Genomic DNA, 72,089 nt, shown 5'->3' with positions numbered 1-72,089 from the left:
ATCCCACTGGGGAGCCCGGATCATAAACCTGGGCTCAGGGCTCGGACTGCAGCCGAACCTTGCAGCTCCTGCTTGGCCAAGTGAGACGCAATTGAACTGGAGCACACGGACTGGAACTCCTTAATCGGGAGCTATTTGATCAGCACGGCCACCGGGCACAGGCTGGGCGCTGTCCCAGCTCTGCCCTTCCAGAGGCTCGCAGTTATTTAAGGAGCATTCTTTTAATGCACTTGAAAGAAAGCAACTCCTGGCCTGCCGCGTTATCAGGCCTGTGCATCTCAGGATCTAACACGTTTTTGAGCCGGTTATCAGCGGCAGTAAAATCAACATTTACGGCTTCTATTCTTGTGCCATATTTGTAGAAGTCGCAGCGCTATCGCTGAACAAATGCCTCTTTCATTGCCTTTCTGGAAACATAAAGTTCTTTTAAAGCCCAGAAAATTAAACTGTGTTTGTCTGAGAGACGGCATGTAGACAAAATCTGCTTCAAAAGTCAGAAGGCCCCTGAGTCAGAGGGAAGTTCAATTAATTTGTCAGAGAACTGAAAACAGATGATTTCAATCAGCACCAGGGGATGACTTCATGGCTGGGAAAGGCCAGAGCTCCGCTTCCAGCCGCATTAACGCGCGGCCCCGCAGGACCCGCTCGGCTCGGAGCCTCTGGCTGCGCGGAGCTGGGCTCAGCCGGGCCGAGCCGAGCCGGGCTGGGCTGAGATCAGCCGAGCCGAGCCGAGCCGAGCCGAGCCGAACTCAGCCGAGGGCGGGCAGCGCGGGCTCGTGAATGGCCGGCATGCCGCGCCTCCCCATTGGCTCCGCCCGCGGGACTGGCCAATCAGCGCACTCAGCCGAACTCAGCCGAGGGCGAGCAGCGCGGGCTCGTGAATGGCCGGCATGCCGCGCCTCCCCATTGGCTCCGCCCGCGGGACTGGCCAATCAGCGCCGCGGGCGCTGCAGGGGCGGGGCCGCTCCGCCGCCACCGCGGCCGCGTCCTGTGCCGGTGCCGTCCTGTCCTGTCCTCATCCCTGTCCTGTCCTGCTCCGTCCCGTCCTGTCCTGTCCTGTCCTCATCCCTGTCCTGTCCTGCTCCTGTCCCGTCCGTGCCCCGTCCTGTCCTCATCCCTGTCCTGTCCTGCTCCTGTCCCGTCCGTGCCCCGTCCTGCTCCTGTCCCATCCCTGTCCCCTCTTGTCCCGGTCCCGTCCGTGTCCCATCCTCTCTTGTCCTGGTCCCGTCCGTGTCCCATCCTGCTCCTGTCCCATCCTGTCCTGTCCCATCCTGTCCTGCTCCTGTCCCATCCCTGTCCCCTCTTGTCCCGGTCCCGTCCGTGTCCCATCCTGCTAGTGTCTCATCCCTGTCCCGGTCCCGTCCCTGTCCCACCCTGCTCCTGTCCCATCCTGTCCCGCCCTGTCCCGTCCTTCTCCCGTCTCTGTCCCGTGCCTCCAGCTATCCCGTCTCGCCTCTGTCCGGTCCCGTCCTCGTCCTGTCCCGTCTCATCCTGGTCCCACTGTGGTCCCGTCCCTTCGCTGTCCCCTCCGTGTCCCTTCCCTGTCGCGTCCCGTCCTGGTGCCATCCCACCGCTCGCTGTCCCGTCCTTGTCCCGTCCATCCCTGGCGGCTTCCCGGGATGCGGGGCGGGGCCGGCTGTCCCGGCCGGGCTCGGGATGCTTTCCCGGCCGCGCCTGCCGCGGGGAGCGCGGGTGTCGGACACAAACCCTTGTCCCATCCGCGCCAGGGGCACGGGGGGCTCCCGCGGGATCGCCATCCCTCCCTGCTCCCCTTCTGCACCACTTTTGTGAGCAGAAGTAAGGGATAGTTAAGACGTAACAAAAAACAGGGAGTGGTGCTTTGAGGGATTCCAGGCAAACACCTGTTCCCGTATCATACATTTCTTCTTAGAAATATATATTGCTACTTTCCTCAAACAGATGATTAAGTTAAAATTAGCTCGATTATTTAAAGCAGTAATTACTGTGATTTGAGATAATGGAGATACACTTTAAAATAATAATAATTATTACTATTACTATCACTATTACTATCACTATTAATATTAATATTAATATTAATATTACACTCCTTTGTCTTTTAAAGTTTTGTGCTGCTTTAGCTCTGGCAGTATTTCAGGAAATATTCTTATGCCATAAAAAGCACTGATGAAATATATTAGGGTGCACTTTTATTACTCCCCAAAATATTTTATGCATTTTTGCCTTTTTTAACAAGGTTGGACAAAAAAAGAGTATTGTTTTTACACTCTGCACGAGGTTATTTCTTTCCATCCTTGGATTACCTTTGCCACCGACACCAAGGAACTTTGAAGCAGCTCAGAAAGGGATGGCTCCAATCCCAGCCCTTGTACACTAAACCAACCCCAGCCTCAGCATCTTAATAGTGAAGCTGCTGAAAACACAGAGTTTCTCTTACAGGGCAGATTTTGTTCTTGCCTATTTAACCCCAATTTAGCACTAACTAAGCGCTGACAGAAGATAGATAAAATGGTTCCTGGAAACTGCCAGGAAAAACTCCATCCAGCTCCTACTGAAGGGAGCAGAAAAGTGACGGATGGCTTCGGAGTATAATCAACAAGTGGGAAGGATGGACGCTGGCCAAGAGTGCTACGCATGCCTCACTCAACATAAAATAAAACGTATGGCCACAGTGGACAAGCTATTCCACATCTCTCCAGCGTCCTGCTCCTCCACCAGCCAACATCCCGGAGTTAGCAGGGCCAGTGAATGGCTGGACTGGCGCTCTCACTCTCTTTGGTCACTGAAATATGCTGGAGCTCCTCCTCAGAAGGCACTCAGATTAGCAGGATCCCTCTGAGGGGATGAAAGATTTGTTGTTCCCTCTGCTGTGGTTGTCTTCCCTTTATTCCTGTGGGAAGGTCTGGTAGCTCTGGCATCTCCTCTGCAACCTCAATGGACACAATCTCAAGGAAAATTAATTTCTCTGGTTTCTCAGAACCTGAAAAGAACCTGGTACAACACCTTACAAAACACACACACACACGCAAATCACAGAATTGTTCCTCAAGAAATAAAGAAAATACAACAAAAAGCAGAAATTAATTTTACAATTATATAAAAGAGGTGCTGCCACTTTTTCCACGAAGTCAGGGACAACATTATCACTAGTTGCAGGAGAAGCATGATGATCCCTGAAGTTTTTGCCTGTTCATGAAACAAACACTAACCCTGTTGCACATGGCTGTGTTGTAAAAGCAAAAATTGATTTATACTCATAATCTGTTTAAACTCTAATGGCAGAAGTTAAACTGTACAAGTATCTGGATCCAAGCAGATAATCCCACTGTTCCAGTCTCTGTTATTCCTATAAAATTATATTTGTACTATTTATGGAATGTGCAGATACAGGGGAAAAGTATTTATAGCTGTTTTGACTAGTTCTACTGTATGCTTAGAGAAGAAACCATGGAATTTGGGGTTTGGCATTTTAGGCAAATTAGAGGGCCCCTAATTCTCTTGACTGCCATTTGCTGCTGTGTGGTTCTCAGGTCAGCCAGGCATCTCTTGTTGGAAGGGAATACAATTCTCAGCATCAGCCATGTCCTCTTCATCTAATTATCAGTAAAGTGCACAGCCAGCTTCTCTCCCTGGACTGCAGGAAATGCTGACTTGAGCCACATTTTGGAAAAGCTCTGACATCTCTGAATCAGGAGGAACTTTGTATTGATTTTACTGCTTCTGTTTAAGTCAATTCTTCACACTTGGAATAAAAATGCTTTTGTAGCTTTTGTCACAAAGAAATAAGATAGCAAAATACTTTAAATATGACTACAAATTAAACTTTGAATTTTCTGTCACCTTGGAAATAAGCTTTAGGCATTTTAGTATGTCAGCCACAGATTTTTCAATTTCTCTATGTTACATTCAGTAAGACATAAAGTATTTAATGTTTGTTAAAGCTCAGAGGATACTGCACAGCCTGTTGGTTTGGTGAAGATGGTTTACAAATGTGGAGTCCCACTCCTCCAGTGACCATAAGGAATCTGTTTGCTGTTTTAACCCCTCTTTCCCTGGAAAAAGGACACAGCTGGCTCCTGCAGGGAGCGGGACTTTTGAGACCTGGAGAATTTGAAAAAGCATTTTCTGCTGCTCCTTATGCCCATGTAATGAAATCCTACACATCCCAAAAGGGCTGTGAGCGCGGTCCAAGAAAAACTGTCCCGAAGCAGAAAATTCTAAGCGATGGGTTTTCTTTTGCTTTAAGAATTAGTGTCACTCAACAAAACCCTTTGGTGGGTGGGGATGCCATACCACGACGTGCAGATAGCCTTCCCCTCCAGCACATGACTGCAGTGATAAGCAGAGTCAGATGAGACTGCTGGGCCCACGGAGGCGCCTGCTCCTGCTGAAAGGGAGGGAGCGTGTTGTGGTGCACCAGTTTTAGTTGTTCTCTTGCACTGGGTGATTGGGATTTGCACAGAATAGTTTGATATTGCACTGTATAGCTTATATCACATGGTTTGTTATCCCTTTCCCCCATCGCATGGTCTTTCCCTCACCCCATTGGCTGTGGAGCTCTCCCTCTGTCCCCATTCCCCGGTATAAAAGCTCCCTGCTTTTCTCCCATGGTTTGTCCACTTGGTGTGTCTGTTGGAATAAAGGACAATGCTTCCCATGAGGAGGAGAGAGCTTCTCAATGTTTTACCTTCGTCTATGAAGTATCATGTGGGCAAGGGTCCATAGCTAGCCCAGCAGAAAACACAATATTTCAGGAGCAGGGTTGTCCCCCCAGCCCAGCACTGATGGACCTGTGTGCCCCTGGCGTGGACACCAGTGCTCACCTGATCCCTCTGGGAGTTCCTTCAGCTCTCTCAGGGACCACATTGGGGAAAAAAAAAATTAAAAGAAGATGTTCAGGTATTTGCTGGCATAGGGAGCTGAATCAGCTTGCTGAGGAGCACCAGACCCAGCCTGAGTGCTGTGCCCTGCTCAGGAAGGGTACAGCATGGATTTGCCTCTTTCACTGGCAGCAAACTGTTCTTCAGCCACCTACATGACTCAGTCCAAAGATTTTTGTCCACTGGGACAAAAAAAGGGCCATTTTTTTAGTGTAATTACACTCGTTTTCTCAACATATCCTTGCCAGCATTTCCCACTCTTGCAGTATTATGGTTTTATTGGAGGGAAGACAAAATATTTTCTCCAGTAATTCAGAATTCTTCCTTTCTTCATTTCTGAGCAGGAAGAAAAGGAATCATCATAAACCAGCATTGTACTGAGTAATGAACCACACTTGTTTTATCACCCTTTTTTTTTTTTTTGCATATATTGGTAGCACTTAAGAAAATCCAGTCAAGAATCAGGCCCACATTGTGCAACACATTAAACAAACACATAGTAAACAGCCAGCCCACGCCACTAGTGACTTTGTATGCTTGGGGTTTTATAAAACCTTCAAATTGGAATATTTTGGATGAATCTGGACATTCCAAAATGAAGCATCTAAAGTAATAAGTAAAGGAGGCTGTGTTGGAAAATGTCATTATTGCATTTAAATAAATTGGCCTAGTTAGATTAAATGAACAGCCTTTAAAGAAGTAATTCTTCTTCCATTCTGTGCAGAGGTTCTGTCCCAGACCACCAGTACTCAAAGTAAAGAGCCTGTGAGAAACAGCTGGATCGAGTGAAAAATCAAGAAACAGCCTGATATGCATTCAAGCCCATTTAATTACACTTCCTAATTATATTTCCCATGATAATTATATACAGTATTTAAATGCAGCATGCTATTTCCTGTTCGGAGTGATTAAAAACACCCTCCCGACTGGCGAGGAGATGCTGGTAGATGCTGGGGACGTTTCAGATGCTGCCGATAAGGAAAAGCGCCGGGATCGGGGAGCAGCCGTGGGCAGAGCCCCCGCACGGCCCCTCCGGCTGCGGAGCCGCTGCTCACCTGGGAAAGGACAGATCCCTCCCACTATCTGCTGCATCTGCGCTCCTGGGTCAAAATATTCAAATCCGGCTGCTCCGAGTGCAGCATCTCGCTGCTTATTAGCACATCTGAAGGAGGCTGGCAGAACACCCAAGATCCCGGGTAGACGGGAGCCAGAAATCCCTCTCCTCTTCCCTCTCTCTCCTCCTTCCTTCCCTCTCCTCTTCTCCCTTTCTCTGCCGTTGTTGTTCACAATTCCCGCAGTGCCTCCCAGGAGCTGTGCTCCACACCTGAACCAGAGGAGGAGGAAGCTGGGAGGGGAAGGAAAAGCAGGCAGCGGTTTGGGGGAAGTTTTGCTGTCTGGGGGAATGGATTGTGTCCCACAGCAGCAATGGGCAGATACCCGAGGCCTCTGAGAGCTGCTCTCAGAGAATCATCGAGCAATTTATGACCTTAAAGATGACCTAGTTCCAACCCCTTCCACTGTCCCAGGTTGCTCAGAGCCCCATCCAAGCTGGCCTTGGAGACTCCCAGGGATGGGGCAGCCACAGCTTCTCTGGGAAACCTGATTCCCTCCCCCCAGATATTTTCTTTTGTGTATCCAGGAGTTTGTAGGACTGACACAACTGGCCTCAGGGAGAGAACAGGACGAGAATCCCTCATTTCATCATGTGAAATCACAAATTCATCACTTACTGGACTCCTCGTGTCTGAGCCCTCCCCCAAGACAGACAGTGCAGCAAAAGAATCCTTTGAATAATTTTTCAGCTTTTGTGTTGCTGAATTCACACACTCCAGATTTTTTCCTAGACATGAAATATTTGTCATTGTTAAGAAGGCATGGCATTTAGTTTATAGGCATGTTCTCCTGGACAATCCCAAAAGGGAAGGAAACATTGCTTCTTGAAATGTTGCAAAGGAAAATGCTTCCAGGAGTTGGCCTTTGAACTAAGTTTCTGCTTCATTTAACTGCTGAATTTGACAGCAGCAGAGCTCCTAATTTCTTCATGGAATGAAATACTTTCACTTCTGATCAACACAGGCTAAATGGATTTGCAACGTTGCAGGATACTCCCTGGAAGAGTTATTAATGTTATATTAGACCTAAATAAGCAGAATAATTATGGATTTCTGGGGACAACTACAGACCATGTTCTAATTAGGCAGAATACAATGGGAATATTAAACCATTGCTGTTACTGTGGATGCAGCTCAACATCCAGAACAGAAATATCAGCCCCTCAAGAATGTTTCTTACCAAGATCAGCATCTAAAATTAGCGAGGACAACCTCAAGTCAGTCTCTGAGCCATCCCACTGGATCCATCATATTTAACAAGAATAGTCAGATAGGGGTAGCACTTCAATTATCCAGTACTCAGCCTATTACATGTAGAGATGGAATCTGAACACTTATCAATGTCTTCATTTTGTCAATAAAAGAAAACACAGTCTGTGGGTTAAGAGAGCACAGGCAGATGGGAACTTTTGTGTGTGGAAGGAATACAGCAATTTATCTACCCACTGCTAAAGGTTCCAGCAAGATATTTAGCACACACTGACAGAAAATGAATGGGCAGTAGCTTTTAACATTTTCTCTGTTTTCACCATTCTTTCAATTTTAAATGCTCTTGATAAACCAGCACAATAGGAGACAGCTAATCTGTTATGTCATCATAATTCCTATATGAAGGCAGTGTTTATTAATCCTGAATAATTCCAGATTTACACCACTCTGATTGAGACCAGTTTCTGGCCCAGAAACTTTATACAATGCAAGTAATTACATCTGGGAGCACATAAGTACCAGAAACACCAGAACCTTTGATTTTTCAAAACCCCCTATCATTCAAACTGATTAAGACATGTGTCTCAATTTACTGGTTTGAGGTTTTCCAGTTGCATTCCCTAACTCTCCCTCTCTTCTATATTACTCCTTCCTGCCTCCCTCACTCCTCCTGAGTGAGAAAATATGCCTTTTAGGCCTTTCAAAACAGTTTAAACTCAGACCTAAAGCTCCATTCCCATCTCAATCCCATGAACCAAGATGCTTGCACTGTTTCAGCAGTTAATTAACAATGAATGCCTGCCTTTGGGTGAAGCAGGGTGGGGATAAAAGATGAAGAAGGCTGAGGACAGACATAACAAGAATGGGGAGGGAGCAAAGCGGGTAGCTTATCAAATTCCACAAATACCAGACGTGGAGAGGTGTTGATTTGTTGCTGGGAAAACCCTGTTTGTTTATGGAGTTTAATCACCTGTTTTATGTTTGTTGTTTGAAACATATGGGAGACAATGGTACTGTTTGGCCCCAGTGCACTGGAATAGGGTACAGTAAGAGTTGTACACAGGAATTTTAAGTCACTGGTATGTGTAAATTAGAAGAGCTCTGATCATTAACAGCTCAGGCTCCTGCTCAGGCTGTGTGAAGGAGGAACCAAAGAATGTGCCCAAGGTTGACAGTCAGAAAAAAAATTTCTCGTTTGTGATCCATAAAATAAACATAATTCTTTGAGGGGAGGTGAGGAAATTTGGAAAACAATGCATCCCACATAATATCTGCTGCCTGTCACATAGTTTGGGCTTCTTTTACTTGTGCTGTGTCTCATTTTTTTCTCTTTTTTTTTTGAAGCAGCAGCCAGACTGAGTGGGCAAGACCAGAGCTCTGCACCATTCTAAAAGAAACATCAGTTGACATCCTGTTTCTGAACAACTCCACTGCTTGTGCAAGAGATTTTTGCATCCTTTGTGCCCTGCCCAGGGGACAGGACTTGAGTGCCCCATATACGAGCAGTGCTGCTGGGCTGCAAAAGGACTCTCCTAATTTAATATTTCACCACATCTGGTTCAACCCTTCTTGGCTACAGCACAGTCTTGACAAGGTCCTGGTCCAGCAACTCATCCAGCCAAATCTCACCCCCTGTCCCCTCTGAGCTCTACTGCAATTCAGCTTCCTCAGTAATTCAGCAATGCTGCTGCCCCTCTCCTATAAGGAAAACACAAAAAGAAGCAATTTTGTCTCTATATTTTCACCATCAACATCTGTAAAGTCACTCCATTATCTTTTTCCAACTCTTTCTCAGATAAAATGCTCACAAATAACCCTGTGAGAAAGAAACTGTAACTTCATCTAGCACTGATTGCTTGAAACAGCTTTTTTTGTTTATGTATAAACATTTCTCAGCTAGAGCTTAGCTTGGAACCTGTTGGGGACAGGGACCCTCTATATGTGCAGCTGCTAACACAGATATTTCCTTCTCCACATGTGGATGGACACATGACAATAAAAAAAATAAATATCTATGAAACACAAGATTTTCTATGAATCTCAGCTTTCATTCACCATTGAAAGGAAATTATTTAGCCTCAGTGTTGCCATAAAAAAACATGGTCCACATTCACTGAGAGGTTAATGCAACATCTATTCTTTTTATTTTTTTCTTTTCAAAAAATTGAATTGGTAAGTCAACCCCCTTATTCAAAGACAGTCTGATTCATGAGATTTGCATGTTTGGGGGTGGCTGTACTAGATTAATTCAAACAAAAATAGAATACAGCCCCTCCACAGGACAAGGTCTAAGAAAGCTCACGCCATTCATAAATTGTTCCCAATTCCTACAGAAAATAAGTGTTTATTATTTTGTTAAGAGGGGAGGAAAACACCATCAGCATCACTTAAATGATGTGGCCCATGTTGTTGACATGTTCTGGTCATGGCTATAGTTTTTGTGAAGTCAGAGTGATTGATGGTGGAGGCTACAGGCTGTCCCCTGAGCTCTGTGTGTGTGTTCGTGTGGGCAGGGTCAAAAGCATCACACATAATAATAATAACAGGATTTGTGAACCTAAATTTTAACCCCCAGCCTTGGATTTAGCCACTGTAAGTTTTATGAGTTGCTTTCCAGAAACTGGAATCCAAGTCAGATTTTTCCAAGTTTGTAATTTTTTTTTCTTTATTATTACTATTATTTGTTGTTGCCTACACTTGCAGACACTACAGACTTTAGGACAAAACCAGTGTGAGGGGTTTAGAGCTCTGGTCTATAAAAAGCTCCTGGTAAATTATCAAAGGCATATAAATGATGTGGGAGTCTAAATTCTATTTTTCCAAAGGGATTTACACATATATTAGGAATGTATGAACTTAGCAGACTTAGGCAATAAATCTAATTGATTTCAGGAAGATTCCTAGGTATCTTTGATATTTTCAAAATGCAGCCCTTTGTTTGATGGGCTGAACTAGTTCTTGTTTCCCTCATCATCACAATGAAATTCATCTTGACTATCTGCCATGATCTAAAATGTGCTAAATTCAATCATCAAAAAAATGTGGCAGTCACAGCTGATGTCTAACTTGCTTTCTCCACCCACCAAAACAATGTTTCTGTATTTTTTTTTTCCATGAGTACAAAAGTAGCTGGGTTCACCACCAGAATGAATTGTGTTGCCTACGGTGCAGGTTGAGTGGGACCATGTAACATTTGTTTTTATTTGTCTCATTTTCTCTGACTCCAACACTAAAGCTCTGCAAGAGAAGCTCAGCTAAATTGTAACAATGTCTTGAGGTTAATTAGAAGACTGGTAATCCAGACCAACCCTTTTTTTGCTGAAACTCTTAAGACCAGCATCAGCTGGGGCTGACCATGAAGTGGCTTCCCTGAATCAAAGTTTTACTCTGCGACTCTATGTGCACCAACACAAAGTTATTAAAAGTCAGTGTTGAGTGACTCCATGGGACAATGTCCTTCTGAGATCAGCCAACTTCTGCTCCAGTGTGTTCTCCAGCAGGCTGGGCTGGATCTGTCACGAGCACCTAGAGTGAGAAATTCCACCGGGATTCCAAGGCCTATGTTTTCAAACATGTGGAGGAGGTGGCCCCTTTCTGGAGCACTTGTCTTCCTGCAGCCCCCTGACCCAACAGCCACTCAGCCCATGGGCAGGAGGAGAGCCGGACTCAGCTGTGATTTTGACTTTGGGGACAAATGCTCACTCCCCTTCTCTGGAGGAGCTGAGCTGCTGCCAGTAATTAAGGCTCTGAAAAGCAATTCCCTGTTCTGTAGAGAGCATAACCTCTTGCCACCAGTAATTAAATATCCCTGGTGGCTGTGGTTTCGCCAGCACAGCCCTCCAGCTCTGTGCTCCTGCTCCTCATCTCTTGCTCCGTGGTCACACACGCCACTCCCTCTGCTCCACCAGTACAGCCGTGGATGAATCTGTGCAGTGAACTGGAGCAGGGAATAAGTCCAGCTCAAAAATAGCCTGGCAGAGAAACACTTCGTTTTTTATGTGTCTTCCTCCAAATTGGATCAAATTCCTGATTCGTTTCACAGCAGAGCCGCAAACCAATACTCCAGGAGAACCAAGGGGCCCGTGCACTGCAGGAGGGAAGATGAAACAAGCAGTAGGAAAAGGCTGGAAAGGGAATACCAGAAGCCAGAATTGGTGTTGAAGACTTAATCTTGTGAAACCACAGCCTCACTCTTCCAGCCAGGAAAAAGTCAACAGCTGCTGACCAGCACTGTTTTTTCGAACACTTCAGAGCCCCCTTTGAACTCTTTTGTGGCCCTGGGGGGATTGCAGCCCACAGTCAGGGAAACTCTGCCCTAGGCTGGCCATTCAGTCTTAGTGCACTGAGACCAACTTTCCAAGGAACAGAAATTTCCCTGGCTGTTGGCACATGCAAACTGTCTGCTGGGGAACATGCCTCTTTCCACCCACCCTGGTGAGAAATCATGAGAATCCTGATGGGGAAAAATGTAAGAGGTCAAATATAGCTCTGGTTAGAAAATCATCTTCCCCCACAACATGTCTTGAAAAGAAGAGCTCAAAAAAATACTTTCCTTAGCACAGTTATAGCAAAAAATTAGTTTTGAACATATTGTAATGGCAAAATATTGCACTCATAACAATAAATCATTTCTTAAGGAAAACTTTCAATTTTAAACGTGTTGGCCAGCCATATTTAAAACAACACTGAAAAAGTGAGATCTTGTTTTGAATTGTTTGGCAGTAATGTACAAACACTTCCTGAGATTCATAAGGAAATGGAATGATCTATGACTCATAAGGAAAACATGAATTTCTTCTTTTTATTTTAGAGTATAAATGCAAAGATCTGTGTATGAACAAGGAGCTAAATAAATGTTTGGGTTGTTAGTAGCAGACATTTCACCCACTTTGAAACCTGAATACTGCTTTTCTGAAGGAAAACAGACTCTGCTGCAGGACAGAGTCTCAAATTATCGATAGGAATATTCATACACATCCAGTCACTGGGGCAAAGAGACAGGCAAAAATGAATCCCAGATTCTTGGAAAGTCTTGCATATTTTACAGAAAAAATTAAAGCCATGCTGTTTAAAGAACATTGTTTAATAATATTCTTTCTTTCTGCCACCCTGTGTTCTTTGAGTTCTTTTGTTATTCAGTGTTCACATTCAGGGCAGATATTTAAGTGTGTGCATAATACCAAGCAAATGTCTCAGTGCTATTGACTTTAAAGTTCTAAAGTTAAGATCATATTTTAGTGGTTTCCTGAGCAGGATTTACATTATTTTTTTTTTTCCTTGAGCCATGACCTTTAGCTTGAAGCTTTTTAAGACTTTTTGCTATGGTAGTGCTGATCTTGATTTAGACCTATAAAACAAATTATAGGTTTACATTAGTCAAAGACTGTCCCCTCCAGGACGTGCCATTCCTCAGTACAAGTAAATGAAAAGAATAGTCAATTTTTCTAAATGAATTTCACATATTTTTTAAAGTAACATCATTAGCTATTTGTTCTCAAGAGTATTTCTGTTTCTCTAGGCATTCTTTTTCTTAAAATGAGGGGTTTATTTGATTTCTTCCCACTAGCATGTAAGAAATACATTTCAACTCAAACTGGATGACATCGGATCCCCATTTGAAGTGGCCAGAGTTCATCTGGACTGGACTCAGTGTCAAAATAACAAGGCTTCTATCCTAAAAGAAAGACTCAGATTTGGCCAAATCCACCGTACATTATTTTAGGCAATGCCCAAAACATTGTAGTTTGTAAAGAAAACATCCTGCATCTCTCCAAGGACTTCAGCAAGCTCTCTGTAGTCTTCCAGTGCTCCATGAACCACAGCCTGGGAGACAAAAGGGTGGTGTGGTTTATCTGACTTTGTTGATCTATTCCAATTGAGGGGGAAAATGTGCCATTAGTTAGAGTACATTAATGTAGCTCTTATATTTGCTCAGAAATTTACTGAGCAAATTTCCCTTTACATCTGCTTTATTTTCCCCTTAGTAGTTTCCTTTTTTTCCTTTCCTTTTCCTTTCAAGCTCTCATTCTTTGAGGAAAGATGAGATCTCCTACAAGGAGAAGAGGGAACCCGCTAAATACCTCATTATCTCCCAGGACTCTGTTGATTTAGACTTCCAGCCAGAGAAATGGAGTTCAGTTCATCTCTGACTGAACTGACACTGCAGATAACCCCAGCACATCCATCTCAAATTGTCAGCTCAAGACAAATTGCCTTCTCTCCAGGATACTCTCTTTCACTGATTACCTACTACTCAAATTAAATGCCATCTGACTTCTGAGAGTCTTTTGTTTGTCAGATTCCACTGGATTATGCAAAAAACGATGGGGGGAGAATCTGGCATGTTTGAAGTCTTGAGAACAGAGTGCACAGGCCCTGCTTCCTCATCCAGCTTTGGAGGAAGAGCTGGGCTTTTCCTAATCTGTTTGCCACCCCACTGTATAGTAAACTTTACTGTCAATAAGAAAGATAAAACCTAAAAGCCTTCTGAATAATGCCTTAAAGCAATAGGATACTGTGAAATCCTAATGTTTGGTGGCAAGTATTTCACACAACCAAATTTTTTAAAGCCCAGGTTTTAGTTCATTTTAATATTTCATTTAAATATTTCACTTAATTTCCTTGTTTTAATGTGTGAAAGTAACAAAAAAGGGTCAGGAAGTACTTCAAAGGAGGAGCTAGTAATTGCAATTGTGTTTACGTAATATTTTCTCTCAAAGACTTTTGGACTTTTTACTTCATTCAACTCTAATTGTCTGGCCTGCCATTTTCCATGTATTCACCTCAGGCTGTTTTATGCATTTGTTTTTTTGTTGAAACTTTCCCATTTTCCAAAATTATATAAGAGAGGGGAAAACCCCCAACATTTAGAGGTTTTGCAGTGAAGCACTTTCAAGAAATCTGTGCTTGAGAGAAAGAATTTAAATTCTACAGATCAGGGGCTGCCTTTTGCCCTTAGTGTTGAGATTGAAGATCAGAACCCCTCAAATGGAGAGCCTTGTCAGCAGAAAACTGGGAAATAATTAAATCCCCTGGTGAGGCAGTACCCCAAGAAAAAGTGCAATCCTAGGTGTACTCAAAGACAAGATCACTGAATAGTACCAAATTAAGGAGTAAAATTTACGCCCTGTGATACATTTTTTCCCCCCAAACAATGCTTTTGAAAATTATCTTAAACTATATATACAATTTCTGTATGAAGCAGCTCAAAATAAGACAATTTCCAATTTAGAAGACACTCTTTTGGTATTGAAATATTTCTTCTTGTAGAAAGAGAGTTCTTAACATTGGCTGATTGAAGGTGCAAATTAATATTTTTTGTTCTGAAATTATTACAGAAAAGCAGAGATACACCACTCTGTCCTAATAACCTGCCTACAGAAGCACCACATTCATGCAGTTCACTCCCTCTCTTTTTTTTTTTTTTCCTGGTATGCTGAAATGTTTTCCTTAAATGTAGCTTTGAAGATTTCCACTTTGTTAGGGAATGAAAGCTCCTGGTGGTAACATCTCTGGAGATGGGACAGTGATTAATAGTCACACCTTGCCTGTGCCAAGCTGATAGAGCTTCAGAGAAGTGGGGAGAAGAAGAATGGCTCTGCAGAGGGCACGGGGGGTTTTATTTCACATAAATACATTTCCAGAACTGACAGGCCCTCCCATCACCCTGCTCTGGCTCCATTGTGCCTCTCCCAGAGTCCCTCAGCACATCCCAGCTCACTTGAATCCTTCCTCTGGCTGCGTGAATTCCTTTCTGCTGAGTGGTGTGGCTTGGACAGGATGGACAGAGAGCATCCTCACCCAAATCAGAGTCCTGCTCATTGGCCAGAGAGCTCTCCCGGGAGGTAGGACTTGAGTTTTGAGTCCTCTGGGGCAGAGGAAGAAACGGAGCCCTGACCTCTACACAGAGATCAGTAGCCATGGGTCCCCTGCATGTCCCATGTCATGCATTTCCCAGGGCTGCTGTGGCTTTGGATGTGCAGCCTGCTGCTGACCCAGTCCTCTCAAACAACCCCTTTGCCTCTGCATTCAGTCTCACCCTCCCGGGTCCCTTCTGGCCGCTGGAGCTGACATTCCTGGTGTCCCCTCTGAGTTCCTGCTTGCATTAATGAGCCTCCTTCCTGTCCTGCTGCTTTACTCCCACTGGCAGGAAAAGGAGGGAGCAAAACAGGCATTCCCCTTAAAACTGCTTGGCTTTAAGTGCTGAACTCTTGGTCCTTCCACAGGCCTCCTTCCCACCTTGGTCACTTTGCTGCTGGAGATGTCCTTTCCATGGCAAAGACAGAATTGTCTTCATTGAGTGCTTCTCCTGTGAGGGTGGGACCCTGACTGGAAAACCATGGGAAGCTGGAACCCTACCCTGATTGTATTGACAGCAGGGCTATTTAAGGACTTTCTGGCTACACATAAACATGGAAGCAGTCTGGGAACCAAGTGGAGCACAGCTATCCCTCCTGGCAGACTTTGGGGGCTGCAGGCTCTGCCTTTTGCGTGTTCCTCCATGTTCCAAGCACAGCTATTCCAAGTACGGCTCTTCCAGACCCAGTGAGCCGAGAACACTTCTCACGGGCCAGGTGTGTTTGTTCAGGAGGCTGAATTTGAAGGTGCTCAAGGAAGGTACAGGAAGTGATATGAAGAAGGACAAAGTAGGAAGGGATTTTTGAGCCAGATGGAGCTGGAAAGAATTTTCCAAGAATTTTCCAGCTATGTAATTTCGAAGAATTTGGAAAGAATAACCACCCAAAGACATTCCATCCCCGGGACCTTTCACAACTAGATAGTGATCAAGCATTCTGCAGAGAACAATCCTGCACTGGCATGAATGTGCCTAGATGACCTCAGGAGTCCTTTGCTCCTTTAATTGCAAAAACTTGTTACAATAAAAAAGAAACAATGTTGTGCATGATAAAAGGGGCATTTGCAACTAAAAGGAGTATTTCCACACTAAGAAACGGGTTGGGTATCCAACCACAGTAAACATTTAAAACTGCACCACTGTGAGAAAGAGCAAAGAAGATAGTGGCCAAAAAATAAAAAAAAAAAAAAAGGAGAGAGAAGTAAGTTTTCAAAGGCAAAGTTCTCATCTGTGTGTGAGCTTGCAGGTGTGAAAAGACAGGGTTGGAGCCATCACACCTCTTAACATTGCCAGGCACTAATGAACTGGTTTGCAAACTTGCTACTGAAATTCATGCCTAGCCATCAGAATGAGAGAAAATGCTTGAAATTGATTTCAATCCAGTGTCTATTTGTTCAGATTGGCTCTATTTGCTAGGACAGCTTAAAACATTGGGTCCAAGCTCTAAACACACTAGATGTTTCCATTTATAGTAGGAAAAAATAGAAGTTTGTATTATTGAGCAGTTCTGAACTCTTCAGTGAAAGCACCTTGTTCTTCTGCCCTAGAAAAACAGGCCAACCCTATTTACATAAAATAAAAAAATCTGAATCTAAGTGCAAGCAAGATGTATGTGAAGCACTTGGGCAGCAACTCCCAGCAGTGCAGGAAATGCAGATTAATGCTCCATTCTGCTGTATTTAGCCCATTGATCTGCATTTCCACCTCTATCGAATGTTGAAGAATAAATTCCCACTCAGATTTCCCTCAGAGGCTCTGGGAGTTGTGCAGTTCAATGACTGCAAAATCAAATTCAGCTCAAAAGATAGAACTGTGCAAACCAGAGGAAATTCCTCTGTTTCTCTTAAGCCCAGGCACTGCATTTAGCATCTAATTTCAAAAGCTGTGGAGATGGGCTTTGGACTTTTCCAAAATGCCACAGAAAAGTGGTTTTTTTTTTGTTTTGGTTTTTTTTTGTTTTGTTTTTTTGGGTTTTTTTTTGAGAACTCTGCTTTTGCTCTTTGCTTGTGTCTGGTCATTTCTTTGACATATGAAGACCAGGTCCATGAACTCAAGCAGCTTAAGCAGCTGTTAAGCACAAAGTTAAGCACAAAGCTGTGAATATTTACTTTGAAGTACTATTCCACAGCATAATGAAATCAATGTCCCCCAAACCCAGTAGCAGGCAACTGACTGTCCTCCAGTTCTGTCAAAAATATTAGCATTTTTTGATTTGGGATAAAATTAAATTTTGAAAAAGCACATTTTCTTTCAGCTTGCTTTGTCAGATGAAATGTTTTTCCAGCCATATCTCATCCATTGGATGAGTTCCTGAGTTTGGGATTTCTCAAGCTACAAATAAAGAATCACAGCATAGAGAGGGAAACCCTCAACTTTGCCTTTGTCAGGGTTCACTCCTGTCCTGTGGGGAGGCACAGTGAGTAAGGATGAACATTGCAATACTTCCACTGGAATTCCTTGTTTCTTTTTAGTTTTCTGACCACTTTGTAGGGGAATCATCATCCAAATCTCAGTCTTTCTTTTCTCTGCACTCCAAGCTTTACATTTCTCCCGGTTTTCCTTCGCTTTCTGTTAAAAAAAAAAAATAAATTGTTTCTCTCCTTAAACTTCTCTGGCTGTGCAGAGGATCCAGCAATGTTTTTACATTATACTTCTCTGGCTGTGCAGAGGATCCAGCAATGTTTTTACATTTGCCTGAAGACTGCTCAGCTGCTGCCCAGCTGAAGGCATTATTTTGTCAATTTCTGCCATATCTCACTTGATCCTGATTCAGTTTCCCACAAAGTGCCAACAAAAGGAATCCAGCAAACAATTCTTAAGTGACAATTATTCAGCCATCACATCTGCTAACTGTGTTGTCACAGTCCAATGGAAATCCCATTTCAACATAACAGCAGTTACTTCAAAACTTATTAAATAATGCCTCATATTATCAGGTAGCAGGACAAAACCTAATTTCCTGTTTGTAATCAATATATGCAATAAATTTAATTAATAAATAAAGCAGCAGAAGCCTCTGGTCCTGTACTCCATGGATTTCTGTTATTCTACTGAAATCCACTGGTGATCTGACAGGGGCCAGAAAGGTGATATTTTTTCTAGCATTTGGGGCAGAGTTTCTTTTTGTTTCTAACCATAACTGGCTGAGGAATGTTCCCTTTGGCAAATATTCTGTTTTCTGGTTTGCTTATGTCCTTGAATATTTGGCCCCAAACATTTTATTTCAATGAGAAATGGGGCGGGGGGGGGGGGGTTGCAGGGGGTTTGTAATCCAAGATTTAGAAAAAAAAAAATCACGGTTATGTCAAGCAAGAAGATAATAATGGCAAAGTATGGCAGAGGTGTGTTGCTCAACTATTCAAAAATTTGGGATATCAAAGTACTCCAGGTAAAATCCATGACACAAATAAGATCAGTACACACTTTCCCAAAGGTCTGCAGATGAAATTAAGGCACTGCTTGAAGGTGAAATTAAAATTAGAACATTCACTAACAGAACAATATGGTAGCTGTCACTTTGACAGTGACAGAATATCATCTCTGATGGCCTCACTTAATTTGAAACAAGCAACTTTTAGGGAAAAAAAAAAAAACCTCAAAGGAAATGTAGGAGAGAACAACTTCCTTTAGGTCAGTCTGATATTGTTGTCCTACTTGTGAGAAAACATTCCCAGCAAGGAATGGATTTTCTAGTTTTGTGAAGGTTCATAGTCAAAATAAACAGAGAAGAAACTGTGGGTAATGGACAACCATGAGCACTCTTGTCTGTCCTACATGAAGTTTTAAATTTTTATCCAATAGTTTTATACACAAAAAGATGTATAAAAAGGCATTACCTGTGCTAATGCACCCAGGTTCTTCCAAGAAATACAAACACAAATTTAGAAGGCTGTTTCATCAGCTGTTTTCAAAGGTTGGCATTATCCTTAGCCTGGCCTGAGAGGTTTCAGGAGGTGGCTCTCAAGACCACAGAATGATTTATCACAGTAAGAGAAGGAAAATTTACAGTTGGCATCATATTTTGAAGCAGCACTCTGCTTTTACCAAGACTCACACACTGTAGAAGGTAAAAGGCACGATAAGGGGCTAGAATGACTCAAATCAGGCGCTGGGCTCTGCTAACAATGCCAGCGTAAATTGGATTTCGGGAGCACACGCGAGAGGGACAAACTCTCCATCCCTAAACACTCTAGCCGGGCAGAAAAGGAGTCATTGACATTCCAGAGGGGGCCGAGTTAATGAGTAACACACCGGATTAGTGTCCCACAGCTCCACCACGGAGATCTTTTCGCATCCCTCGGGGATGCGGTGGGACGCCGGGGTGCCCGTCCCTCCGCGGCACCGGGGATGGCCAGAAGCAGCTCTGCCACCGAGATTTAACACGGAAACTGGCAGCTGCGGCGTCCACACGGACACATCCCATTACAAGAGGTGAAGGGTCATCGGGGATCGCCCTTTTTTAAAATGCAGATTGAACGCCGCCGCAGAGTCCTTTGCAAACTTGGGCGCGCTCGCCTCTCCGTTTGGCGGAGTTCAAGGAGCTGCTCGGCTGTGCGACCCCAGTGCCAGGCATTTCCAAACACTTCAGGCACGCATTCGAGGCACAAGACTTCCTTGTGAGGCGAGAAAAAAAAAAAGGGCAATTTACACTCCTGCCTGGAAAAAGTTCCAGTCGCTGCTTCTCGCCCTCCACCGCCGCCGACCTCTCAGGCTCGCAGGGGAATCTGCATGGAAGTGTTAGCGAAACCAATGCAACCCATTGTGACTCCGGATTGCCCAGCAGGAGCAACCCAAAGGTCTGAGAGGAATTTCCTCTTTCCTCGGGGCTCCTGGAGCTTATATATGCCTGTGAGGAGAGGAACGAAAACTTTCCCGCACCCCGAGCGGTGTTGAATGCTTGGTTTGTGCACTTCCAAGTCACAGATACGTGAAGCAGTTTTGAAATTCTCCAATAGTACCAAGTTTCCCTGGGAGGAGGTGAAAACATAACCCCAAATTCAGTGCTGACTTCTAGTTTGGGAAAGAGAGAGGTGGACCTGATATTTGCAGTCGTTCAGAGTGCTTGCAGATCCGTGGATGACAGACCTTCAGTTTTAGCTATTTTTGGCCTCCTCTGTAACCTTTTTGCCTTTCCCAGGTACTTCCCAGCACCTTGTAGCTATTAGGCGAGCAAAGGAAAAAAAAAAAAAAAAGAAAAAAAAAAGGAGTTTAAAGGACAACAATCTAATCCTTTCCAGCGCATGTATCTGTCTCATTAAAGCATTCTCCTGGAGCGGTGTAATGATACATCAAATGGAATCCATTTCAAGGTAAAATGAGTGCTGCTGATGGCTAACACACTGCTCCCCAGGCCTGGCTTAGACCCCAGTCCTAGTGCAGCCTAGCACTGAAGTAGATTAAATATCAACTCGGGTCACGTTCTCATGGCCCAGGCACAAGTGCCAACATTCTTCCAATTATTCAAGGCCAAAGAAAGAGCAACCTGCCTGACAGAGCTGTGACACAGCTTGATTAGATTTAGCTTAGAAGCCTGCCGAAAAGGATGCTGTGGTATTTAACTTAGATGGAGAAAGGAATGGCCTCTCTGTTTAAATGAACTGAGGAGGGGGGAGGAAGAAAAGAAAAAAGAAAAACAGAAAAAGAAAAAAGAAGAAAAAAGAAGAATAATATATTTCTTTAATGAGGGAGAGCATGTTTTAAATTTTAAATGGTTGTTTCTTCATAACACAGCCAGCATGTTCCGCATATAAAAACTGGCTTAATTATAAAAGGTGGCTTTGTACACCCCGTATTTAAATAATAGCTTTTTGCAGTCTGCACAGAAATCTTTCAGACCAAATAATTTTATCTTCCAGTTAGAGTAAATCACCTTGGATAAAAAGGGCTCCAGCTGGCAAACGGGACAGAAAAGCATGGACAGAAACTGAGTAAACACTGACATTTCAAACAGAAATAGTAACAGGAGTTTGGGTAGGCAAACACACAACTCCAAAGATCAAAATATCCAAGTGATTTGGCTGTGACTTTAAAGTCCAGGGAAAAAAGGCAATGCGTGTTCTGTGATTGAGGCCTGAGTTTCACATCTAATCTGACTGACAGGAATTCCAGGAGCGTAGTGAGGCAGTGGGGCTGGGATGCTGATTTCAGCCAGAAGAATGCTGCTGCTCCATCTCCTGACATTCCTCAGAGGCCTGCTGTCCAAGCATTAGTCAGAGCTCAAAAGACTCTTTATTAGGGCAAATTGACACATTTTGTTCCATCGAAAATTAATCTAATTTTAAAAAAAGAGAAGGAGATAGATGAACATAAAAATCACACAAGCAAATTGTTTTGAATGAGAAAGTATCTTTTTTTCCCACCAAAACCCATTCACCCATCACACTCCCTCATGTCTCTTCTGGAGAATTTAGGAAACACTTTTCACCCTGGTTATTTTATGAGGTATTGCTGTATTCCAGAATAGGATTAGTGTGCTCATTCTGGAGATTTGTGCAGGGCATGATTATTTTTTAGGTGCCTACTGCTGTTGGACAAGAAGCAGAATGTGGGAAATTCAATAAAAATATCAAGAGACTGCTTGTAATCACTTACACACATTCTTTGCAGAGATCCTGGCTGAGAAGGCAATAAGTCATGCAGCTGGTAGACAACACCAAGTTTTAAGTGGCCTCAGTATTTAGGACTCTCTACCCACCTAATTTGCACTATAATTTAACTATATTGGTATAGTTGCCTTATCCTGTCCAGAAAGAGAAAAGATAAAATGTGTTCTGTATGACTGGAATTCATCAGCAATCACAGGAATATCAACCTCATGAGGTTAGAGGAAAAAGAAAAAAAGAAAAAATATTACAGGGATCCCAAATTATTACACCAAGGTATAAACTACATAGGGACTACAGGAAATAAAATAATATGTATATATTGGTGTAAATCCCAGTCTCTAAATTCTGATATCTACATTCCAGAATGCTGCTCAATCAATTGAATGCTGGCATGAGAAGAGTATCTGTGTAACAAGAAATTAATGAAATTTTCAGTCTAGTGCTTTTAAAATTATATATGAATCTTTATAGCCAAAAGGATTAAGGCTTTATGTTGAACACTTTTTCAAATATTGATTTTATTTGGAAAATATAAATTATTTCTCTCACAGTTTATCAAGACAGGATACGTCAAATTTTTATTTTGCATAAAAGTTTCACTTGGATCTTCAGTTACATTCTATTAAAAAAAAAAAAATTGAATCCTCCAAATGAGATGTCTCATTAGGTCTGAAAAGCATTCCCCCTCCCATTTCTTGCTTGTAAGCTGACTTGACTCCACCCAATTCCTTCCTCTCCCTCTTTCCCCACTTTTGGTTCTTACAGAAAATGTATTTGCACAGCTGTACTCATAAGGCACATATATTTAGATTTTATTAGCATTATGATGGCACAAAAATCCTATTAAAAGTAGATTTTTAAGTTTTGGGTTATTCTAAACAGGTATTTAACCACCAGCAAAGGGGCAGAAATCACACCAGGTGCCTGTGAAGTAAATGCTCATGTATTCTCTTCCTAATTGCTAAATGGTTTGGTCAGCTTGGATACTTGGGTAAGAGAGTTTATCACCCTTTACCAGCCCGTCTGACATCAGCTTATGGAAGGGGCTGTTTCATGATGAATTTACCATACCTCTCCATGCCTAAAGGCTCCTAATGAGCCTTTCAAAAGTATTCTGAATTTTGGCTTTTTAATATTCTCTCTTTTTGACACCACAAATTCCAACCCCTCCACCCCTTCCACGTTTTTACCTGACTCAGTTGACTTTCATAATTCCTTTACATTTTGGGCTGGAACCTAATAAAGGTTTTCATGTTGGGGTTTTTTTGGTTTGTTTTTGGTTGTTTGTTTTTTTTTTTTAGGTTTTTTTGTGTGTGTTTTTTGTTTGTTTGTTTTTTGGGGTTTTTTTTGTTTGGTTGGGTGGGTTTTTGTCGTTGTTTTGTTGTTTGTTTGTTTGTTTTGGGGGACTTTTTTGGAGTTTGGGGTGGGGTTTTTTTGCTTTTTTTTTGGTCTGGAAATGGGAAAAGAAAGTTCATCCTCAGCATTCTGTATCAGTCTCTTCATTTTGAGAGGTTTACTGTGACCCATGTAGGTCTTAATCTCCACTTTGCCTTTCCAGGCTTTTAAGGAGAAGCTAATTTTGGCCCTCTGACTACAGGAATCTTTTTTAAATTTTTTTTTTTTTTACATGAGAGTCATGTGGAATGTGACACTAAGTGAGCATCCACTTGGGAGAAACAAACACCTTGCACCTCCAGGGCAGCCACAGGAAGCAGAAGGGCCCCAGTGGTGGAGCAGAGGTTTGTTCTGGGGCTGCAGGGTCCCTGTGAAGGCAGCAGCCCCACTGGCACAACCCATTTTCTCCTCTCCATTCAAGCAGAAGAGCCCACAAGTCTTGACATTCTGTCCTTGGCAACACAAAATCCCCTCCCTGCCTCTGCCCTGTCCCAGGGACACTGGACTAATTTTAAACAAAGGGAATGTTTCTAAAATGTCACAGAAGGAGCATCCTATTCTTCCATCCCCTACTCCTGTTGGCACGTGGCACTCTGTTGGAAACAAATCCACATAAACCTTGCATGTCATGCTATGAAGTTACAGAAATTACCAATTGCCTTAGAAATATCACCCAATTTCCACAAGTAGTGTTTTCTCTATTAATTGAGAAATAAAAAGCAGATCCTACAAAAACAAATGATCCATTCTGAACAAATGAGATCATTAATCTGAAAATGGGTAGCATAATCAAGGCCTTCGTTTTCCATGTGGCATCCTGATACATATTTCAAAGTGTCAAACAAACTGGAAAAACCACAGTGGAACCTTGGGCATCCTGGGTGCAGTATCAGCTCCACCATCAATCAGATATCATGTATAGCCCTGAAATAAAAGTTATTTCATGTCCACTCATGCTTCTGGCAGTATCAGTTCTAGAAACAATTATTTCAGATAGCTTTGTTTTAATTTAGTGCTGTAGCAGAGAGATTATCTAGTGCCTACACCCTCAACTTTCTTCCTGGTCTCCAAAGGTGCAGCCAACTGCATTTGAAAGATGAGGTACTCAAGAAGGACTTTGAAGGGATGGATATAAACCTACATCTGATTGATGTACAATGTAACTCAGGCTTCCAAACGTCTACCCATATTCTTCAGAGGGAAAAAAAATGGATCAGAAGTTCTGATCTGGTTGCAATTTTAGCAGAAATTTAAATTTCTAGTTTGAAATGCAAACTTTCCCAAACAACTACAGACTATTGCTGTTTTGGACCCTTTCCTAGTTTAAATGATTTCTTGAGGTACTCAGGGAAAAAAGAATCAGCAAAAAGAAAGGTTAGACAAGACACCTGACACACCTTCTGGCAAGCAGTTGAAACACTTGTAAAATTATAACAAAAATGTGAGAAATCAGAACAGCCAAGCCAAAAGCTGATAGAGAATGTAACAGCTCCAGTGGCAGGAGCTGCAACCAGATTGGGATCCATCCTCCCAGTGCCCATTTGACCCCAAACTGATCATTACCCTAGAGGAACAGCCCTAGAGGAACAGTTTTCTGGAGTATTCTGTTTACCCACTTCACATCCACTTCATTCCCAACTAGTTTAAGCCCACCAAGAGTCTCTTCAAGCTGGCTTTAAACTGGAAAAAATTTGGGAGATAAAATACATCAGATGGGAGAAAACGGAGCTGTTGAAGCTGTAGGGACTGAAAGCTGTCAGCATGAATGCAGTCCTAGGAAGGATGCAGTGGCATGTTTTGTCTCAGGGAAGGGGCAGTGGCCATGGTGGCAGCTGATGACAGCTCTTTGAATCCTGGCATTTGCCACAATGCAGAAGAAATCTGAGTGGAATGTTTAAAATACAGAAAATGTTTAAAGGAAACCTCAGACCAAGAAGCGGACTGGTTTTAATGGCTTTGCTGTAGACATGCAGGCAAATGACTTGAAGAGAGCCTGTGCTCTGCTGCCATGTGTCTCCTGCTTACATTTACTAGGAGCTGTCCCCGTGATCAGGGGCTGGATTTTTAGATTTTAACTTCTGAAAATCCTGACATAAAATTTACAGGAAAATGGTTGCAAGAGCTAATGTAACACTATTTGCTTCTGCACCACACCACTGTTCCAAAATCAAAAACATTTTAAGTTCTTAAAATTAAGAATTTGCCCAAGCAGTGTTGAATTGGGTGAATTTAAATCCCCTCTGAGTTAAGTAAGACTTTTGCAGTAGAAGTCCTTTTTTCACCCCCTACTTCTTACCTATTTAAAACAGAATTAAAGTAGTGCTATAAATTAGTCTTTGAAAGAGTAAATAATCTTTACAAATCTAAACAATGACTAGAAGGCATATAATAACAATAATATTATTAATAACAATAACAATAATAATAGTAACAACAACAACAATGTCCAGATCATGAGGATCTCACATCTCTGAGGAAAATTCAGAATCAGATTTCTAAAGTCAATGCAACTACATTTGCTGAAAGAGAATCTCCAAGGAAAAAGGAGTTGGAAATTTGGCCTGAAACTATCTTAGTGATAGAAGCAGTGCTACAGTAACACAGCCCACTGCCCTCTCTTATCTTTTGGTGATGCTTTACCCATGAGGATCCTAATAACTTCAGTTCTATGGAATAAAGTACCACAGAATAAGGGGGTCCAGCTCTCCCCCTGTGCTGGCAGTGAGGTGAAGAACTGGATGTTTTACAGAAATGTCCCCACCCACACACTCTACTCTCTTTTTTTCAACTCATTGTGTGCTGTGGTTCAGGGAAGCATATCCAGGCAAGATCACATGTGTGCTTAAGGATTGAGGCCAGTGGGAGTTGGCACCTGAGGCAGAGCTTGCCACATTTCTGCCTCAGTGCAGAATTTCAGGTCATGGAGGAGTCCCCATAGGAGTAGTTCCATGCTTCCATGGAACTGTCCCACACAGAATCACAGAGTCATTAGGGTTGGAAGGGCCCTCTGGAGATTACCCAGACCAACCCCTCTGTCAAGGCAAGTTACACAGGAACACATCCAGGTGGGTGTGGAATATCTGCAGAAACACTTCAAGTCCATGTGGCCCAGCGTTGTCACCTAAAAGAAGCTCTTCTGTCCTTCCCCATTTGCTCATTCCTTCTCCTGAGCAGCATTTCTTCTTCCTGGCCAGTGCAAAGGTAAAACAGATTAGGAAACTTGATCTGGCTGAAAACAAACCTGGCAGGAAAAAAATGTCAAAATATGTCAATTTTCAGCCAAATTGATTTTCTGAATTATTTCACTGTGTAGTCACTGAACCAATCATGCTCTGCCAGCTTAAGAGATGAAGTGCTATCAAGTGAGAACAGCCCAGGGGACAGGAAAGGATGACAAAATTCTTATCATGTGGTTGCAGTGATGAAAACTCCTTTCCCCCTTCTGCCCCCCAGGGCACTGCCAATGTTCCAGGGACTGAGATTCCTCAGGACACGACAAACGTAATCTCTGCTGCTGATGGTGATGGAAGAAGAGAGTGTAAGTCAGATGAGGAAATTCTGCCAACCTCAGCCAGCTTTGCTGTTTTCAGACGCAATATTCTGTGATATAAATTGTGTGTAGCCACACTTCTTCAGAAACTTCTGCAGAGCTGCTTGCATTTTCCTGTGGCTGGAGTGGTGCCACAGCTCCCTTCAAATCTTTACAGTACAACATCTTTCCCTTTGAATTCTGCCACTACCATTTCTCGTGTCTGTCCTCCAGCATTTTAGTGTATTCACCACCTGGCTCTCTTACACTTATTTCAGAGCTGCTAAGCAGCAGTGGAATTCCCTAGAAGGGATTTGAGCTGGAGAAATGCCAAGAGTAATAGCAATAAAATAAAAATAACAACAAAAACAACAGGGTATTATAGATGTTCAACACTATTCAGAATCAGATTCTTGGTGTGTGAACTGTGGCAAGTTTGGGAGCCTCCTGCACAGTCTAAAGCAACCCTACAAAAACTGTGTGTAATGCAATAAAATGGTTATTCTTATTAGCTGATGTAACAGCATAGGGATCTCTGCCAAGAGCTATGGACCTTACATGTGGTCCTTTGATAAATATCTTTGTATGCACTTGGTATGAACAAGAGCATTACCATCTGTTTACCTTGCACTAATACACATCACATTTTTGCACAAATCCTGGCTTGTATTGCCTAAGCCAAATCTAGGCACTGTATCCATCAGAATGGGTGACAAAGGTTTAAATCAAGCAGGCCGTGTTTCAGCACGTTATTCATAAAACTAGGTCATGGGATAAATGTACTGTTGGAACACAGCTTTATACTAATTTTCCCAGTAAGATGTATCATAAATATTAACTGTCCTGAACACATACACACAGGCTCATGGCCTTGGCTCCGGGCCCTTCACATGGAAGCTGGGGAATGAGTGCTGACTTAAGGTAGTAAGAATGTGAGGAACTCTGAATTATCATCAGGAGCAGAGCCTTTGCTGCCTCCAGCTTTTCCAGCCAAGCAGTAACACGGGAGCTGAGCACCACAGGGCCTGGTCCCACAACACCTCTCTGGTGTTTTTGGGTGGACTTGCCCTCATGTGCTGCCCCTCCAGCAGCCCCAGACCGAGTGGTGCTCTCACAAACTCGCACAAACTTGTGCCTCTTCCCTATTTTCTGCCATTATGCGGGCTCAGGGCCACCCCTCCTCCCCCAAACACTCCCCATTGTCCTGTTATCTCCCAGCACAGCTTCCAGCTTGCCCATGGTACCAGGAGCAGGTACCCCTGCACACAGCAAGGCTGCAGCACTGCAGGAACTTCCAGAAACAAAAGTGTAGCAATATCTAATTATTTACAGCAGTGGTGCAAAGGAGGAGATTAAGATTATTTGTGATCATGGGTACGCATCCTTCTTTCCATTCTCATGGTATTTCCTGCCCGAGTGAAAGGAGGAAGAACCAGAAATCCACTGAGAATGTCTGCCTCTAAACTTTTTTTTTCAGCCTCAAGAAGTATAGCCAATAATAACAGTATTCAGAGTGCTTTTCCCTGATAATTTTCAACGTGCCTCACAAAGAGGGATAAGAATAATGATCCTTATTTTATAGACTATAACACGACCAACAAAAGAGCCAAGAAAGGAACCCAGATAGCTTGCCCTTTCCTCTGGACTTTGCTATTGTTTAAGGATTAGGACCCACATTCAGGATAACACCTCAACCACATGCCTGACTTCAAGCATTTGCTTAAGTCGCATTGATTTAAGCACATGGTTAAAATTAGGCATATTCTTAAATATGTTCCCTAACCAGGCTTAAATAACCATCCAGTCTTCTGGGTGCATATTCACATAAGACCAGATTTTATTTAAACTTAGGAAGAGGAGGAAGAACAGACTGGGTGCAGCTGTTTTGTCCTGAAGTCATCCTGGTAGAGGTCCCCATACTGCAGCTAAAAACCGTGTAGTGTTCTTAGTTATTGCCAAGAAAGTAAGCAAAGCCAATGTTATCTCACCAGAAGGAAAAAAACGTGATGCCAAATGCCACCTAAATTGACTGAACTTTCAAAACCAACAGCATTTCCCAATGTTGCTCTCCCAGATTTCCCTGTGAGAGTTACAAAACCTTGCTGCTGAAAGGAGGCATCAAAAGAAGTCTCAGCACAGAGCCAACTCCACCTGTGCCTCTGTGAAGCAGAGAAACCTCTTGTTTAGTCCAATAACAAGTGTATTGCTATTATCCCTCTGTGACAACATTTATCTAAAGTAGCATAACAAATCCTTTATATTTACCTACACTTAATATTTATCCTCTTCTGTTGCTTAATTTTGCTCTAAACATTACATACCTCATTTTCTACTGATCTAACAGCCAGATATTTCTACATCTATGTTGATGAAGTACTTACAGAGGACTTTTATTGAAGATGGGTGAAATGTCTGAGTTTAAAACTTCCAAAACTGTTTCACAAAGGAAAATCCTTCTCCCCATTTACTGTCCTGGAGTTTTTAGTCTGGGACACTCCAGTTTAAGGAAGCGATGACCCCGACCAAGACACTGCTTTACACTCTGCCCATATGGAAAGAAAAGAATGTTTTCCATTAGGGGTCTTTTTTTCTCAGCTTAGCAGCCCAAATGGACTGGAGTTGTAATTTAATACATCCAAAATTAGACAAGGTCAGGCCAAATTAATAAAATATGGCCCTGAAAGTAAGATGATGATATGGCATACAGAAAACATGCATATATGTTTATAAATTATATGATGTATGACTCTCATTATCCAGTCAGAGATATTAATAATAAGCAAATATAAGAAAACAAAGTTAGAAAAACTTACTGTCACCAAAAAGCAGAGACCCTCCATCCCCAGGAAGTTTCTCATTGTTCACCACCAATTCCATTAGATTTTCTGACTCATGTGGTCTTTCAGATAGTGACTTCTCTGGGCTTTTTATAACCAATATATTGTGCTCTCTAAAGGTCACCACTGACACCCAAACACTCTGGCAGTGTTTTACTGATGAAGAAAAAGATTTTCAGCTCTGAGACCAAGCAAAATTTATACGGAAAAGTTTGCTTGGCTCTTAACTGACCACGGAAGTAATAAAGGGTTAAATCTTCTGTCTCATTTGGAAGACTTAAAACTGATGTAAAAGGAGGGACATTTAATTTATCAGCTGCAGAATGAGTAACAATTTGGAGTGCTCCATTAAAGACAAATCAAGGTTTTCAAACCTGATTTTTTTTTTTCTTGGTGAAAACATCCCTTTTAGCTGATATGAGTGACTTGGACATCATGACAGATTTTAGAAATATTGCCAGCGTGAATGCAGAAAATAATGGTCTCAAAACCATCTCTGTTGTAATAGTGCAACAACAAGGTGGAGGTAATGCGGTCATTTTATGGTGGTGCCTGTGGTGTGTTGACTCCCTAACATGAGGATGTTCCTTTTTTTCACTCTTCTCTGCACTTAGGCAGACAGTGTGAAGTGAGATATAGTGGAAGACCATACACAGGGCACTTAAATGACTGTTGAGACATCTCCTTTTGCTATGAAGTGAGAAAAATTCCGCTTATCAAGACCTTTTTGTAGAGGCTTTGGATCAGCCAGTACATATGGCAGTGCCTCCTTGGGTAGTGCAGCTGAAATCATGGGAAATATTCACCATTTGGAAGTTAGATCCAGGTTTTAATCTTCTGCTGCCTTTGTAAAGAAATGTTTCTGGGAATTGTTTTGTCAATAGTAAACTCAGATGAAGATGGTCCAACCAAATAAGTGGGCAGGAATATATTAGCCCATGGCAAGAAATGACAGAAAGTTTTTAGCCAGATCCACAGCTTGAGAAATTCCAATACCTGTAATAGAGCCATGCTGATTTCCACCAATTAAAGAGCTGGCCCTTTATTTTCTTTTTGATATGTTTTCCCCTAACAAATATACAATACTTTCCCAAAGGTAAAACTTGCTTCAAAGCATTTTTAGGGAAACATTAAAGAAAAGGAAGTTGTAACACTGCCTGCCATTATTTTATCTAGGAATTTACCGCAATTAAAAAGAATATAAAGTGCTCTTGCTGCCCTGGACAGTTACTTTTGGATTTTTAGCCTTGGAAAAACACAGGCTACGACTCCTTGTGTCAGAGCTAGGGCCTCCACATATTGTCCCTGCATTACGCTTTTTGATCCTGTTAAAAAATGTTACCCTGTGCAGCTCCACGCATCAAAGGAGCGCTTGTACACACTGGGATCTGTTTCAGCCCTTAGGCAACGAGACCAAAAGACCCTTCTCATAAATTCTAATTCAAAAGTTTTTAGTTATCAAGAGGAAGTTTCCAATTGCTCTCTCACATGTGGGAAAATATGTAAGCTACTGAGAGGACCTTTTGTCTGCGAATTTAATGGGGGCAATTTGCAAGGGGGAGTGCAAAGGTTCTAATATGCAGTGTGCACAGACAGTAAGCAGGCACATACTTGGTATTTAATGAAGTTCCATGAATCATTAGCCATACAATAACCATCGGGTTCTATAAATCACCTGCAAAGATTTTCTTTTTTTTAAGGCCAATAAGTTGAGCAGCAGAGTGGAGCACCTCAAGGAGACCAGGAAGCAGGAGGAGGAAGGAAAAGAAAAAGATAAAAGCGCGGCACATGATGTGTTATCTCTCAGCTGGCCTGCCAACCCAAAATTAAATCCTGTTGGTTTAACTTGTTGACTTTACAGGAAAACAAGGCAATAAAATGAAACTTCTCCTAATAAAACCCACTATGATTTGCAAGAGGAAAATGTAGCTGGAATATCATATGTATTTTAGACATCTGAACTGGAAAATATGTGTGAGGAATTGTTCAAATTTTTTTCATTATTATTTTTTATAATAATAAAGCTAAATAAAAGCTAAATTCTTTGTAATTAGCAAAAAAAAAAAAAAATCCTATTTACAAGGCAGACTCTCATAAGTGGAATTTTTTATACTGCAGAACATTCTATCTGTACCTAACCCGAAAAGACCAAATTTTAGCTGTAATTATGCAGGACACAAACTTCATACCGTGTGATTAAAAGGCAGAATGACCATAATCCTCTGATGAAAAAATGCAAAATTCATTTCAGCTGCTCAGGAGGGCAGACAGCAGATTCTCTCAGTTACTCAAGTCCCTGCTAAATCTCCCTAAAGCAGAGCAGTGGCATCTCACTCCTTCTGTACTCAAACATATTCTGAGATGCCACACAGTGAAAAGTTCCTAGGTTAATTTATTTTTATTTTTAGTTTCAGAAAGACACGGAAAGAGACCACACCTGAGCTGGCAATGCCATGTATTAGGACAAAGAACAAAAAAATTAATATTTGAGACTGATGCTGTGTCTTGTTCACCTCAGAGAACTTTAAAACTAGGAGCCAATTCCCTCCCAGTGGAAGGAGAGTGCAAATAACATTTTGCCCTGTTGCTTTCCTTTGCTCATCAGTGAAAATCAGAGCCTAAGCCACTCAGCCTAACACACCACAGTCCTCCCCAGCTAACAGGAGAAATTAAAAACCAGGGACAACTCTGTAGCTACAGCTGAACTCCCACATTTTGGCTGCTTTTTCCCTCTCACTCCCACTTGGAGATGGGTTATAAAATGCAAATGGCAACAATCATTCCCGGAGGTGGCATCCTGCCTGGTGGCATCCTGCCTACCTGGCCCTAAGTGTGCTGGTGGCTGAGATAAAAGGAGGTGGCAGCACGCTGTTAATGCATTTACCTTTAAATACCACCCCTGCCCACCAGTACATCCAAGGGTTCCCAGCCAGCCCCTAATGATCATTTGTCCCCATAAAAGCACCACACAGCACACTGGCCTGGCCCTGCCCAAGAGAGGCCCCAGCACTAAAACAGCAGGGAGGCTGCAGGTAAAGAATCCAAATAAATTAGCAGGGCAGTTTGTCCAGAATGCCTGCCTGGGCCCTGCCAGGATCCAGACTGTGCTTCAGCTTCCCATCCAATCCATCATGTCAGGAGCCAGAGCAGGGCTAGAGCAGGGAAAGATGGGAAGACAAAACAGAGTAGGGAGGCTAAAAGAGAGATGCTGCCATAACCATCTCAAGACACACCACAAGACATAAAAGGGCCTTTTACTCTGACCCTTCTCCATCCTGAAAGTGATATGGCCAGCAATAAAACAACAAACTCACCAGTGTGATTCCTGAGCTAAGAGCAATGTAAAAAGCTTGGTTTGAAAGAATAATTACCTTTTAATTCACACAAGATATTTCAAGTTAAAATGTAAAAATAGCATAAAAATGCCTGCAAACACTTTTTATGGTGCAGCTGCAAAGAACTGACTGCTATGCAAACTCAATTTTTTTTGCAGCTTCAAATAGCTATAATTCATCAACACAATTGCTATTTTTCCATCTTTAAGTTTATTCCCTGAAAATGATGCCCATTGAGAAAGGAAAGCTCTCTTCTTGGGCAGCTTTTAAAGTTGATATTCAAAGCTGAACTTTAACCTGAGGGAAAGAACTATTTCATTGACTCTGGGACAGTGGGGAGAGAAGGAAGGTCTGAAAGGAGGGGAAATATTTGAGTGCAAAAACATCACACAAATTGAAAGTTCACAGTATTTTCACATGAATTTAGATGGAAAATATTCAAGCAGCTTTACCCAGTTCTAGTTCTGTCCACAATTCAGTCAGTCTTGTCCTGTGATAATCCCTTCTCCTTCCACTGAAAGAAGAGGCACTTAATCACTTAGTGCAGATAGATTGCCAGGAGGTTTAATTAAAACAACTTATTTTAAGTGATCTTAAACAAGAGGCAAATGTATTTATTGTTCTAACATTTGGAGTGGGATAGGGGAGAAGGGAGGAATAACAACCTCTTGGTACATGGTATCAGGTTGCCCCTTTTATGAGCCATACGGTAGTGATTAGGAAGCTTAGTCCCTAAAAGTTTGCAGCACACTGTTGGGATTGTTTTCCTGTGTTTCCAAGGCTCTGCTCCCCAACACCGATGAAGAAGGCAGCAGGGTTAACACGTGTGAAAATGGTGATGGCCAAAGACATTGGCAGGGCAATGTCAGTTCTGTGCTTCCTCATCCTTCTCTCCCAGAGGAAGGTGTGTGGGCTCTTCCACGTCTTTCTGGGTTCATGACCTGAGATAATATCCTCACATCCAAACACTTCCAGCTGCCAAGGGGATTCTCATCCTTCTCCAAACGTCCTCAGTCATTATTCATAACTTGCAAGCAAGTATAGAACAGAACAGGATGGTTTTTTCTGTTAAAACACGGAAAAGCAGAGCTCACAAGTCCAACTAGCAGCTGTGCCTTGAGATACAAAGAAATAAGATGATTGCTATTACACTACATATATATATATACACACACACACACACACACATATATATATATATATATATATATATGTAGTGTGTTTATAGTATATATATAAAAGTGGATTCTTTTCCCCCATGTTTCCAGGCTAAGAAGTCATGATTTCTTAACATGCATCTATTTATTGAAAGTACTTCAGTGTTGTGACTTGGATGTTTAAGGGGTGTATTGGTGTTGGGAAATGAGTAAAGGAATATACACAGCTTCCTCCTTGGGAGAACTTCATTTGGGATGGTTGGATGAAATATAGGCCTCAAACCAGCCACTTGAAAGATTCCTACCAATTTCACTGGGTTTCACCTTGTTAACTCATCTGGATGCTTCACTTATTGCCAGCTCGACTGTGATAATCCTTGCAGATGAATGGAGGAACTCCAGTTTGCAGCATTTAACAGCGCGGCAACACAGTAGCTGGAGCTAGATTCAGTGTCTGAGTCAGTTAAACCTTAATTTAAACACTTAACCACTGTGTATTTTGAGTGTGGGCCAAGTCTTGTTCATGCTGAAATTATATGACACGAGCCGTGCTAAGATGTCAGCTCGAGCTACGCGCCAGAATGCAGCGGGGCGTGAAGAGACCCTGGGCTTGTGCTGCTCCTTAGCCCAAGCTCAGCTTCGTGGCAGCCTGGGGACATCAGTCCCTGTGGCCAGCACTGGGCACGCAAGCCATCAGTCGGGCCAGTGGGTCAGCAGGGCAGGGATGGCCAGGCTGATCCCACCGCCATGCTCCCTGAGCATGGGGCCTGCTGTGCTCCACCAGGATGTGTCCCAGGTGTTCCCTGGCCTAACCACCCTTCCTTTCCCAGCTCTGTGTGGGATCCAGGGGCTCAAACAGCTGTGGAGGGAGAAACCACAGCAGGGGCCAAGGGCACACCCCCCTGCCCAGGTGGCAACCTGGTGCCATCCCAAGGAGACCCGAGAGGGGACACCAGCTTTAAGCAATCTCCCATTTACTGCTGGCTTTGCTTGAATCAAGATAAAAGGGGCACTTCAGACCTGGGAGAAGTTAAAGGTTTGTATTAAAAATTGACTGTCTGGCTTGAAAATTATGGAGCTTGACAGATGGAGGATGAAAGGCTGCAACAGAAGAAAAACATAGGCCACCACCCTTGACACCGCTGACCACCCCATTGCTGACAGCTTCTTCCCACAGCCCCGCTCTCTAAAGCACTTCCCACTTTAAGGAAATGTATCAGAACACAGGAGTTTATCTGCCCTGACCTCTACCCCCAGAGTGAACCCTCTTTCATGTTAATTCTCTTCACAAAACCCACCGCATGTAAGGTCCCTGCAGTGCTCTGGCTTATTTGGTTCTCATTATTTGGTGGTGATGGTGGTGGTTGTTGCTGTTATCCTACAGCAGTTAAGCTCTGATCAAGAAATTCTGGAAGCACATTAAATACGATGGCAGGTTTGCTGTTTTCCATGGGTTTGAGGTGGGGAGCACAAGCCAAGTGCTGTTATTAGAGAAGCTTTTAAGAAATAAGGACACAGGAGAATTTTATATCGAAACATTTTAAATCAAGATAAAAGAACAAAATTCTACAACAGGAAGACTGACAAGATTCCTCTCTTATATTTGGGTGGCACCTTTCCACAGTTATAGCTTAATAGTTCAGAAGCAACGAACTTCAGGGCCTGGTCCTCTGACACAAATATCACAAATCACAGTCTGCCTATTCAGCTTAGGTTCCCCAAAACAAGGCAGGCATAAGAAAAATAAGCTGAAATGAGGGAAATATTATATTCACACAGATAGTAATAGCTGGGATCATTTTTTCCTGCAGACCACAAGGACTCTGATGATGAAATATTTTAAACCCCCTTCTATTCTTTGGCTGAAAAAAATAGTGTTGTTAGCAAGACCCCAAAACTTTACAAGGCAACTTAAAAAGGATGCTCTAACATTCTTCATCTAACAGTTCTCCTGACAGTATAAGTGAGGTCACAGCACAGCTGAAGAAAATTCATTCTTAAATATGAATGAATGAATGCCTATAACAGCTTTTTTCCCCCCTCTTTTTCCCTAGAGCTGAATTTCTGCAGATGATTTTCCTCTGTTGCTGACACTTAAAAGAAACACACTAATATGGGAGAGGAGGGGAGGGACCCTCACACTGAACAGGAAGAACTGAAATAATAATTAAGATACTAGACTGTAACACAGGAAAGGAGAATGTCACTCCTGGCTTTGCCCTGGTTTTCTGTGTGACCTGGAGCTACTCCTCAAAGGGACTGGGAGCAGTAGCTGGCACCGTGGGAAGAAGCCACAAGCAGGGTGACCTGCACAGAGCCTGGGCTGAATTAAACATCTCAGTGTTCTTGAAATAGCCTGGGGGCCGCTGGCAATTGTGATGTGCTGGACAGGGAAGCATTTAAATCCAAATTTTTTGGGGGTTGGGGGTCTAGAAATTCCTGTCCAAGCTGCTCTGAACAGATGTCAGACCAGGATGTTTGCCCAAAACCCTCTCCCAAATATATACAGCTACATTTCTTCCTATCAAAAACCAAAACAAACAAAGCATAAAGCAAGCAATAACAGAAAACAGAGCAGAATTTACTCTCACAGTCCAGACAGATGATATGGCTGAGCTAATCTAAAGCATCCCTACTGCCAGGAGGGGACAATTCTCCCTTTACTGCTTCCCCCTTATTTCCTCTTGCTCCAGTCCCTCCCCTCAGCTCTAAAGCTTATTTGACTGGATAGTGAGAGCCTCTAATCACAAACCCAATGAAAAACTGATCCATCAAAATATAGTCTTCCACAAGATTAGCGGGTTAAATTGCCTCAGCATGTGGCCAGAGGAAAGCAGGACCTGCATGAGACAGTGACTGGGGTCAGGGCTGGAGAGGGAGGGAGCACTTCCCTGCTGGAGAAGGTAACCTGTGCCTCTGATACAGGAGATGCAAGCCAGATTTTATTCCCACCTTTAAGTAATTTTTTTTTTACACCCAGGAATACATAGAGATTATTAAAGCTCCCATGCTTCTATTTTTACTGCATTTTCTTGCAGTCCCAGTGCCAACACTGTCATTCTTCAACTTCCCTGTGCCAGCCAAGGGAGAAGTTGTCACACTGTACATGGGAACATCAGTCATATTAAGTGCAGGAGATAATTAAAAGGAGGCATCACTGGCAGGAGTAACTGTCCCTGACACTAAGCTGGGAGCCCAGTCCCTCATCATGACACAATGCCATGGCTTATATTTCTCACAGGAACTGATGGAGAGGCTGAGGACCTCATCTTTCCCATCATAGATATGTCCAAGCTGCTGAACAAATTACATCTTGAATCTCTCTCACTCTCTACTGGGATGGAGAGAGAAGTTCTCCCTGTTACCCAACAATTGCATCTTTTCAAGTCCTTGGTGTAGCAACTGGAACTCCAGTGCATGCCCCCTCCCCAGTAAATGCCATCACTACCAGGTTACACACAGCTCTTGTTTGAAATACATCTCCTGCTTCCCAAACTAAAGATCAGCCCAGTGGGCTATGGGCTGAAGGGACCTAAACTCTCTCAGCAGTTTAAGTCTGCGTGCAGATAAACAGGGATTTTGAGAACCTGAAGTTTTCAGCTGGTGGAGGGGACAGAGCCTTTAGGCACCTGGGCTGCCTACTCTGTCAATCTCCCACTTTGTTAGACAGCAGAGGAGGAATCTGACTCTTTTGTTTCTCAAAGCAATTATTGTCACTGTGATTTTACACCGTAGAAGGACACAGTGCTTAAGGAACAAGGATTACACATCCAACAGGGTGTTTTTTCATTAAAGAAGCAGCATAAAAAACAGTATTCCTCTTCAGCAAAACGTGGCATTTGGACACAGGACCACCAGGGTGATGGGGATGTTTTGCCTCTCCATTCATCCATTTTTAAATCCATAAGTTGTTATAAAATGAACAGATGCTATTAACACTTCAGTGGATTTGTGTGGAAACTGTGATTCATCCTCAGCAGCAAGTTAATATAAACACATGAGATTGCCTTCAATCTGCTTCCCAAGCCCTGAGAGGGCTCACAGAGTCAAATAAGAGATTTTTGCAGAAGATTCTTCTGGCTGCACACACAGAATAATTGTCTAATTTAATCATGGATGCCAGTTGCTTGTTGCCAAATGCCCAATGTGGCTTATGCTGTGGTATTTGCAGTGAAATAGATGTGAAATAATTGTACCAGGTAGGAATGAAGGTGGAATCCTGAAGCCTGGAAGAGGTAGATGGTTTTATATCTATATTCAGAGAAATAACTGAAGCATAAGCTTTGCCTGTGTCAGTGAAAGAGTGACACAAATGACCAGAAATCTCCTGAATCCCAAACACAAGACGATTTTATCACCAGCATTTTCTAAACTGTAAAAACCATAGGAAATAAAAAAAAAGTAGGAGCTGTTATTCAGCTGAGCACTGAAACAGGAGGATCTTTTCTAAACCATTTCAACTTCTGTAATCATTCTAATACCTCATTTATGCTCTGTAAAGGTGTACTTAGAGGACACCTTTATTTATGGTCAAAGCCTGCTACATCTCATCAATTCAGTTTAATCCTGGCACTGCAAAGTTTCCTAAATGGCCTTGGTGAAATGTGATTATGGTTCAGCCTCCTACCCCTGAAAATGAGCTTAATAACATCATTTACTCTCTCCATTGCGCCGTTCAAATTATTCATGAATTTTTCAGGGTAAGAAAACATCTGCCATATGGCAGCAAATACCAAAGAGCCCTGTCTTTAACTGCAGGCTCTGGGCTTTTCTATGGTACAGATAACTCTGACTTAGAATAGCTGTTTTGGGGCAGGGATAATTGCACTGCCACAGTGAGTTACCAGAAATGGAGACAATTGGTCCAAAAATGCAAATCAATGCAAAAAACTTTTTTTTTTGTGTATTTGAGAAGATGCTGTTTGGAAAAGCCACTTTTAGAGATCTGCAGGTTGCTGGGGCTGAAACCAGATGAAAAAGTTTCTAAAATAGGTGATAGCCTGGTGGCTGAGATATTCCTCTATAATGGTGGAAAACAACAGAGGGAAACTTGAGTCTGGATCACCCATTCCCTAAGTAGCTGGTCCAACAAGCACCAGATCATTTTTCAACACCCTTTTGCCTTTTTCAGTGAAAAAAACCCCAAGCCATCTTGATTCTGTCCTGCTAAAGAAAGGAATACTCTCTGAAGCTTTAAAACTTTGGCAGGACAGAAAAACCACCTTGTCTCCTCTCTTAATTACAGCTGTGACACCCTAACACAGTCCAAGCCAAAAATCCCTTGTGATTGTGCCTGGCCACTGGAAATATCACAGGTATGAAAAAATTTCATGCAATTATGTGATTAGGGGCACTTCCCAGACTTTTGCTCTTTTCTCTTAATTGTCAGGTTCTGTTCAAATACATGAAGTCTGTAGCTCTTTCCTTTGTGTGAATAGCTTTCTCAATCCCTATACAACTTAATATTCTGTTGCCCTATTAAGCTAGCCATGCAGAAAACGGTTTCTAGCCAAATAATAGGAATAGAAAACGTATGAACTCTATACCTCAATGAGGTGTTAACTTCAAAGCCTTGTTATTTGGGAGTTGGGGCCATTTAAATGCTGACATTATTAGGCAAGGAAGTCTAAGAAACAAGCACTCAGTGGGAGTCAAAGATCTTTTTAAAAAGCATTTTCTTTATGCTCATCACACCCCAATTCATTTAGGATGGGCTCCTGTTCTATGCCTACACGTTTCCTAATTAAGACTTCTTTCCTTGCCACAATGTTTAGGTTGGAAGGAATCTGAGGCTCTCCGTGTACCCCCTTCATGATTGGCATATTTTTTTCTTTCCCCTCTCCCATCTCCCTGGTTGTAATTACATTACAGTGGCTTATCTCTCCATCAAAGGATGGGTAAGTGGTCCCTTTATAAACCTGCTTGGAGCAGCTGTTGGCCAGTCAGGGAACACTGAGGCCTGACCAGAGCTGCACTTTCCCCAAAGGGCTTATCTATATTGTGCTGCACTGAATGCGATGTGAATCGGTGTAGACAAGAACAAATAGCATTCAGCACATGTCAGTTTTAGCCTGGCCTCATCAGTGTTTAATCATGATTAGCTGACATGCACAGTTTATTGTGGTCTTCACCAGCCAACATATTGTGACCAGTATTACGTCAATTACTCAGTTACCCAAAATTGCATCCAGACATGATTAAATCCTTTCGTTCCTATGGCTTTGTGAAGACTCAGCAACACAAATTTGGCTCTTTGGGACCTGGGCAGCCAAGGCTCACATCCAGGTTTGGGCCGGACTCTTGCCACGGAATGATGCAAAGCCTCTGGACTATCCACTCAGTAACAGCAAGGCGCAGCTGCAACACAGGCAGGGATCTCAGACTGGCTGCAACCTCGGTCTAAGTGCTCAAAGCAATGAGGTCAGAGCACCACAGGCTTCAGCTGGCAAAGAGGCAAGTGATTGCTCCTGGTTTCAGGTAGGGAATACCATTTGTGTCTCACCCAAAGCCCAAGGTGTTGCAGCTTTCCTGCTGCAAAAGCCACGTCAGCTCTGCAGAGCATCCTGCAATGCCACACCTGACTGCAGCTTGGGACAGCCCAGGGAGGATGGCACTGCCAGAAACTCAGTCCTACTGGGGGAAAAAGTGGGATTTATATGCTACATATTATGAAACAATACTCCTTTATTCCTCAGATTCTTGCATTGCTAGCATTTAAATGAGTTTTGTGCAGATGCCCTGAATGAACCCCACTTTTGCAGCAGCAGCAGCTCCACACAGACTCCTCCTCAGGTCCCATTGGAGCTGCCCATTCATGTGCACGAGAGCAGCTCCATGTTAGCCCCATTCAAGCCTAATTCCAGCTACAGTCCAAAAGCAATACACCCTTGGCAAAATACTCTGCTGATACTAATGGATCAGAATTTTCTGTATACTCAGCATCTTGCTATAACTCCATATCTACATCCAACTCATCAACAATTACCTTTTTAAAAAAATTATATATATATATAATTTTTTTAAAAAGGTAATTGTTGATGAGTTGGATGTAGATATGGAGTTATAGCAAGATGCTGAGTATACAGAAAATTCTGATCTTTTTAGAACTCATGCAGATGTATGGCACTGGGTGAATGGCAGAAATAATAATATATGTTTTTCTGGTCCAAATCACTTGCAGGGATCTCACAGAAGTATAGTAGGCAGTCGATATCTTTTCAGCTGGCGTCCCCATTCTACTTTTGCACACAGCCAATGTATGTATTATCGTCGTTTTTTTTTTTTTAATTTCCAGAAAGGAAAATGTCCTATGGGCCCTTCTGCTTCTGCTAAGCTTGCATGTTGTGGGGTCGATGGAAGATCACATCTTCTAATGGTTCCTGCTCCTCCAAGTGCAGAGACATGAGGTTTGGGAACAAAAGGCATTATTCAGCTCCTGGGAGCAGAACACTGGCATCTATGTTTTATGGACTATTTGAAGCCTGAGATTTTTAGGGGTCAGCAGCCTCCCCAACCCCTGTGCTCATTTTGCTGGCACCCCTTGGGCAGAACAGCTACAACAAGAACAGTCTTTCTGAAACCTAGGGATCCTCAGGCTCCCAGAACTGGCAGTTACTGTGTGCAGGGAAATTCTGAGTCGTGTATGGCTGAGGCCACATCTGGTGTGAAATGTATTTACCATAAGCACCCCGACCACACTGAGGCAATGTTTAAAAGCTACAACGTTTTCAACTAAATCACCATGAATCAGTCATCTGCTTTCTACATTTTTTCCTTCCTAACACAGCTGATTGCTGAAATATTCATGCATACATTTTCTTTCCTAATCTTCTTCCTCCCAGCATGAATCTGAGGAGCAGGAAAGTGTAATATGCAAACCCAGAAATATTTGTTATATTTAGATGTCTGGACATAGCTCCCAGTTGTGGTATCGCTGGATGATTCCAGGCAAAGAAAAGTAAGCTTTCCTCACCAAAGTTAAAAGCTGGCACCAATTCTGCTTTTGCTTATTTTGGTATAAAGCAGGAATTTCTCCTCTTTAGTCAATAGACTTGTACCATGAGGGTAAATTAGAGGGGAGGCAACTCAGCATGTAATAAACAGGAGTGAGAAAAGAGAACCCTGTGGGAGGCAAATATGAATTGGGTAATTTAAGAAAAATCAAATAGCCTAAGGGGATAAACTGAAGCTACTTTGCTAAAAAAAAAAAAAAAAAAGTCACTCAGTCTAGGACTATGAGGTTTAAAGCCTGATGAATTCTACAAACTTTTAACTTTTTAATTACTGGGTAAGCAGCCTAACAAGATTTTCCTGCCAGTGTGATGAGCAACTTCATTCATCTCTGTCATTCCCATTCCTGTGCCTGACGCAGGCAGGATTCCTAGAACTTGTGCATGGATGGACAAGGTGCCAGTGGTACCAATGGTTTTGGAGAGCAGAGGTTAGGAAAAGAGCTGTGAGATGAATTGAAAAGTACAAAATCAGGAAAGTGCATTATCAACCTAACAAGGAGAAGGTTAGAGGAAAATAAATGTGGGAAACAGAAAAAGCAACAGGCAGTTCATCAATGCAACGGCCATAGGTATTCCTGGAACTAGAAATGAAACACCACTAGACTAAAAAGCCTACATTTCAATTATTAAGTATTAGGTCCTGTCTCCTAACCTCAGTATTGACAGCTGGGATATTATATTAATTATATTTATATTAATTATATTAATATATTATATTAATTATATTGTGTCACAGGCTGCCTCTTTTAGAACAGGGTTATGCCCATTATTACCTTAGATATTGTCAGCTTCTCTACTCTTCAAGCAGAAATGCTAAAATCAGTAAAATATATTGCTCCTAAATATTTCTGACAGGAGCTAATCCAAGGAAGCTCTGTAATTTGCACTAGAAAGTGGGTAGCGAAGGTGAGCACTAAATGTCATCTCATGAAGGATTTCTGGATTTATAAACTGTGGTTTGTTTATTCCCATTTCATAGAGGAGTCACTGAGGCAAAGAGAGTGGTTTTGTCCCATGACTGTGAATGGAGGCTCCAAGAAGTCCTCCTTAAGCACCTTGAAACTCTGCTAATCCTCGGCTCAGGCTTCCTCCCAAAAGGTTGAAGTGTTTAAGCAGCCACTTGGGGTCTGACTGCACTCGTTTGAGCTGTGTTTTGAAAGGTGCCTGTCCCTGCAGCCTGAGCACACCCTGCCTCTGTGCCACCACGAACACATGGACACCACCATGGTTATTCACTCCAGGACCGATTTTAATAAGGGGCACCTTCTCATAGTTACAAATGCACCCAAACCATGAGCTGTGGTAGCCAGGCTTACTGGGAGAGTCAAGTAAGCAGGGAAAAAAAAATAAATTAAGGATATGTTTGGCCTTAGTTTTAGGGGCTGTCTCATTCTGGTTTTACCTGATTTTTCCGCCTGCAGAGTCCCATCCCCAGCAGTGCCTCCTGTCCTCATGGGCTGCACTGAACTGCGCTATCAGCAAACCTCCAACCCTTACAAAGGAAAAAGAGAACATGAATTAGCTGAAATAAAAGACCTTGGCCAGATTGCTTTGTTGGATAAAGCACCTTTGTTGTAAGAATGTGGGAAAAGAGAGTCCAACCACAGCTCATCCAGATTCCTTAGGCACACACGCCCAGTGATATGTATTTGTGAATATTTTCCACATTTATATTTGCTAACCAAACTAACCAGTTTTTACTTGTTTAATTACTGCCGAAGAAAGAGGAACTGTCAGTGCTTTAAGAGTTATGCCAAAGCACAGGGTGGGTTCTCTCTGATTCATATGCTGCATGTCTACAGAAACCAAGACCCAGCATTAGGAATGCCAAGCACTTAAAAAAGCAGCAGTCCAGCTCTATGGTGTATTTTTTAATCTAACTCCCTCGTTAAATTAATGTTATTCCTAACTTTCCCAGCAATTTAACAGCGTATCAGACATTTTATCAAAACACAAGGAAACACAAAGACCTTTGAGGGGGTAAATGTATGGGATCTAAGAGACTGTGCCAAGTGAATGAAAGTCATCCCAGCTCTGACTCTCTCTTTAGCTTCATTGGTACACAACATTACCACAGGAAGTAGATGAAATAAATACATATGATTTTTTTCCTACCAAAGTGGAAAAAAATCTCTTGAGCTTTGCACACAGAAAGACATGGAGGTTACCTGTGCGATGCCTTTCTGAGAATCACCACCACCACCACTGAAAATACAAAATCCTCATAGTCCAGAAATTTTCAAGAAACTTGGCAGATTTTGGTCTTTCCATTCCCAGTGAAGATATAAGTTAGTGGAAGTGTAAGGTGAGGATGCCAGCTACTTCCTCTATATCCAAAAACTGCTCCTAAATCTCACAGGAAGAGAGGGACATGATACACAAGAAAGAAAATATGGGGTAATATTCCAAGGACATTAGAGTGGGTTAGAATCAGGATGGAAAATGTGCTCTAATAAAGTCCCATAACATTATTACCATAATGACATCTGCACTTGGCTTTGTGAGGATTTATATCAGGTTATAAGGAGACACACAGGGAAGCAGATACTTCTGGATGCACAGGAATGCAATGTTCAGCCTTGAGGTGAATTTGCAAGGTGAGCCTCAACCCTTCCAGAGGCCTGAAATTTCTGCTCATCCATATTGTTCACATGCTTCTTATCTCTGTCTGTTATTAAACTACAGGATTTGACCTCCTTGCTCAGTCTTTTCATCTGCAAATTGCAAAAAGCAATATTCACCTTTCTTGCAGAAAAGGATTTTAGAATTAGAGAGATGAAAGTGCTGCCTCTCACCATGGAAAAACCTTGGACAAATGCACAAAAAAAGTCAAGGTTTTGATGTAGGATGGCCACTACTGCATGCACCCTGGAATGAAGGAATGGTGGGCAGGAAAAGATAGACACTCCTCCTGGGACCTACAAAAGTAGCTGTCTAAACCTGGAGACTTCACATCTAGAACCACACATACGATACCCCTTCATGAGCCCTCCTGCAATTTACTCGTCACAGTATCCACGACAGGTAAATTAACTTAATTACAACCATCACACACTTGAGAAAACTGGGACACAGCAAAGAAGCAGCTCATTGTCACCACTGTCACTACAGCCCAGACCTTTCTGATGGGTAAATCGCTTGTCAGAAAACACCAATTCAAGTTTTAGTTTCCTAACATAGGATTCAACCCAACACCCTGAGATTAGCCAAGCGTCCCTGAGGTTATTCAGAGGTAAACCAGGGTTTGTTTTATTTGTTTTGAGTGAAATTACACCGCTGAAATGGCGTTGAAGAGAGAAGGGTTTTAGTTCTACAAATCTTGCACCTTGCAAGTTCAAGTAGCCCGTCTAGACAGTGTATTTTATGCTGTGCTGACATGTATATAGAGGAACAGTTGAAGCAAGAAGCCTCATATCCATGATTTTAGCAGGAACAAGAAGGATACTGTTCAGGTATGTTTGTTATATTCTCAGATATGCTGGTGGTGTCAATATGAGTTTCCCAGGGCCAGGTTCTAAATGCAGCTGTGCCCAAATGAAAAGTGACTCCTCTGGACTCAATTAGCCCAGGTCTCCCCTTTCAGTGTCCAATTAGAGACCAAAGGATCTTGTCACAGTTGTATTCACAGCCAGTGAGTGGCTGTGTCCAGCACAATGTCATTCATTGCCATGGTAAATGCAGGTTTTGGGGGTGTTTTGGGGAGAAATTTGGGGTTGAAATTTGGGGCTGTATTACCTGCTGTTTAGGAGACAAGTGATAAATTCACAGTTGGGAAATATACAGCAACAAGTGAAGGCACTGACAAACAAATGTAAGAGAAGAAAAGCAAGTTTTGAAAGTGACTTTTGCTTAACAACAGCTCCCACCCAATAAAAAACTGCCCTCTCAGTGGTAAGGAGAGATTAGGGAAAACTGGCATCACCAGAAAGGTTGTCCCAGAAAAAATTGCTGTCTAGAGAATTGCAAAGGAGAATCCAGACCTTTTCCTGCCCTGAGCAGATCAGGTTTTGAGGATTTTGTGCAAGGCTTGAAACGATTTCCAATGCTAAATGTTAACAAGGTTTTCAGATAGTCCTGAGACGTTGGGGTGTAAAGGCCAAATGAGATCCGTTTACACAAGCAAAATGGATATTTAAGTAGAAAGCAGCCACCATGAAAAATGTTTTTAAAAATGCTGTTTTGGTTAATGCAACATACTGTACTTCTGCCAGCAAAGGCAGTTTCTGATCAGGACATGCCGTGCTTTCCTCTGGAGATTCTGCAGGCAGGGTGGTCTTCCATGAGGGAGGGGAAAGAGCTTAGTTAACATTACACATCCTTCATATATGCAGGCTGGTAAATGTAAGGCATTGCAGCTGTGCAGTTTGTCACCAAAAGCCAAGCTGAAAGGAGTCTAAATGCAGGAGACCGACAGGAAAATGACCCAGCCACTCTCGACACCTTTGATTCTCCCCCTTCAAAATAAAGCAACTTCTCCTGCATTTGTGCAGCCTTGATCTTTAGAGAGATTGGTCAGATGGTAAAGACAGGGGGAAAAAAGAGACAGTGCAAAAATACCCTAATAAGTGATTTATTATTTTCACATAGACTATGAAAGAAGCCTGCAGTCCCTTTATGCTAGATTAAGTTAATTTTGATAGGAAAAGGCTTCGGCACTGGAAGAATGCACTTTGTACCACAGAGATCTAAATCCATTCTGGAGGTAGGGGCTGCTCTGAAGACCTCAGCTTCCCTTGCCTTTACCGATGCCTGCAGAAATCACCTCTGTGCAAAGGAGGGATGTAGCTGGCAAATCAAGTGCATTTCAGTGCAATAGCATGTAAGAAAGCATCCTCAACCAGTGCATGTTTAAACCCAGTGAGACCTGAGCCCAGCTAAGGCTAAACAAGTCTTTTTGTGAAACAGATACATGTGAGGAAACACTGATCAGCTGGAATATGGGATTCATTTTCTGGTTCATCCCCTCTTTTCCACCTAGAATTTCCAGAGTTTGAAATGTAAAGAATCCATCTAAGTTAATAGGGAGATGTTTATGTAATTATATGTGTATAGCAGGTAGAAAGAACTCATTTTAATATCGTAAATATGGCGGTCACCTCCCAGGTTAAACAATTTACTAAGATCACTTGTTTTCATATTGGCAGATCTTTAAAAAAATTGGCAAGTTGGAAATTTTGTGTTTCTCTTTGAGAGGTGAAGCAAAGTAATCAAGCCATACTATCTGACAGGTGCTAATTCCAAGAAAATAGATATTACACCAATTATCCATATTATTAATGTTGTTGCTATTATTATTATTATTAGCAGTGTTTTCCATCCTGTGCAAAGCAAGCATTTGAAAGAAGGCATGAATACAAGATTATTATACCATTAGAACCATTCACCTTTACCTCTGTGATTAAGATTAGAAAGACTTGAGAAAGCCGTTTATCAGATTTCTTAAATTCCAAAGGTCTTAGCTGTAAAAATTCAACTCTGGCAAAAGAGAATAATTTAGGAAAAGATGCCATCATTTTTTCTAATCTCAGCCAAAACTTATTCTGGAAGAATTTCCACTGAAATAGATGGGATTGTTCACAAAGTCGAGCCTTTCAGCATACATACAAGAGAAGGAATGCTGCACGCAATTTTGAGGCAATTTTCCTACTCCCTTATTCCCAAGTTACAATATAGTCAAGATGGCCTCTTCAGCTTTCAGGCTCCCAGCTTGGAGTGCTGCTCCAACAGTGTATTCCCAGCTGAGATGGGATCACCAGTGAGTGGGACCAGCATATGGCTGAGCACGTGCAAGAGTACAGTTGGATGCACAGCCCAGTCCATGGCTACTTCCAGCTGGGAGTTTGTGACCTGTCACATTCCTCCAGAGATTGTGCCACTGTCCCTCTTCTCTTCCGCTTCCTCGGATTTGCCATCTCTTTTGGCAGAACCTCCTTCCAGCTGCAGGTTTTAGGGCATGAGTGAAGTGGCTGGGGTGGACAGGAAGGGTAAGCTGGATCAGCAGAACATCTGCCCATGCACAGAACCTGGGCAGCAGTGCAGGAAATCTCCTGCGTGGGATCCAGCTTCAAAGCTGCTTTTCCCATATGTTAGCAGCTATGAGGAGGAGGAATACACAGCCCCATTCCAAGCTGGATGATCCCATTTAAGGCTGAAGCATCCCTGCAATGTAAGCACAAATATACAGAGAGAGTAAGGATTTACAGATTTTACACAACAGCATGACCATCAATAGGGTTATAAACCAAGTGCTCATCAGTAACACCATGATTTTGCTCATTTAATTCAACCTGATTCAGGTTCTTCATGGAAGCCTTTGAAACACGATGAAATGTTATTTTCTAGCTCCCATCCACCCAAACTCCGTGAGATACAGACCAGGCTCATGCTGCAAAGACCTCCACAATCACACTTGGCTCTTTGCACCTCGGGCTGCAAATCTTTCAAATCTGTCAGGTTATTACTTTGCCACCTGCATATTCTGCACACAGGACAAAAAGCCCAAAATATTGTCACTGCACAAGAGTAACCTGCTTTTAGACCTTTATCAGGCATATATTTATACCAGATGGCCTACTTAATATCATAAACCATGAAAATCTATCTTGAATTTCTTTACAAAACACCTAAATTTCTGGGGCTTGTACCAAGCAATCAGTTCCAAAATTCTGAAATGAAACAATTGTAAAATCTAGGTTACAAAAATAACATGTGGTAATACCAGCTTTGGAAGATTAGAGAAATGAGGCACAGCTACAACCTGCTCACCTTGGGCAGCCTTGATGACGCACTCACGTAAACACAAGGACACTCAAAAGGAACATGTTCACTACAATTTTCCTGGAGGAATATTCTCAGGCTACTACAAAAACCACCAAGATTTTGGGATACTCATTCAAAACATAAGATAGAGGATATAAAGAGATGTTACAGTGCAGAAAAGTTGTGCTTGGAAATCCTTGGTGTTTTATGAGCCCCAGCCAGGTATTCCCAAAAACAGAGGAGGAACTTGAAGGAAGAAGAAAGTCATGCTTAACAACAGGTCCTTGATACTTAATAAACCATTAGCTTTTGAGACATATGCATCTCATGTACCTATTCACATATTTCTTGAGCCATAAATATTTACCATACAGGGCTTTCCTGTTTGTCCCCCTTCCCCCCCTCCCCCATAATACTATTTCAGAAGACTAAATTAAAAAAATTAAAATAAAAATTTCCCCTCTGAGTTGTATACTGAAAAGAACAAAAGAACTAAGAGGTCTGACTCTCCAACTTTCTGAGACTACTGTCATTACTAAATGAAGGAAGTAATTTTGTGACAAAAATCATTCTCAGAAGAAAAATATCCAAATATTAATATCTCCCCACCTTTTAGTAGGAATGGGTAATGTTAAATTTCTGCTGCACTAACTGCTCTGAAATACCAATGCAAATTGATAAAACCAACCCAAACTGATCTTATTTGGTTCTCCTTTTTTTTTTTTTTCTAGAGGATGGAATTTTTTTTTCTTTTTTCCTGACTCATGAAAGACACCAGACAGTGATGTGGATGATGTGGTGAAAGCTCTGAAGAAAAAAAAATCTACTTAAGTCAAGGAATAGGGGAAGTGGTCACTCTGCAAGGTCATTTTCCTGTGAGACTCTGTGACAGCTGGAGAAAATTAACCAAAATATCTGCATTCCAGAGAGGTATAAAAAGAAGAAAGAAAGGGAGGGGAGGGGAGGGGTCAAATGTCTTGTGGAAACCTGTAGGAACAGCAATGGCATTTTCTGTATGGGCTCACTCAATCTCGTTTCCTGACAAAATTCTACAAAAATAGGAGGAGATTTTTAAAGTCTCAGAGGGTAGTCAGGCAGCCAGCTCCCTTAAAAGTCAGCAGGACATTCATTAAACTTGAACAGATTAGCTGCATTGGATCTTTTATCTGATGCTGGCACAGGGGCCACACAGAAATCTTATTCCCAACACTTTATTACCATTTAAAGCGTTACAGATCAGTCACACTTCCGAAGTGGAAGAGTTTGGAAGACAGCAATACTACCAAGGTATCAGATGTGTTCTTTGGTTTCCATGTTTATATTTCAAGGAAATAGCTATTGAATGCCAAATTTGTTTCCACACTATTTCTGAATCCCCAGCATTGCTTTTGTTTTGTGATAAAGTGAAACCAAAATTCTCTCAAACATTTAAAAATTTTATTCATATTCTTTTGAAAATTCCCACAGGTTTCCATGCCATATTTCTCCCAGGCCAAAACCAAAATTGAACTTTAAAGCCTGAATCCTGTCTAAATTAGTGTGTTTTTGTGAAACATTTTGACTCTGCCAAAGCTGAATATTAATTGAAACCATACTTTCCTACCTTCAGAGCACTTCTATCCCTGGATGGATCCTCTGGTCATTTCAGATTACTCTACTTGGAGATGAAGCAGCTCACTGTTGTCATTTCAAGCAATGAAATTAATTCATGCAGGAAGGATAGGCTCAGGCACTCCCTCAGTGGGAGCAAGACAGACAGAAGGACACAGGCAGGACTCAGGAGATGGCATCCATGAGTAGAGGCAAATTAAAGGGACTGAAAAGCAGAATTACAATATTTTTCAGTCTCCCAGGCATTACTGTTGAGGTGAGGATTTCAAGACAACACAGCTGCCATTTGAGTAACTAAATTTTACAGACCACTCTGTATCTGTGACCTCCCACTGCAAGAGACAGAGCCAGATTTCCCTCTGAAAATTCATCTACCTCTTGAGGTTTTTTCAGGAAGCCGAGCCTTTCCAAAAGCCCTGTGCTAAAATCACAAGCCTTTCTAAAATTGCTGAAAGGAGGCAGAAAGACAAACAAACACTACAGAGAACTCTGAGACATTGCAACCCATACCAGATCATCTACAAGTGGAGAAGCAACTACTCCACATCTGCAGCAAGGCTGTGTACTGTAGTGAGAACTGGACATTCCTGCTCACTGCTGTTTCACATTCGTCACATCCAGGATGTTATAGCATGGCTTTTAGTCAGCAAAAGCAGAATCTGCAGAGAAAGCTGCTGAAGGATTTCATGTGGTCTCCAAAACCTAACTCAGCAACACTGCATTCTCTCTACTGCAAAACACCAAGTGTCCTCTCCTCATAGCTTCACCACTTTGTTTGAAGTCTCTGTCCACAGTTATCACAATGTCACTGCTCTTCATTTAACCTGATTTTCTCAGGCAGTTTATCTATTTTGTGGAGTGAAAAGAAAACAGTGTCTTATTAGGGAAGACAGATTTGTTTGGTTTTGTTTTCTCAAAATTTATTTTGATTTGCTCATTCTCTCTTTTCCTTTATTTCCCTCACAGCTATTTATCATCTGAAGGTTAAGAGAGCTCCCAAAGGAGAAAAAAATAAAAGGATGTGGCACTTTGCATTACTAACTCCACTTAATGCTAACCTCTTGTTGTGTTTGGAATCTGATATACGTATCGTCCAGGTAGTTACAAAAAATTTCCCCGACTATTTACAGAACAGATAATGGTTCAAAATAAGCATTAAATGATCCAAAATGTGAACTTAACAAGTTCAAAACTCAGGTAACTCTAAAACATATTGAATTCACTTCTTTTAAAGGAAGAATTTAGTTTGTGCACTTGTTTAATTTTTAAATGGACCAGAAGCAGAAGTTCAAAATGTCACAATAAACCTTGCTTTCAAAAGATTGCTGCTTGAGCTTCACCTCAGTGAGATTCAGAAAACTCCAGATAAACTATTCAGCTTGTTATCTGAACCAAAATGCTGATCATTTGAGGATTATTCAGCTCCCTATCTTTACCAGACACCTTTTTTTACCCATTAGTGTCTCTAAGCCATCATAAAACCTCTCCCCACACAGGGGGTTTTCTTGACCTGGTCATGGCTGTGTTTATTCCTGACATGGAAGTGGCAAGTTTCCCAGAGCAGCTTTCCTGGGTACTCTGACTACTCATTCCTGTTCATAAGGAAGAAGGGGAGTAGTTCATAAGAACCTTACTGGTACTTGTCATCTTTCTCTCTTAATGCTTTTCTGTGGTTAATTTGATTAATTTTTAAAAGGTAAATATTGAAATACATTCATTGACATCCCGTTATCTGTGGATGTTTACATATAAGAGAACAAATCCTCTACTCCACTTGAAGCCAAAATAAACAGATCTTGTACAGGCAAGTTCCAACTGTCTTGGGGTGTTGGATTTATCACCACAGGCTGCAGAGCTGTTTGATGCCTGTTCCTGCACCCCAGGTATGCTTTTTTTGCAAAGTTGCTGTGCTTCCTAGAGAATCTTCAGGCACACTTAGTAGCTTTTAGCCTTGACTGAAGCAATGTCAACTCAGCAACCTTTTATTTTCACATTCTTAATTAATAAAGAGATGAAAGACATGACAAAGTTAAAAGAAGTTATTTAGCCTATTTACCTACCTTGACTGTGAGCCTTAAAAGCACTCTGACTTTTTAACCTAATTTTCAAATTAGCTAATTTTAATGAGAGAATGAAGTATGCAAAAGTCCTTCACACCTTTCTATTAAGGTGTGCAGTATCTTCATACCACACAATTGCAAGGACAAAAGGATACTAAATTATTTTTTAAAAAGTTACAGAATGATTCACTAACCAGTCTCCTAATTCTTCACTGAATTCTGTCCTTGAAAATCTACCAAGTCTTTCTCAAACAAAAAGAATTTGTAGTGAATTAGCTATATATATATATATATATATATACCAAATAATAGTGTCCTATTCAGGAAAAAGCCACCAGTTTTATGCTTGAAATTATTATAACCAAATATATCAATCTGAAAACACGTATTTGATAAAAGCATGGAGAATAATGTTGGACTCATATTATCTGTGAATCTGCAGCAGAGCTGAAAACCAAAATAAACATACAATTAAATGTTACCAGTACTTATCATACAAGGTGATGTTCTGGTATTTGCTTTCAGGTAAGAACATTCCTCTTCAAAAACTTTTTTTTTCCTGGATTATCATTTTTAAAAGAGATAAGAAGTTTTTAAATTATTTTCTGCTACTAGGAAGGTGAGTAGATTATAAGTAATTTTGTTCCATGGATCAATCTCCATTGCTTTGCATACAGGGTAGCCTTAAATTGTTACCATTAACAATTTACACCCACTTGCTGGCCATAAATGACTTTCCAGGTCCAAGGCAATGGATTGTAAAACTGCTGACTCCACTGCTGGAGCACTGCAGAAGAGAAGAAACTGGATGAGACAGAGCAAGTCCTAAATGCCTTCCATAATTAACAAACATGGCAAGACAAGTTATGAAAAACAAAAGCAGACTGGACTTCAAGATATATACTTGAAGTTTGGTACTTTTGAAGAACTGTCCAACTACAAAAGCCTCTTTTGATCTACATTAATTGAAAGCAGTTAAAATTCAATCACACGTTTACAGCCACAGGTTTAAAACCGACTCCTAATCTTGCATCAATCTGTAACTCACTGGTCAGACAGGAATGCTTTCCTTCTGCAGAGGATACAAGTCTAATGGCAGCTGTCTTCAGTTCCAGCTGGAGAGTTTTACAGCTGTGGCCTCAGAATTCCCTGATCTCAATCCTGAGTACATCCACTATGAGGATCATTATCACTTGTGGAAATGACGGGGCTTCTGCAGATGAAGCCACTTGTTCCTGGGTTGGTTTCGTGAGATGAGGTAAGAACAGGATTCAGCTGGATCTGACACAATGCTTCCTGAGCTGGTCTGAGATAGAGAGAGCAGCATCTCCCTTTTTTTGGGAGGCAGGAGGTGGAGTTCACAGTTTTCAGTGGCACTGGTCAGCAGAGTGACATTACCATGAGCATGCCTGTAGGGGGATGCAGCCAGCCTCACCTTTGACCAGGTGAAGTAAGGAATAAGGAATCAAAAAACCACATTTATTCCCAAGGTTGCTTTTAGATTAAAACCTGCAGGGCAAACCTGAAATGCCACCAGACAACAGGACTCCATCTCACATGACAAGGACAGATCAGAGAACTCCTTGCCCAGATCCAGCAATCTGAACCAACACTGACTGCAGGAGCAATACTCAAGCCCAGCTCTGAATCCTCTCACAAGCCAAACCACTTCTGTATGTTATACTCAAGATTCATGAACCCCTACTCTTTCAGACCCCCCCAAAAACACTGAGAGGTAAACAAATTCTGCTTGAATATTCCATTATGTTATGTACCAGGAGAGCTCTGCTAGAGAGCTTGTGCTATTGTACTGTCTTGACTAATAGTTTGTGTGACATGCATAAGGAAGACCAGATATTTGCAAATTTAAGGATTTTTTTTTGCCCAAGGACAGCTTGTAAAATCCATTAACATGAATTGTGTCTGAGCTGATGAAGAAAAAAGAAAACACTGAATCCAGACCTTCAGTATTTTATTGGTGTTTCTGAACTTTTATTAGCTGTACTTTCTTCCATAAAATCAATTTAATAAGGTGAGCAGTGTTTTGGTAATGTATCAAAAGCAGTTCTTCTCTTCAAAGGGCATCTTTTTCACTCAATCTCTCCTCTAAAGACAGTGACATTAGTTTTGTAAATTAATAAACAGGCCAGCATCTGAGGACTGCATGAAGCCTCCATCACCCCTTATTGTGCTTTCTCTTCTGACCCCACTTTCCAGTGCAGGGCCCTCATCTCGACAACAATACCCTGAAAGCCTGTGTGGCACTCTGGGATCACACTTGAAAAGGCCTTTGGCTGAAGCTGGCTTTCAAGGAGGGGGGACAATTGGCAAGAGGCCTGTGGCTATTCATGCAGAACAGGCAGTGAAAAATGCCTGAAGTCAGATTCAGGGGTGGGCAATGCCCAAAAAAGAAAGCCCACATAACATGAATGGCTGCTGCTAGGAGACTAAAACCAAAGGCATGCCACTAGCAGGCCTCCATGTGCCGACATCAATGGGTTCATCCTATCCCTATTAGGGGCCTAAAATGATGGAGAAACATGAGAAGTGACTACAAGCAGGAAAGGAAAATAATACCAAAGTACACAACGGTCAATGCTTATATTGTTATACTAAACACTCAGGAGAAGGAAATAATATTTTCGATATTCAGCACCTTTTCTGCTGGCAGGGGTTGCATGGGTTGCAAAATCTGATAAGCAAAGTAGCCATGGCACATTTTCTTGGAGGAAGAAAGCCATGCACTTCGGTAATTAGTTATTTCTCATGCCCATAATTAAGCATGATTATAAAAACATATTGGAAAAGCCAGGCCTGAGTTAGAATGGCTCCAGACTAGGTGCTGGAGCAGCTCCAGCCCCCTGACTGTGCACACACAAGTCCAGTTTGGTTCCAAACCCAGCAGTGCTGGTCAGAAGGGAACAGGAAGTCTACACGTTTATTAAAGGAAACCACTTTAATGCACCACAAAAGCATTTCAGCAGCATACAAATGACCCAAACCTCAAGTGTGCTCAGGGTTAGGAAGGCTGAGAGGTGCTGTCTGCAGTGCCAAAGGCCTCCAGTCAAAAAAAAGCCCATTGTGAAGAATTTACTTTGCTTTAATTCAACAAGCAGTTCTGTTTTCCCCTCTTATAAAATACAGCTAACCCCTCATATTAACATCCTTACATTTCACACTGGAAAGCACAGACTGATGATCTCTTTTGAAAGAAAGGACACTGTGCACTACTTTATTAATTTCAGCAACATTCTGAAAATGACACAACAGTTTCTGTAGGAACAATCCATTGTCTCTAAAATCCTTTCTATTTCAGTACAGATGTTGGGTCTTGGCTAGCAAAAACCTTGAAAAATGAATTACAATGTCTAGTCATGTTTGGACCAATTTCTAGGCATTATCTCAGCTCTTAAAAAATGATCATATTATTTAGTTTATGAGCAATAATGTCTGACTAAAAAAGGTAGAAAATACAATGTGATACTACAATCAAGTGATTTCTTTCAAGGGGTGATGTTTATTATTTGGTGTGGAAGAAACCTCCCCATCTTGCTTTTTCAATTATCCATTCCTGCAATCTGAATTTCCAACCCTTTCTAAGTTTTTTAACAACATCTTTCCTTCCTGCACTCAGTGGTACAGCTGCTGGAAGGAAAGAAAGACCCTCATTATTGCTGTGCTCTGCCCTCCACGAGGGGTAGGAAGGAAGTAGCTGCTCCCAGCCAAAAGAGGGAAGAGCAGTGGCAGTCAGCCTGGGATTTCCCTCATTTGGTCACTGGTTTGGGTATGAAACTGGGTGGGCAAGTGGCGAATCTGATGCTCCTCTGGAGGCAATGAAGTAATCTGCTGTTCTGCAGTGAGAGTCAGGAAGGGGCTGTGCACACTGCAGCAGCAGAGCTGCCGTGATGTACTGAGACATCAGGGAAGGCTCTAAAGCAACAATTCAGAGCTGTTTGTCTGTCCATTTGGATAAAAAATTTTTACACCCATGATGGAGTCAATCTTAGGCCCAAGTGTGATCTCTTGTGTTTTTCTTTTATCTAAAATTGCTCCTGTAAATGACTTTTACTCATGCAAATTTCTACTTCCACCAGAAAATCTGTGCCTGTTTTGTATCTTCTCATGTATTGATGAGCAACGTCTCACTGCTTTAATGTTTGAAAAAACCTCAAGAACACTAAAAGCCTTATATAGAATTTAGAGATTAAATATATTTATAGGTGTCATAGATTGAACAAAGGGATGTGAGTAAGGCTAAATGCAGCTACACTGCTGCTCTGCCAGAGGAACTCCTTCTCTTGAGTGGTTGTGATTCCTGTAGCCTCTCAAGGTTGAGTATTTGGGACTTGGTATTCAATCTATTTAGTGGCGGAAAGCAGAGGTGTTTATGATATATGGCCAAGCTCAATCCTGTAATCCAAGAAATTGAAGACTCTGTCATAATTTTCTCATACTTTGAGGCCACTGCTTCTCTTCCTTTCTTTTTCATGGATGAGCAAATAATTTTCCCCCCAACAAAAAAGATGAATCATTACACGACTTTGTAAAGCACAGAATTAAAAAACGTTTGTAAAGCACAGAATTAAAAATGTTTGCAAATCACAGAATTATGTTTGAAAGATTTAAGTTTACTTTTGAATGTGAAGCATTACGTGAAATAAAAGAAGAGTCAAGACCTGTAAGATCCACTCTTGCTTCCTTTAGTGAACAGTTTATCTACATTTCTAAGGCTGGAAATTTAAAAATCCTGTTCACTTACAGGGGTTTACTGTGAATTGAATATATATTTTAATATATATATATTTATATACATTTTTATATATTTTTATATATATTTCTGTGAATTTAATATGTATATATATATATAGAGATTATCTATCTATCTATCTATCTATCTATCTATCTATCTATCTATCTATCTAATTTCCTCATCAATCCTATGGCAGGACAAGCTAACTCTCTAGATATGTCTTTCTCTCTCCAGGAATTAAAGTTGTATTAGGTACCATAGGTAAGCTCCTAACATTCTCTAGACAAAAAAGTTAGACTGAATCTCTTCCATTCCAAACAACAGGAATTTTACTATCTTGGATTTCAGCTTAACTTGCATAGCCCTTTGAATACCCTTACCAGTTGCAAAGGGCATTTTTATAGTTTCCCTTATCTAGTTAGTTATATTGGCACACACAAAGTGATACATTCAACACAGATCAGATTTGACAGGTAAAAAATACTTGAATGTTTCAGGTTTTTCAGGATTCTTCAATGGATTTTGGATATAATTTGTGTCAATCGAAGGAGGGCCTTCCTAGCTTTGGAGGTTGAGAAAACAACCTTCCAAAGCCTGAAGAAATATATCTTTTTAAAATTTGTGAGATCTGAAAGGAAAAGGGTGGGTGGTCTGAGCCCTTCAGAAGGTCTCTGATCTTCTGACCCATTAGACCATTAGTTCACCTAACCCAACCAATAGCTATTCGAGTCTAAGGGTATAAAGAAAGGTGGCAATAAAAATAAATTACTAAACAAAAGCAATAAAAATAAGCAGTTCAAGGCTTTTTTTTCCTCCTGTGAAATCTGAAAAGTTTATAGGTTGTTCGATTCTATCCATTCAGTCAAGACACCTACTTGATCTTGCCAAGAAAAAGTAGGATTAAACTACCATGGGTGCCCACTACAGAAACAGGGTAAGTTACTGACGTCAAGCCTTTGCTGTGTGTGCTGCTCCTCAGTTTGATGTTTAGTCACTGCTTCCCGCTCAGACCAAGCGGTTTTGTATACAGAAGCAGAAAATCCTACTTAATAATCATTGAACTGCAAACACCAAGACTGTTGGGACACAGCAGAAGTCACACATGGATGCCCTGGCTGGACTACAGGAGCTGCCCATATACACATCTCCCAGCTCCAGCTCCTCACAGAACAAACTGTAGCTCTCAGACTTTTGGCCAAGGGGCTCTGAAAAGTCAGGATCTCATTTAACTTGTTGCTTCTTTGAAATTGAAAACATTGAGGAAAAGCCATACATCGCACTGGGTCTTACTTATCATCAGGTTTAGCCCCCTGTGATGTTTTTTCTTCCTTTTTTTTATTTCAAAGAGCACTCTCTATACATTTCATAGCAGCAAGCAGAGCCAGACAGCATGTGGAAAACAAGAATATCTCCTAATACAAAAACCATTAGGCAGCACTTGCTGTCTATCTGAAAACCAGAAATTAGATGTTTTTTCAGTGAAATAGCAAACATCCACAATGGGGTCTTTTCTGGGGTTTTGAGGCTGGGGAAAGACTCCCCAGTCTGATTATAGATAAAGCATTGCTGCTAAGGAAAAAATATAATGGCTGAGGCATTGTACTGGAGATTCTGCCCATGTTTTCAGATATACTTTATGCTTGTGGGTAGCTCCCTTAATCTCTCTGCTAAACCCTTGGTTCCTCTGTGCAGAATGGATATTGTAATTGTCTTTGTTTGCCTTCTAAGCACACAGTGAAGGAATATGTATTATTATGTGTTTGTAAAGCACTTTGCACAAGAAACTACTAAGAAACACAGCCTGTGTATTGCACATTCTCACCAACACTGATTATCCCCACTTTCAATTCCTAATTTTTAGTCGCTTGTGGCATTTTCCCAGTTGCTAGATAAGAGGCTGACCACTGGGATAGTTGGTGTGAACAACTGAATTAATGCCAATGCTGCCCATGAACAGGGAGCCTTCTGCAGTGTCTCCACAGAGATGGCACGCCAGACAGAGTGCTGTGTGTGCCACCAGCTCAGCCACGGAAAAGATGCAGTAGAAACACCCAAGGATGGTGTTGGCTCCGGTGATGGCAGCAATGGGCTGCATTCCACCAACCATGGCACTAAGAACATTTCCAAATTCCCTTCATCTTTAATTTATAGCCACAGCCACACAGTGGCTTTATTTAGAAGATGGAGACCTGAAATATGAATCTCCAGCTGTTCTCTGCTCCCCTTTGGATCCAGGATGGATCCAAGCACCATAGCATATTTCCCTGAGTGTAGCCATAGGACTTACCACATTTCCTAGGTTGTCTGGTCATTTTTCTGGAGAGTCTCATTACTATAATTCTTTTTTACAGCTGGATGCAAGCCTGGAAAAAAGCCCTGAGCTTCACGCCAAGATAAAATATTACAAAAAATAAACTAAATGTTTTTCTGCCCACTGAATCTATTCCAGTGGTCCTGTACTTAATAAAATGTGTTTAATTAATGTCAGTGGGTGTTACCTCAGCAATGAAGGCAGGACTGGGCTTACATAGTCAATAATTGCTTAAAACCTCATTCTTGATGAATAATAATCAATGCTATGAGGACTGAGATTCCAAAGGTGTGGAAAAAATATTGTCACCTGAGTAAAATATTGCAATAAAAGTGTGAACAAAACTGGATTATAGGACATACCTGGAGAAGATTTGATAAACATTCATATAGAAACATTCTGGATACAGTGGGAGCACACTTTGATATGGGTGAAATCAAACTTGAGATGCAGTATTGCTAATTATTGCTAGGCACCAGTACCACTGCTTCCCAAAGCAGACATTCTTAACAGTTCTCTTATCCAGGGATTCCTTTAGAGAAGTCTGAAGATAACCAAGCACATCTAAGCATTTAACGGAAGCAACAAAGTCAACTGCACTGTCCACAAGCTTGAAAAAAATATTCTGAAATAACATTTGGAACCCTGAGTCCAGGACAGGAGAAGTAGTGGATCCTGAGCCTGAAGATGAGGTCAATTCTTCCTCTTTTCCTCTCCAGATACAGCAGGGGGTTCCCTGCCCATCCTTTCCCTGGATAAGTGGCAGTCCCTACACTGACAAGGAGAGGCAGAATGCATCCAATCTCTTCCCAGTCTGATTTCATGGCAAACTAGTGGCAAACTACACAGGGGATTCCATAACAACAGAAATACTGAAAAATAAAATCTGCTCACAACTTGTCTCATTGCAGTTGTTCTTTTTCCCCGTTTCCCTTGTGTAATTTTGAGGGCTGGTAAAACTCTGCTTTTGTATCTGTAGTGAGTGGCTGTGATACTGCAGCAATGGCAGGTTTTTATTAGCTGAGCTGACTTCTGAAGTTAGGAGGAATTCACATTCTCCTTCTCTAAAGAGCAAGCTCTCATTCACCTATTTTTAAAAGATTTTCATTATGTCTTACAATAAATCTACTGAATACCTACACTGGGTTTATCTGCTTCTCGTAACATGAAAAACTCACCTAATGCATACAAAATTTAAAATCAGACACTTTTTAATCATCTGTGTGGAACTCAGTCCCCCTTATTTTTCCAGACTCAAACCAACTAAACCTGACTATGAAACCTTGCTGTTTCAAGATCAGTCCAGTGAAGGTTGCAGATTTCAACTGCTATTTTTGATTTTATCATTTTAACATGTTAAAATCTTCCAAAGAATAGATAACGTATGTATTATAACCCCTTTCATTTATGACCTTTTTGTTTTTATTTTTATCCCTGAAGATTAAATACATCAGATGCCAAAAATCAACTAAATCCAAATGTTAAAGTCACAACACAATAGTTTGCCTTCCCAGCACTGCTATCTTCTTTTAATAAAACTGATCACACCTCTCTTCCTGTGATTATAGACCAAAAAATAGTGTGTTGAGGCAGGATTATGACTAATCCATCCCCTGGTCATTAGGAAGGACTGATTGTTTCCAAACATCCACAGAGGTGGCACAGTCTCTGTACCTGGAGGCCTGTCTGCCTTCAGCCTCAGTGATTACGAAAGTATTGCCCCTGGTTAACTCTGAAACCTCTGTCAGTAACTCTGACTGCATCATAATTCACTTTATTCAATCTGACCCTCTCTTTAGTTTAAGTTGTTCTCTGGGGTATTTCTAGTTCTGCTGTTGCTGGGTGAATGGCTGCAGTGAGGGGAAAAAAATGGGGTTTGCATATTCAATTTCATGCCTTTGCTTCAAATTTGTGTACATATTCCATTTATGATGGGGTAGGGGGAATAGCTCAAGCATTCAGCCCCAGTTCAACAGCCATGACCACTGCAAGAGATGAAATGTGCAGGCAGAGAATGTTGCTCTCCGCATCACAGGAGATGGAGAACATTCCTTTCCGACAAGGAATTTGAATTCAATATGGCTTTTGAGATATTCATTGCTCTGTCATGGAAGACCAAAACGAGGGAGGTGGGAGGCTGAAGAGTGGTTCTGGTACTTTGCCCCCCAGGTGTCTGCAGTCAAATTGGTACCCAACCTTTCCTTTTTAAAATGGTGTTGTGTTTAGTCTTTGGAAAAAGCAGAAAAAACACAGAAATTATTGCTTTACGTGAACCCATACCTTGGGAAAATCATATGAGGTTATAACTAATAAACCAACAAAACCCTTGAAATGATTGTAGCAGAGTTCTGCGTGCTGCAAGAGATCAGTTCATGCTGGGTGAAAAGCAAACAGCAGCTCTTTTTTGAGGGGGAGTAAGAAATTGTCTTCAACTACCCAAAGGTGTTCCAGACAGCACTAACTCAAGGGACACCTGTGAAATGCTCCTCTCCAGATGTGGAAATGTGGTCACTGGAGAACAGACCAGTCAAGATGCAGAAAAACAGATTTAGGAAAAAACCCCAACCAAACAAAAAAACCCTGGAAATCAAGAGAAGCATTTGCATTTCTAGTTAGCATCATTCTCAAAAAGTAAGCACTACAGGATGTGGTTATTTTTTCCCCCCTTTCTATTTTAATTAAAAATAGCACAAGCTGAGTATGTCCATGTTTGGCTGCTTGGGAATTTGGTGGCACTCCCTCTCTGGCCCCACATCAATTTGATTTTCCTGCAGCAGATCTGCGACAAATTTTGCTCTGATGTAATACTTCATGCCAGGCAACTCAGTTTATGTCAGATCCAACAGCTCTGAGGCCAAGCACGGGACAGACAGAGACACTCGGGGCAGTGGCAGGCTGTGCACAGCCACATTTCCAGGCTCTGGAAAGCAAAACAAACACAGCCCAAATGCTGTGGAACAAACCTGGGCCCGTAAGTCCAGGCTGAATGAAACAGAGCTCAGTGCAAACACAGTCCAAAGGCAGTGGAAAGCAAACTTAGGCAAATAAACTCCAGGCTCTGTGAAACAGAGCACAGATAGACACACTCCAAGCACAAGTAGGAAAGCAAACAGAGACAAATATAGTCTAAACTTAATGAAGCAGATACACGAAACAGTAGCTGTCTCACTCTCCAAGCAAAATCTAAGTAACTTAGTCCAAAATCGCTAAGCTGAAGCATTTGTGACTCTCTTACAGGCAAGCTAGAGTGTTAACCTTCCCTTCTCATATCCTTCGTGCCTTCCACTCCCATTCAGCATGGGAGGCTTATTCTCCATCCCTCAATGGCCCACAGTAACTCCTGTGGGTCAAAAGCTTTCCAATTTTTGTATGCTTTCAGCAAAATGTGAAGACTTGCAGTGTTTCAAGGCAATACTCAAAAGCATCAAGGACACCTTACTCAAACGTATAAATACATATATATATGTGTGTGTGTGTGTGTGTGTTTACAGTTTCTTTTGGATATCTATAATGTAGTTTCCAAGGGAATGAAATAGAGGATATAGAGATTAGATAGCAATCAACGCATATATTTTAAAAAATTGAAGACCAGAGAAAAAGGGAAGCTAAGATCATCACAGACATTTCTTTACCTGAGAGAAATGTGACTAACATGAAAAAAAAATCTGAAGTATTTCAGAAGCTGAGAAAGCTTTCAATGATTAATTTTTTTTTAAAGAAGATAACACGGTTAGTGATGGAGAGGAGGTAAACACGTAGTAAATACTGGAATAAAAAAGGCTAAAGAACTTTTCTCACTTGAGGGTGGCAAAGTATTTCCCAGTCTGATAGTAACTGTAAAGTAGGGTAAAAAACATCAATTACTGATAAGTACTTTAAACCTGGCAGGCCGTATATTTTGTCTCAAACAGTCCAAAAGACCTGTCTGTAGAAAATCTCTGGCACATTTTTGATGTCTCTTGGAAGACCAGAAAGATTCCTATGAAACACAAGAGCAGTATGTTTAAAAAGGGCAGGCAGGATGACACAGGCAGCACCAGGTCAGTGAGGCTGACCTCGGTCTTGGGTGAAAGAATGATTCACTTGCTGCAGCAGTCAACTAAGACGGAAATAAAGAGAGGAAAGAGAATTCTTGTCATTCAGTGTGTTTAACAGGAAACAGGTTGTGTCAGACAAACCTGATTTCATTCTCAATGTAGATTGCTGTAATTCTGCAGATGTGATATACAGTACAGCACTGTGCTTAAACACAGTGCCACATGATGACAATAAAGTACATGTTAAAAGCACTAAGAATGAGATGAGTGCTTTTAAAAAAAATCCATCAGCGGGAAATCACAATTTGCTTGATGGCATTTTAGGGGATTCCCCCAATTCAAAACTATTCAGTGTTTTTGTCAATGGTTTTAAATAATTTTAACTTATGTTAGAATGAAAACAAAGCAAATGCAGCCACCTTATATCACCAATAAAGGCTAATAGAATAAAATGAAGGCCATTTGCACTGAAAAACTCAAGGGCAAGAGTTAATTGTGTTCTTTCGATGTTAAAATATTACATCTGTAAGATTCTATAGTAGGCTGAGGTGCAAACCAGTGACCTGTAATCAGGGCAAGAGTTAATTGTGTTCTTTCGATCCATTAAAATATTACATCTGTAAGATTCTATAGTAGGCTGAGGTGCAAACCAGTGACCTGTAATAATGAAAGCAGGGAAGGAAAAGAGAATAAATGGCTGGGACATGAACCCCACTCACGTTCCTCTCTGGGCCAGCCCTCCCAGGAATCAGAGCCATGGGCAGAACCCCTAGAGAGGTCTAACATCCTGCCTTAAGGCCCAGTAGCCCTTGCATGGTGGATACAAGTACTGTGCCAGTAAAAACACCCATTCTTTTATGTGCCACTCAATTACCACCTTCATCTACCAGCCTCATCTGCTTTCAGGAGTCTCCTCCCATGCTCACTTTGCCAGTTTCCATTGGATTCAGAATGCTTTAGTTGCTCTGAAGTAGCAGAGTAAATGCCATCTATTCTAAGTGATCTATTTTGCCTTTCACCTACTAAAGCAAAAGAAATGCAAAGCCAAAGCAACTAAAAACCATCAATGTTCCCAAATAATGATGATGATAACAACAACAACAACAACAACATTTTAGTGCTTTCTATTATTTTCTAAGTTAGCTAGATGCCATTTTCTTTATTCCAGGAGGTATTTGAGCAGGAACTTTAAAGGAAATTTATTTTCTACTTCAACTTTTATTACCTGCAGTCTCTTTTTGAGTACAGTTCCTGGCCACCCCTACTTTTTTTCTTTGCAGGTGCTCTGTTCATATTTTGCATTCAAGTTATGTGGCAAACTGAATAAAAAGTTTTGTTCATTTAAAGTTATAATTATAATGCAATTCATGTTACTTGATAATGTGTGATAAGCCAGGTCCTCACCTGACAGAAATTAGGATAGCTTCACTCTTGATCTGTGTCATTTATATGCACTGAATGATGATGGACCCATCAATGAAAATTAAAAGGCAGTGCTGCTTGTTTTATATTAATAATCAACTAGCTTTGGTTTTCTCTTAAAATAATCATTAGCTAACACACAATTTTGGTTCCTTTAAATGAGAAAATACAATAGAAAAAGAAATCTGGTAGCTGGTAGCAGAGCTACTAACACAGATATAAAACTCAAGGTTTGTTGACTGAGTATCTTTACATTCACTGATTAATCTTCCCTTTTCATGTCCCTGCATAAATACAGGATGGCTGAATGATCTAGATAATGGGAAATACATTTCATAATCTCTCATAAAAACGGTGGAAAACATATTTCCTTTTGTATAATCCAAAAGCCTGGGTTTTATTGAAAACAGAGAAAAAGAATTGCTAACTTCCTCCTTATGGCAAAAGGCATCTTAGACATCAATCTTCAAGTTAGGGAAAAATCAATGCAGTGGATGCTCCAGTGAATTTTCCAGGTGTGTTCCTGCCTATGCAGTAAAATGTCACATACAAACAATAATCAACTGAGGCACATATTGCTCCCAGTCTTGCATTCTCAAAAAACAACAATGAAGGAAAAAAATTCACAGCTTCTCCATGCTCATTTGCCTCACACATTTTGTATTTGATCTTCATATTTATGAACTATAATGATAAATAATCCTTTTATGGACACATTGGATTTTCATTTGAAAGGGGAGAATAACTGGAAAAATTACCTCTTACATGTTAGAAACAGACCTCAGAGCTCAAATTTATTAAACCCAAATGCAGAATTTCACAAAAGCAGGTAAAAGATGAACTCTTTCATGACCTTTCTTGTCGTGGGGGCCACCTACCAAGTTTTGTGTGTTAAAACTCTAGAGCTTTCTATTGAGACTAATATCATGAGGCCAAAACAGGGAGACAGAGTCTCGGGTCCAGGATTAGGACACTGCCTAAGAGAAAAGTGGCCTATAATTCAGTGAATTCACACCCAGCAACTATTCATTATGAGCTGTGGGAAGCAATGCAGAAGTGCAGGAGCAGGAACCCGTGTTGGCATTGACTGCCAACAGTGCAGGACTCACTTTCACCATTGGTGTGCCTTCTCTTGGCTTATCTAGTCCAGAAAATTCATCAGGCTTTTCTGCAAAGCAGAATGGCTTCAACAGAAGGGATAAAAACTGCTCCCTGCTCCAAGTGTGGTTTAGTGGTTAGGGGATCCTCAGGATACTTTGGCCATATGGGCCTGAAATCCAGCAAAGAGAGCAGAGAATGGCCTGTTCATATTCTCGGGTTGTGAACATGGCGTGAAAGGGTTTGGCAGGACTTTCTTGGCTATACTTTAAAAGAAGGAATGATCTCTATGGTAGTTTCCAAGAAAATGACATAAGTACCTTATTCCCGGAAAGGTTTCAGGGAAATACCTCGCTGCAGCTCCCAGTCAAGCACTTAAAGGCAGGAGAAGGAGCTGCAGAGTTGAAGTCATTTCCTGCTGACCAGCAAAGGAGTCTCTCTGCTCAGGGATCTCACCACCATGAGGCCCAGGCTGAGGCAGCTCACTTTCCTCACTCGTTTTACAAGGAGCAGGGATGCCTAATTCAAAGTCCTGGATTGCAGACTCAACATTAGATGCATAAAATCTGCCTAAAAATAGAATCAAATAAACCAGCAAGCTCCAAAATCTGAAAGGCCTGGCTCTGAGGAGGAAGACACCCAGATACAAACAAGGGACTATATTCAGGAAATGCACCAGCAGAAGCGTAACTGACTGCACAATTTGAGATGAACAAAGGGTGCTGGATTTTGGAGAGCTCAGAAATGCAAAGAACACAGGCAGCAGTGTCAGAGTAATCTATGCTCCATTCCCATGGGGCATGTTATCACCATCTGGAAGACGATTGATATTTATTTGTCCAGCTTGTGCACACACACAGGCACTGCATTTTAGATGGAGTCTCTCAAGTTAAATAGCAAAACGAACAATAAGACAACCTGCTGACAACTCCAGCTCAGACTAAAAGAATCAGTAAGGAATCTCAGAGTTTAGGAGTAACTTGAAACAGTTATTCCCCCATACATTTTCACTTCAGTGATAAAATGGTGTGTTTCTCTGTAGACATCCTACTTAACTTGGTAGGGATGTGGTGCACTTTCATTCTGATGACTCCAAGTGCATCAGGCAAAGAGAAAGGCTCCATACATTATCCAGAAAAAGGAAGGGTCAGACCGAGCCCATGTTTTGACCTTCATGTTTTTGGTCCCACTTAAACCAAAGGAGTTTGTCCCACAAAATTTTGCAGCAGCTGTGAGGTTCTGTAGTTAGTTTATATAAGCTTTGCTGAGTTTATGCTTGGAGAGTGCTGAGTGGTTAGGGGGATACTACATACTAAACCCTTGCCTCTTTAGGGAAAAAATGTATTAAGCTGTCATTTTTGTGTGCTTAAATAGGAAATGTTGAATCAACTTCTGGCTTTCTAGACATCTAATTTGTTTTTCAGCTGTCCATTCTTTTTTCCTTTTTTTTTTTTTTTGATGTTCAAGAATTTTCTTGGGAACTTTGGACATTTGCAGGAAGCCACTGAAATGCCATTCTACCCATTTACTTGGAAGCAAATACAGATGGCACCCACATGTAAAGAAACTGGGAGACACAAAGTTTTGTGGGAACCTACTCCTCTTCTGCTTGCCAAAAGCAAGTAAAATGTTACTCATCAGAACTTGAACTGTAATTATTATATAAAATTATGTCTCTTGCCTGTTAACTTCTGCTTCCAAAAGTCACAAAACAAGAAACTATATCATCATGTTTTCTAATGTCTTGTTCATGTTTATTTCCACAGCTGCCTTTAGACCTGTCTCAACCCTGAATTCCAGATGCTGACCAGGAGAGACATGTTGGAAAGTACCTGGACTTCTCTGAGAAATCCTATCTCCATTAGTAAATACCACTTTTAGACAACAGATTACCCTCCAGCAGCTCCAGCATGCAACAGAGATGGTGGGATGAGTTCTCTGCTGCCAACCACACTGAGGAGCCTTTTAAAGCACCACAAACATCTACCAAAATCCCACAATCCAAACCAGACACAGAGCTCTGTGCATCTCCCTGGTGTGCTGCAAATGACTGAGCAGGGCACAAGGCAGTGCAGAGCCATCTCGATGGGCAAAATATTCCATTTTATGCTGGTGTAACTGCAGCTTTTTTCATCTGAGTTGCACTGGAATAAAGTCAGGCTAACGCAGTGGTGAGGCAGATCTGATACTTCTACTGTGCTTTTTGTCTATGATTACAGCCTAAAAGATCTGCTTCAAGTAAAAGAGATGTTTCGATTACATATGCCAGCACAGGAAACCACCATTTTTTTTCGCATGGGTGGCAATTATTTCATTCTTGGAGCTTCTGCTATGCACCTATCCAAATGAATATATAGCATTTAAATATCAGCAGTGACTCATGGACCACTAACAACTACAGAATCCCAGATGATGAAAAGTTGGAAACATTTTTACAGATCCTTTTTGTGGTTGGTATCTTTAATAATGCCAAATGATTTACCAGTATCTCTTAAGAGTAAAACAGTAAAGACTCCCATCTGTTAGGGGGTTGATCCAGCTTGTTCTCAACTTTTTTTGAGTCAGTTTATTATCATCTGGGAGTAGTTCTGCACTTAGTTGTTCTTGTTTTCCTCTTTTCTTCTTGTTTTGGGAAGATAGCACAAATAACTGGAATGGGGCCTAAGTGTTGATTTTTTTTTAAATGTGGGAATAGCTCTTTCAAGAATGGTTAGGTCCTAAGCAAAGGCTTCAGACACTTTCTTCTTTTTCTAACTTAATTTTTTTTCCCCCTAAAATTTTAACAGCTTGGGAAAACTGGGAAAATTGGAAACCTGTATGTAGAAGATTTAAACTAAATCAGAATCTAGCCTTTCTTTCATTTTTGTTTTCACAAGGCCATACAATTTTGGTTTTCCAAATGTACAAAGCAAGCAATTTTGTCAAATTTCACCAGGTAGCACTGATCCTCAGGAGAGCTTCACTTTAGCCTTGGAAAATGGGAATCCACTTTCTCCACCACCAGCAGCCTCTGCCACGCAGGATTTTGGCTTGGACATGCTTCCTACCACCATCAGCAGGTTGTTTTTTCCTGAGACAAAATGCCCCAGCAGTTTAACCGAATGTCACCAATGTCTGCAAAGTTGGGATTATTTTCACAGGAGCAGATCTGGGATAGAAAGTAGTTAAAGGAGAATGAAGAGATGAAAAATTTGGGTGGGGAAGGCAAATAGGAGGATGTGAAAGAATTTAATGTGGTTGATAGAGGGCTCCCAGCAGTGAGAAGAAATGGGAGATGAGTCTGGTCAACAGATTTGGCACCAAAAAAAAGTCATTTACATAGACTAAGTTTATTGAATTCTTCAATAATAGTTTGGAAGAGCACGTGTGAGGAATTTCTGAATAAACATGTGTTTCTTAAAAAAAATCAACCTGTTCATTCCTCTATTCTTTATCTCTGAATTCTCATCAGCTGCATCCTTTCTTCACATTTGCCATTTCAAAGTTCAAACTAATGTCCTGCCCTGTTAGACTGCCAAATATCCCAGTACAGAGAGCAGAGCCTCCTCCGCCTGAGCCTGAAAGCCAAGGCAGGTACATAGATGTCTCAGCCACAGCTCTGCTTCACGGCCAGCCAGCTGTTTCAACTGACAGAGAATCAAGCTATCATTTCCCAAACCACAAACATCCTACATCTTATTCAGAGTGAAATAAGAGACGTGTTTCCTTTTGACAGTTTGGGCAACAGGTGGGGAAAATTACAGTGTCACACTAAGCATTTTCCTTTGGGCTGTAACACAGTGTCTGTGCTCTTGCAGCTTTTGTGAGCACTATCAACATAGAATTTCTCTTACTAACCAAGAAGAACACAAGCTTCACATGCAAAAACAGAAGCCTTGACTCTCATTGTGCGGAGCAATTGCACATGCTACCATAGTACCAATTCCAGATTTTACCCATTTTCCATTTTCCGGTTCCCAGGGCACTTTGGAGATGAAAGACTGAAAAACATCACAGAGTTTATATGATGGAGAATGTCATAGCCTGGCCTTAAAGCAGGTAGGCAGCAAACTGCATCCTGCTGACAGAAGAATATCCGTGTGCACTGGCCTGAATGCCTGTCTTGCTCCAAAGTTTACTTTCTTTCTGTAAAAAAAAAAGCCAAAAAGACCAAAAACCAAAACAACAACAAAAAACCCCAAACAAACAAACCCAAAAAACAAATCAAAACTCAAATATATGCAGCTTGAAGAAAACACCAGAAACCACAAAACTTCCTTGATATGGGCCAGGCAATACAGGGTGAGAATATAGCCAACAAAATTATTCACTTAATCCAGTATTTGCTCATTATTAAAATGATGCTGTCTCACTGCTACTGCTCCAATTCCTTCTGTTCTCATCAAAATCTCACAACATATTTCCACAAGAAAATGTAAAGCATGGAAGTATAGTGTCAAACATCACTGCTGCACCCAAAACAACCCTTAAAGTCAAGATTTGAATCTTTCTTCCTACAGCATGGATTTTGCTCATCTTCCCAGTGCTCAGCCTGTGCCCTTTTTCCCTGTCTCCTCCAAGCCTCAATCCTCACCCTTAATTGCTTGGTGCTAAAAAGCCCACTCAGTGCCTTGTAGAAGGTGTGTTTGGTAGGCTGCCAGGTCAGCTCTTTGCACTGCAGAGACCTTGGGGTTGGGGCCATATCTCCGTTTATGTTTGTGAATAATCCAACATATGTACAGCACTCCAGGTCTGATCCCGTATATCATAACATCATTGATGTGGGACCAGATGCTGTATGAACAAATGGGAATCTGTTGCATTCATGTACTGCCTTTTTTTTCCAAGGAACTCAAAGCACTTTACAATCTTTAAGCCTCACCACATGCCTGTGGGGTACAGCGGGGTAAGTAGGCCTGTAGCATTCTTTACAGAGCCAAGTACATTTATTCAAATGTAGCTGAATAATAATAATGCAACCATGACCTCCCATGACACTTACGTTCCTCGGGAACAATGAAACTGTCAGCCACAAGGGTGAGACTCATGAGTCTGGGTGACAAAACTTTTTCGGCAGCTGGCCCACGGCTGCAGGCCTCACTTCCGTAATAGATTAGGATGACCACGAGCTCCCATGCAAAATGCAAAACTTTGCTTCTTCACTCTCGTTTTCCCACCCCATCAGCAAATACCAAAACAACCTCAGTGGAAAACAAGACCCCTCTATAGGGTTTTGTGAGTCATGCTACAGATTCTAAGAGACAATTGCTGCTCCACTAATAGGTCTGTGTGCTTTGGGAATGACCCCCATCTCAATAATTTAATCCTTTAATAGCTTCTGGAGATCATCGATTGATTTAAACGAAGCATGATTATATCCTTAAATTTGCTTTTACAGAATTACTTTTGCAGGGGTGAAGTAATGACCAAGAAAGACATTAACCTTAATTTCATCTAAATAGGGTTTCTACACTGTTATGAACCTGTATATACTGAAAAGTATTACACTTTTTTTCCAATTCAATAATTTGGTTCCAATCCAATAAGGAAAGTAGAAGAGACATTTAACAAAGGCCATTCTCTTCAGAATAATGAAAACAAATTAAAACCAATCTGCAGGAAATCTTTGGAAGTTAAGACCCCAGACTCCTCCTCTGGGAGTAGAATGAACTTTGGAAATCTGTGAGTCAGAGGCACAATTATCTATGTTAAAAAAAAAATAAATCTATGCACTATTGATTAACCTTGGCACTTCAGACAGCAGCGTCACCTCATGCATTGGAATGACATGCCACCACGTGACAAACTTCAAACTGGCCATTTCTCAGAGATGGCTGCTAAAATAAAAACTGCATTTAATGTACCAGTGCCTGTGTAATGTGCAGCACTTTACTTTCCAACTGGTTTACTGTCTTCCAGAAACAACCCGGAGTGTTAAACTGGGCAGAAAGCATTACTTTTAATCACACAAACCTCTTTGTCACCCACTCTGGTTTTGCTAAGATGCCATTTCCCCCCCTTGTTTCTCAGCCTCCTTCCTCTTTAGTGGGAGCTCCTCCATCCCCTTATGTTCCCCCTGTGCACCGAGTAAGGCTGGAGTTGCCACAGTCTCCTTAATGTCTAATCCTTTAACACTGGGAGAGCATTGTATTGC

This window comes from Passer montanus, unplaced genomic scaffold (genome assembly GCF_014805655.1).
Source record: "Passer montanus isolate IOZ18808 unplaced genomic scaffold, ASM1480565v1 scaffold54, whole genome shotgun sequence".
Lineage (NCBI taxonomy): Eukaryota > Metazoa > Chordata > Aves > Passeriformes > Passeridae > Passer > Passer montanus.
This window is presented reverse-complemented; position numbering follows the sequence as displayed.